The sequence below is a fragment of the Eubalaena glacialis genome, chromosome X (genome assembly GCF_028564815.1).
Source record: "Eubalaena glacialis isolate mEubGla1 chromosome X, mEubGla1.1.hap2.+ XY, whole genome shotgun sequence".
In the NCBI taxonomy this organism is placed as follows: Eukaryota; Metazoa; Chordata; class Mammalia; order Artiodactyla; family Balaenidae; genus Eubalaena; species Eubalaena glacialis.
Window position 1 is genome coordinate 35,983,214 of NC_083736.1, and position 72,089 is coordinate 36,055,302.

Sequence of the window (72,089 nt, forward strand, 5' to 3'; positions counted from 1 at the left end):
AGGAGGCTAGAGAATGATCGTAGCCCTCAGCTGAGTGCCTGCCTCTGAGTGAGCCCTGACCCCTGATCCTTCACAGGAAATGGTGGTGGGTGACTATTTCCATTAAATGGAGTAATTGATGTGAAAATAAGCTCATATATTGCTATTTGAGGATTTAGACTGTAATCATGTGATACTGTAGTTACTTTGAGAGAAGAGAGCGAAAAAATGAAAACTATCAGCCAGTGAAAATGTTCACTTTTGATACAAGAGCTCCTGGCAGTTTGAGAGACTCCTTCCCTGATAGATTGTTGAAGCTTCCAGAAAGCGAGCCCAGTGACCTCTCATCCCATCCCCATCCCCATCCCCATCCCCATCCCCATCCCCATCCCCATCCCCATCCCCAGTGGCACTCCCCAACTTGCCTTCCTGCCAGCTTGCCAAACCAGGGCACAGCCATATCCCAACAAACCTGCGGAGAGCTTCCTGCAACAGAGGCCACTTGGGGAGTGTTTGTTCAAGGCCTGGGTTTCAGTCATGGCTCTGCCTCAGGATAGGTGAAACTCCCCTTAGTCTCACCGACTGTATTTAGTCTTTTCAAAGAACCAGCTTTGGCTTTGTAGAATTTCTCTATTTATGTAAATGTTTCCTGTGCTTGTCTTTACTATTTCATTCCTTCTACTTTCTCTGAGTTTAATTTGTTGTGTTTTCCCCAGTTCTTGAGATGAATACTGAGATCACTGACTTTCAGTATTAATTTCTAATTTATGAAATTGAGGGTATAAATGTCCCTGTAAGCATGGCTTTAGCTGCATCCCACAAGTTTTGCTATGCTATATTTTCATTACCACTCAGTTCAAAGTATTTTCTAAGTTTTACTGTGATTTCTTCTTTTACCTAAAGGGTATTTAGAAGCATAATATTTAATTTCCAAATATTTGATGATTTTTTAGTTATGCCTATTTTAAAATTTCTAGCTTAATTTAGCTGTGGTTAGGGAACATATTATAAGTGATTTCAATTGCTCAAAATTTGTGTTGATGTGTTCTATGGCCCAGCATGTTTAATTTTGATAAATATTTCATGCACACTTGAGATGTCTGTGTGTGTCTGTGAGACAGAGAGAGAGGTGGGGGGGGACTTTATTTGTGTGGTTCAGATCTTCCATATTGTTCCTGATTTTTTTGCCTGTTTTTTCTCTAGCAGTTGTGGAGGGAAATAACTACCAAGACAGAAATTATAAAAATGATCCAAGTCTCAGAATGAAGCACACATACCTACATTTTTCATTCCTTAGAAGTATTTTAGATAAACCCCTGCTTGCCAGAAAGATGTTTATTTGGGAAAGGTTGGTCCAAAGTCTTGCTGATAGTCTTGGGTTTTCAAGAATAAAGGAGTTACATTAAAATTTCCCGTGATTGTGCATTTGTCTGTTTCCTCTTTATTTCAGTCCATTCTTGCTTTGTATTTTGAGGCTATGTTATTATACACATATAGGCTTCTTTTATCTTCCTAGTAGACTGACCCTTTTTATCAAATGTTCTTCTTTATCTCTTATAATGCTTCTTGCCTTTAAGTCTACTTTGTTTGCTATTATTATAGCTACACCAGCTTTCTTTTGGTTGATGTTTGTATGCTATAACTTTCTTCGTCCTTTTACTTTCAACCTTGCTGTATCTTTCTATAGAAAGGAAGGGCATTGTGCCAAATGCCTCAGAGAATGTTGGGCTCACTTCAAGAGGTTTCCTGTCTCTCTGAAATCTTGGCCTCCTGGGTAGCCCTGAACTCCAAGTTTTTTTCTCCCCATGCTGTGAGACTTCCAAAAGCCCCATTTGGCTTCCCAGTCTCTTAGTTGTCACATTATACTTGGCTTCTTAGACTCTTGGCCCCAAGTTTCTTATGAATCAGCAGATACCTCAGTGGGGAAATTGGGTACAGATGCCAGATTCAGATTCCCCTCAATGCACTTCTCTCTGGGATCCTGGTTGCTGTAGACTGAATGTTTGTGTCTCCCCCGCACCCAACTCATATATTCAAATCCTAACCCCTAATGTGATGGTATTAGGAGGTGGGTCCTTTGAGAGATGATTATGTCCTGAGGGCGGAGCCTTCATGTATGGGGTTAGTGCCCACATAAAAGAGATCCCACAGAGCTCCCTTGCCCCTTCCATCATGTGAGGACACAGCAAGAAGATGGCCATCTGTAAAAAAAAAAAAAAAAAAAAAAAGAAGATGGCCATCTGTGAACTAAAGAGTAAGCCCTCGGCAGACATTGAATCTGCCAGTGCCTTGATCTTGGACTTGACCACCTCTAGAGCTATGAGAAATAAATGTTTGTTATTCAAACCACCTGCCACTATTTTTATTATAGAAGCCTGCGAGGACTAAGACTCTGGCCTTTCAAGTCCTTGCTGCTTTGGAAACTCTCTGAGGCCTTCACCCATGTTCTTTGTATTTTTGACCCACTCTTCTAGTTGTTCTCATGAAAGGGCTAGTCTGCAAAAAAATACTCCAGCCTTGTCGGAAGTAGATGCCTGGGTGAACATTTTGGATGGTGCTTTGACCTAGATAAGCCTTAGTTTCCACATTAGTAAAATAGAGGCATATGGGACATACCTCAAGGGGTTGTTTTGTGGCTTAGATATATGTTAAATATACTTTGTAAGCCTAAAAGCTATTTGAACACAAGCTGCTATTATTAAGTCTTTACATGATTGAGTTTCCTGACCAAAAAATGGTGGTGGGCGTCCATACGGGGCAGTTTGTTGACATGGCCAGGTCTACCTGGGGGTGTGAATAGTAGTGACTTCTGCTGGGAGCTTTGGTTGTTATGACTGTTGAGTTTATCATTCTTTAGTGTAACAAGTCACCTCATCGTGGTGGTTGGAAGTCCCAGAACACTATTCCAAACACTTTCTCTGAGGGCCGACTTGAAAATTCAAGGCCATCATTAAGGCCCTGGGGCCACCCTTTCCCAAGTACACAGCTTTTTGGCAAGCAGGAATTTATCTAAAAGAATTCAAAAGAATGGAAAATACAAGTATATGTATTTCGTTCTGAGATCTGGGCCACTGTGATAATTTCTACTCTGTTAGTTAAAATCTTAGGGTTTATCCGTGACTTCTTGCCCTGAGCAAGTCTTGCTCAGCTCAGGTGAAATAAGAGAGCTGCACAACATGTTGGTCTATTTAGAGTAAACATTTGCATCAGCTTGAATTCTTTCTCTTACTATCCTGACAGTTCTACACTTACCTACAAGTTGCAGAACTCTCTGGCTTTTTCTCCCTGTGCAAGGTCAACACCATTCTTGCAACACAAAGATGCATTTGTCCATCCCTTGATTGGTCTTTTTGAGAAGACCACTTCTCCCCTGCTGTGTGGTGAATAAGACGTGTTTCTAGTCCATTCTGCCTGTCTTTTGAAAAATTACCTTTTTATGCCCATTATCATGTCCAACATCCTAGGAGTCCCAGAATCCTGATGTCTTTTTGTCTATAGGAAACCCACTGTGACTTGAATCTGCCATTAAGGTCTGCACAGTGCAGTCACTGATCAAGCCTCAAATACACTTGACCTACAAATGTTAGTTCAGAGGGGTATCAACGTGATTTAGGGTCACCCATTAAAACCTGAGCTCCAACCAGCCTTTTGAATTGGCTAACAAGCTCCTTGACTGCCCTGATGGCATAGACCACAAGACACTACGGAGGTGAGTGAGAGGGAAAATTCTAGATGCTAAAGTCATGGTTCTCATTTGGAGGGTGTGGAGGTGGGGAAAACACTTTCCAAATGCAAATGCCAGGCTATACCTTAGGGCTACTGAATCAGAACCCAGAGCAGAGGTACTTCTTCCCTTCTTCTCCTTTTCCTATCCAAAAAAGCCTTGGAGCCAAAGGACAGAGTGGGTTGAGGGCACTGGCATCTGTGGGTGGTAAGTTTGGCACCATTTTGATTGCGCCAAGATTCAACAGATGTCAAGAGTGAAATTATTGGACAAGAAAATTCCTGGGTACAAGAGACCTGGTTCAGCTATACTGTTTATTCACTCTGTTTCTGAAAGTAATTGACTTACTCTCTTAAACAATAATTTCTTAAATAGGAAATATGCTAAAGAGAATAGGTGCTTGATAAATGTTTAGTGCTTACCTAAATGTCCATCGACAGATGACTGGATAAAAAAGATGTGGTACATATATACAATGGAATATTACTCAGCCATAAAAAGGAACGAAATTGGGTCATTTGTAGAGACGTGGATGGACCTAGAGACTGTCATACAGAGTGAAGTAAGTCAGAAAGGGAAAAACAAATATCGTATATTAATGCATATATGTGGAATCTAGAAAAATGGTACAGATGAACCGGTTTGCAAGGCAGAAATAGAGACACAGACGTAGAGAACAAATGTATGGACACCAAGGGGGGAAAGGGGGGTGGGATGAATTGGGAGATTGGAATTGACATATATACACTAATATGTATAAAATAGATAACTAATGAGAACCTGCTGTATAGCACAGGGAACTCTACTGAATGCTCTGTGGTGACCTAAATGGGAAGGAAATCCAAAAGAGAGGGGATATATGTATGCATAAAGCTGATTCACTTTGCTGTACAGCAAAAACTAACACAACATTGTAAAGCAACTATATCCCAATTAAAAAAATAAGTTTAGTGCTTGACTGGTTGGTTCTTGTTGTTGATGCTATTCATTGCTATCAATGAAATGATGAAGAATTAGGTGTTATTATCTGCAGTGCCCTTGGAGATTCCAGATGAAAACTGGCTGGCTGGTTTAAGGTTGATTTATACTGAATACTTCCTCATTATGCTAACCACAAATCTCATGACCAGGTTGGTTTCCCCTTTCCCCATTCTCAAAATTTTAGGAATATACGTTTACGAGTTTTTAATTCTCTTGAAAAGAAGTTTGGCAATATGTATAAATGGGATCAATTAGAATTTTATATAGCTAGCTAAAGAAATTGACAAACTCCTAAACTTTTTTCTGTATCTGGGACAGTTGTCAACACTAAAATGTTATTTGGATGAAGTCAAGGGTCCTTTTTGTTCACTATTGAATTCTCAAGACCAAGCACAATGCCTGGCACACAGAAGGTACTCAATAAATATTTGTTAAATAAATGAATGAATAATTAAGTGCTACCTACATGTCTCTGGATAAGTCATTAATTTGTCTCACCCTCAATTTTCTCTTCTAAAATATGGGACTAATAATACTTAATCCTTGGGGTATTTGAAAAAAAATAGCAGTAGTGGATGCTATGATTTGCGTCCTGGATCCCTTTTTTTTAATAAATTTATTTATTTTATTTTATTTTATTTTTGGTTGTGTTGGGTCTTCGTTGCTGCATGCGGGCTTTTCTCTGGTTGCAGCGAGCGGGGGTTGCTCTTCGTTGTGGTGCGCAGGCTTCTCATTGCGGTGGCTTCTCTTGTTGGGAGCATGGGCTCTAGGTGCGGGGGCTTCAGTAGTTGTGGCATACGGGCTCAGTAGTTGTGGCTCGCGGGCTCTAGAGCGCAGGCTCAGTAGTTGTGGCACACAGGCTTAGTTGCTCTGCGGCATGTGGGATCTTCCCGGATCAGGGCTTGAACCCGTGTCCCCTGCATTGGCAGGCGGATTCTTAACTACTGCGCCATGAGGGAAGCCCCCTAGATCCCTTTTAAATCATGAAGCACTCATTCCCCCAGCTGTTGGGAGTTTGACAGCTGACAGCCCTTAGCTGAGTCCCACTTTGTGATTTGTCTCAACTGCAGAGAGCCACCTAGCCCAAGGTCATGCTCCATTCCTAGGGCATCCCACACCCAGTGCCTATCTGGCATAGTATATGAAGGCTTAGCCCCCTTCCTCCAGCTCAGGATAACTCTGATGAGCCATTTTAGCTCTAGAGCTCACTCTGAGATCAGCTGAGGCCTTCAGTGGCACTGCATTGTAGTCCAACTTCTTTGTCTGCCCAATCCTGCTTCTTGCCCCTCCCTTCCCCAGGTGTTGATCCCAAGAGGAAGCCCTAATAAATCTCCCGCATGCTAATTTCTGTGTCAGTCTCAGTGTCCGCTTCCAGAGAATCCAACCAGAAACGGAACATAGTATATGCTAAATAAAACACTTATTGGGTCTGGCAGTCAAAGAGAGGCAAGGATCCACTAGAATTACATGGCTGTTTCTCCCAGCCCAAGATGTGGGCTCTTGCATGAGTTCTGACAGTCTTAATAAAATTGTCTTCTGTTAAATCCTCATGGATGAAGGTCAAGGAAGGAGTTGCAGTATTGGCCTACATCTGTTCCAATCAGACCTATATCTGTTCCAATCAGTACAGTGTCATAGGTAAGCAGATGGACTTTGGAATCAGACAGCCCGGAGTTCAGATACCAACTTTGCCATTCACCAGTTATATAACTTTTGTCAATTCATCTTTCATACCCTCGGTTTCTTCATCTACAAAATGAGGATTATAAGAATACTTACCTCCTAGGGTTGTTATGAGAAGTAAATGAGATAAAGTAGGTATTGCTCATAGCATAGGGCTGATTAGTGCTTAATCAAAAGAGTTGTTATTATGCTGTGATCAGTGGAGATTTATAACATGATCAAGGCTGGGAAACAACTTTACAGATATAGGGAGCTGGGCTCTGATCATGTGGGCAATTGTCAACACCTCTGTGGTAGATACAGAGATGTAAGGCCCAGATCCCACTCCAAGGAAGGTCTCTGTACTCTAGCTGTCACCTTGGTCAGGGTTTGCCTCAGCTGCAGGAACACACCCTTGCCTTTATAATGACGGAGCCAAAGGAGGGGAATAAAGTCCCTACTGTTTCAGTGCAACACAGGACCACTCCCAAGCTCCCCAGGAGAGGGGAGATTAACAGAGATTTTGTCCAGCCTGCAGTGCATTTCAGCTTCTCCCTCTGCCCCATCCTGCTTCTTCCCCCTCCTTTCCATAGCTGTGGATCCCTCATAAATAGCCTTCACCCCAAACTCCATCTCAGGGTCTGCTTCAAAGAATCCAGCCTATGACAAAGACTGAAAGCACAATGAAAGGGTACCTCTTCAGGCTCCACTCCCCCATAACGGCCCCACCACTCCCTTTGTTCATCCTTTTATCTTTCAATCTTATCCCTTTGTCTGTGTTTTGTACTCTCCATATTCAGAGCATTTCGTTTTAATGGCCTGTTGTACACAGCTTGTCCACGAGCTGTCAGGTCGTGGCAGAAGCCTATTTAGACAAGTTGTCAGGTTGAACGGGAGAAGAAAAAAAACCCTAAATCAATGTGTTTTCGCATGCAATCACACGTGGGCTAATTTATCTGCAGCCAGTTTGGCATAAGGGTCCTCAGACAAGGGGGCTGCGAGTTGGCCGATTAACAGAGCGATTTTTATTGGGAGAAGGACAACACAATTGTTTTATGGTAATTATCACCATTTGAACCTGCGCACACGCTCATGGGGAAGATTAAAGAAAGGTTCGGTACGGATGATGAAGCAGCTCGAAACATGCACAGGCTAGAGGGCTAGAACTATTTAGAATATTAACATTCTCTACCTTGTAAAAAGCCCCTGGGAGGTGAAAGATTGGCTAACTTTTTAAATAGTCCTTGTGCCGTATCTGTGGGACTGGATGCAAGTACGTTCTGTTTCTAGAGTTGGGAAAACAGCAGGGTAGATTACTAGGGTGACTTGCTTAGAGATGACAGCCAAGTCCGTTTCAAGGCTAAGAACGGAGCCAGTGTTTCTGAAGGTGGTGAACTAGGCCATTAAACATCCTCCCTTACACTTTGCAAAAACCAAAACACAAAACGCAACACACACACACACACACACACACACACACAGGTTTTAAACTTGAAACATGCCACAAAGTACAAAACACTTCCCAGGTGAATTGCAAACTCCAGCACAGACTTTAGTATCTTCTTCTTTGATATTTGATAATTCTCTTTGCAGCTTTGTCCATTCCCACTGTCATATCTGAGTTTAGGACAAGGACAGAGCAAGATAAATCTGTCACCGCAAGGCAAAACAGACAAGCAGAGAGCTGTAAAAATGGTTTGCTGACTGGAAATGGCTGTTTTAAGGGTTTGCGGTATATGATTAACTTAAAACAATCTTGCTTACATTGTTAAGAACAAATTCTTTGGGGTCTGCGGCTGTATCTGTGGCTAGAATTAGAAACACACTGTAATGGGAACTATGACTTTTGGAGATCTCCCCACTTCTACGACTTTCTCTGCTTTTTATTTTTATTCCCTTTACAAGTAAGAGTCATTAAATGTTACCTCTCTTCTTGTGGCTGGAGCAGGAGAGTGGAAGGGCATTTCTGACAATCATTTTGTTAGGAAAACCCAGGCTCAGGGATCAAAACAGCTCTCTTCCCCCCAAAATGAAGAAGAAAGATAAACGTCTGGGTAGTCAGGAACTCCCACCCAATCAAGAAATGCTTGCCCTGGAATGGAACATTGGAAAGTTGAGCCGCTAAGAGCATTTTAGAGCCCACAACCAGGCTTCCATTCTGCTGCCATTTCTAGAATGTCTTAGAAAGACAGGGATTTCATAATCGAAAATTAAAACATCTGGCATGCAAATGTAAGAGTTTATTTTCCCCCTTTGTAAGGACACTGAACATTTTTGCTAAGGGAGAGGAAATCAATTCTTCATTAAAATAAGATGCTCAATGTAAACAAGGCATACCATTTGTTTTGTAATTATGGACTTGGAGAGATGAAACTGGCAGTGGGATATGAACCAGACATCTCTCAGCTGTAGCTTCACACCTGAGCTTTTTTTTAAAAATCATTATCTGGTTTCTCTCGATTTGCTATCATTTTCTAGAAAACAAATTTTGGCCACCATTTGGTTTTTCTCAAAATCACAAAAGATCATTTATTTACTCACCAATTTATATGGTATAGCCAGCCAGTGTCAGGTACTATGCTAGACACAGGAAACATAGAGCTAAAGGCACAGAGTCAGAATACAAAGGCAGTCAGACAGATTCAAAGCCTGTGCTCTGGGGCTTCCCTGGTGACGCAGTGGTTGAGAATCTGCCTGCCAATGCAGGGGACATGGGTTCGAGCCCCGGTCCGGGAAGATCCCACAGCCTGTGCGCCACAACTGCTGAGCCTGTGCTCTGGAGCCCGTGAGCCACAGCTGGTGGGCCTGTGTGCCACGGCTGCTGAGGCCTGCACGCCTGGAGCCCGTGCTCCGCAACGGGAGAGGCCACCCAATGAGAGGCCCGTGCACCACGGTGGGGAGTGGCCCCCACTCGCTGCAACTAGAGAGGGCCCTCGGGCAGCAACGAAGACCCAACGCAGCCAGACATGGGTAAATAAATAAATTAAAAAAAAAAAAAAGCCTGTGCTCTTCCCCTTGACAATAGGGGTTGGGTGGGATTGAGGTGGGCCTGGGATGGGCAAGAGTCAAGGAAAGCTCTTCAGAAGAAATAAGAGCCTCAAAAAATACTTCCATTGGCCATGTCAGCATGAATATGTGTGGAAACCTAATCAGTGTGCAAGGCAGAAAACTGAGGGTAAGGAGAGAGAGAGCTTCCAGGCCATGACTCCATGGAAGAAGGATCCACACTGCCCTATGATGGCAGTGCTGTGGCCCGTATTTCCACAGCTGTTGTCTTGGAACCTTAGTGCTCTCTGAGACAACGGTGGGCACTCTGACAAATAGGGTTCCAGGATCAAATAAGTTTGGGAAATGTTTGTCTCAACAAAGGAAAATGGGTTTCTTTACTTCAGATTTGCAAGGCCCTTTCACATACTCATGTACACTGTGAAACTCCAAGAGGGGAATGGAATCTGAGTACAAATTTCTTTCGTAGAAAGCCCTACGAAGATCTCCTAAAACAAGTGGGCCCCAGAGAACACAGTCTGTGAAATGATGTCTTCCAGGAGGCATGGAGGGGCTCAGGCTGGCTGGAACCCTGAGGCCTGCTCTGCCCCTTGACTGGATGGTAAAGGAAGCCCTATGTTGGGTGATGGGTGGTGGCTGGCGGGTGGTGGGTTTGATGTTTAGTGCCTTTTTTTTTGTCAGTGACCCAGCTCGTGTCTAATTATTTGAGCCCTTTCTCTGCTCCCTGCTCCTTTGGTTCCTGGTTTTGTCCTCAAGGTTGTAGAGTGCTTTAGTTCACCTGCCAGGAGCTGTGAAGCCAGCCTGTTGCTCCAGCAGGAGCTGACTTTTCTGGACTCGGCCTTTGAACACAAGGGACCTGTTAGCCTTAACCTTCAAGTTGGCTTAGCTTTTCCTGCTAGTTTTTCCTAACTAAACCTGCCCTGACCCTCCCCCCTCTTCCTTCCTCCTTTCCTCTCTCCCTCCCTCCCTTCTGCCCTTTCCCCCTTCAACATTTACCATGGGCGTCCTATGGGAGCCACGGAGTTATAGGTTTTAGTGCAGTCTTTCCTGCCTTCCGGTTCCGAAGCAGCTGGCTCAACTCAGGTCACATGACTGCCCCCTAGCTGGTGGGTTGAGGGACATAGTTATTGTAAGGGGCATGTATGAGGGGTCGTGTGAAAGACTAGATAAGTAACATGTCCTTCACATATGTTTTTCAAATGCATGTAGATCCTGTTGTGATTAATAAAACATTGTGTAGATACTTTTGGGATTCATAAAATATATCTTAACATATATGAATTAACATTGCTTTTGTTATTATGTATTTTTTAATCAAAACATACTATAAGCAGTATTATCTTGTTGGTGTCTATGAATTTTTTGATGTTGAAAGGGGGTCCTTTATCCCGCCTAAACCTCAGGCTTTGGAGTCAGCCAAACTTGGGTTCAAATTCCACCTCTGTCACATATTAGCTCGGTGACTTTGGGCAAGTTGCTTAACTTTGAAAACCTTAATTCCCTTACCTGAAAATGGGAATCATCATACCTGCTTCATGGGTTTCCATGGAGATTAAATGTAAATCATCTAACTAGTTGCATTGTGGCTCAATAAATAATTATTGATTTTGTTATGAAAAAATAGAAAGAAGGAGGAAGAGGAGGAAGACAGGGAGGAGAGTGAAGGAAAGGCATTAGCCATGAGCTAGTTAGGAGATGGGGATACCAAGGGAGGTTGAAAACAGCCTTTTCTGCTATTACATGCCTTCCACCATATCTTTGACTCTTCTGAGGTTTAGCAGAAACTCATTAACTGAAAGAACAAGCAACATACTGCCAAGTGTGCTGGCCAATGCTAGGAGATACTTGTATTTTTGCTACCCCACATCTGAGCCCCCTTCCTGTATTTCTGGATGGAGTTTCGTGGGAGACAAGGAGCTGGGTGGCACCCAGTGTTTAGTGGTGACCTCCAGTGGCAGTGGCAGTGTTCAGAGGCAGCAGTGCCTGGGATTCTTTAACCAGGCTGGTCTTGCTGCATGAACCTGTATACGCTGGTGGTCACGAGCTTCTTTTAATCATCTCATCTTCTTGCTTTTTTTTAAAAAAAAATTTATTTATTTATTTATTTATTTATTTATTTATTTATTTATGGCTGCGTTGGGTCTTCATGGCCGCGCACGGGCTTTCTCTAGTTGCAGCGAGCGAGGGCTACTCTTCCTTGCTGTGCACGGGCTTCTCATTGCGGTGGCTTCTCTTGTTGCAGAGCATGGGCTCTAGGCGCGTGGGCTTCAGTGGTTGCAGCACACGGGCTCAGTAGTTGTGGCTCGCGGGCTCTAGAGCGCAGGCTCAGTAGCTGTGGCCCACGGGCTTAGTTGCTCCGTGGCATGTGGGATCTTCCTGGACCAGGGCTTGAACCCATGTCCTCTGCATTGGCGGGTGAATTCCCAACCACTGCCCCACCAGGGAAGCCCTCATCTTCTTGCTTTTTGGTCAAGTCTGCGAGCTAATCAATATCCTACCAATAAATTCTTCTTCAACTTCAATTCGCTAGGGTCAGTTTCTGAGGTTTGTAACCAAGAGAGCTGCCTGGTACACCCAGGATATAGACTCCATCTCCTCTGGCTCATCTTAGACATTCAGGCTCCAGATCTGATGGCCAAACCAAAACCTTTCTGCGCAGCCCCGTTTACGTGGCAGAGATGTTGTGAACGGCATTCTTTCCTGGTTCCACAGACTGTCTGCCAGCGTGGTTGGTGGCAGAAACCCCATCACGCCACATTTCGTCTCTGTCCCTCTGTGTCTGTTTCTAGCTGTCGTAGGAGGGTCGGACAGTGGAGGAATGACTGCAAAGTCTGCCTAGGGCAATGTATAGCAAGGTCTTGACTGGTGGCTCTGTTCTACTGCTGAGTTATCTTTGTAGGGTCACTTCATTGCAGAGATGACAGCAGTTAAACCCATGCGTGGGGTGGCAGATAATGCTGGCTCTCGCTACTCTGTCCTCTCCTCCCTCCCTCCACGTATTGTACCCCAGGAATCAGTCCTCCAGGACAACCTATGGATGTCCCAGTCCAGCTCACACTGTTGTTTGTTGTGGGAAAGGACAAGGCAAGGGTGAGTGCTGCTCTAAAATCTCAGGCTCCCTGAAAGTGTTCTATGGATCCCACATGCCTGCAAAGCACCCTAGTTTTGTTTTTGCGTTTCAGATGTTAATTATAAGGAAGAGAATTATAAGAAAACAAATTACATTGGCAGAGTTTGCTTCACTCGTGCACCACGGGGCCCAGGCACCCCTAATGAGATGTGACTACAGATCATCATGCTTCCTACAAACAGCCAATTGCTTCTAATGTGACAGAGCCTTCCTTGTGTTGCCTGAGAATTAGCCACAGGTGTAGCATTTGACTTGGGCGAGCATCACCTGCTTAGGGAAGTGTGGTTAGGTCAACAGCAGGAAGAGGAAGGGGGAGAGAGAGAAAGAGAGAGGCAGACACCCAAGGCTTTAGAGCTTCCTCATAATTTCCATTAGCTGCTCCTACTCCAACCCTCACAGCTACCCCAAATAAATGCTTAAGCCAAGAAAAAGCAGTGTATCTCTGTCCTTTCTATAGAAAGCAATTCTGCAGCTGCCACAAGATACAGGCAGCAAGTGGTGTTTTTTTTTTTAATCAGCATTTAATAATATTAATGTCCCGGCAAAGAACAAACGTGCATTCTACCATGGTTCGAAAACTGTTTGTGGGCTAATTGGAAGACATTACTTAACGTTTTCTTTAATGAGAATTACTTACAAGACCCTAGTAAAGAAATAAGTCCATACATGAGATTCTGAGACCTCACACTGTGATGTGAAATTTCCCTAGGAGAGTTTGTCCTAAGAGAGTACCTCTGGCAGCTTATAGAATATGTGTACCTAAATATCTGTCTTCCTTGTGAGCATGAATCTTCCAACAGTATTGAGATCAGCACAGTATAATTGACTTATTGGCTTAAAAAAAAGGAGAAATATGATATTTGGTCAGAGGGGCCTACTTAGAGAGGGGGTGTGACTTTTGGGGCCAATCAGCTACTAATGGTTATGGGATCTGGAGCCTCAGTTCTTTCATCTGTAAACTGAAGGGGTTGGACTAGAGTTTTCTAAAGTTCTTCAAGCTTGAACATTCTGGGTTTCTCGTTTCCTACCCCAAGATTTTGTCTTGAAATTGCTGGCTGTGAGATAGCAGAATTGGAAAAAAAAAAAAAGGCAAAATTTTGATATAATGGAACAGTTCCAGAGAAGTTTATTTTGATTGGAGTTTCAGCTTTGTTTAGGGATACTCAATGTATTTATCTATGGAAACTGATTTTTTTAAAGGAGCAATACAGCAATTCTTGAGCTGAGTCAAATGTGCAGTTCCTTTGAGAACAACCCGTTAGCTACTCCTGACTGCATATGAGTTTGGATGAATCAAGCTATATTCTGCAAAACCGTATATGCATATAGACACAACCATCCTGTGCTGTAAAAGTCTCCCAAACCATGTTCTGAGGATCAGAAGTGTTCTGGGATCTATAAGTACGGGTGCAGTGGAGGAGAGGGGCAGCCTGTGGTTAAATAAGCTTTGGGAGTGCTGAATCAAATTATTATACAGGTTTCTTCATAACAGGATCCTCAGAGCATTTGTCATGCCAAGGGGCTTTGCGACTTTCCTGGGACATGCAGTTTGCAGTGTCTGATCTCATTTAACTTTTGAACCCCTTTTATGAGCATGTCAACAATTCATGAAAGACCAGTGTTCTGCAGAATTAATTTGAGAGATAAACTGCTATGCAATTAGAACACGTTATTTCAGGATTTCAGCTGAAAGTCCAAGCAAAACAAGCATAGAAGAAAGAATAAACTAGAAAAATACAGAAAAGTGTGGACTTTGATCAATTTCCTTAGTGATAGGATTCAAATCAGTATATGAAAGAATTTGCCAATAAGAATCAGAATAATCATTAAGTTAGATTAAATACAATCAAATGATTTCTTGTAAGTGGCAAACGCAAAGCTCAATGATGTGTAAAGTAAATTTGATTTCTTTAAAAGATAGACAATTCTATTTTGCTCTTAGAAGATTTTTAAGTTGTATCATTTAGAGGGCTATAGAAAAGATATATGATTGATAGCAATTTTAATTTTCCATTTTAATAGCTAGTAAATCAAAATCTATCCACGTAAAGAAGGAATCCTATTTTCCTTGTGCTAAGAAAACAGCGGATAAATTTCTAAGTATCATGAAGGGAATTGTGGGTATGATGCTCTTGTTATTATTAACGTGAGTTAGGTATGATATATCCAAAGAAATTCTGTTTTGCAAATGACCATTAAATACGGCCTCCTCTAGAGAACAAAGATGACCCCTGGAATGTAGTTAGCAAGACAATAAATAAAGGTGTAAGAATCAGAAGTTTCCAGAATAAGTATATTTCTTATGTGGGTAGAAAATTTTTTTTTCCAAAAGTCATAAGATTACGCATCAACAGAACACGTCTCAGGAAGAAATCTTAAAATGAGTACAAAATTTCATCCTGAGCATAAAGAGTTTGTGTACTTATTTGTTAGAAATGCCATCTAAAACTCAAGTTATTATTTTTTATTTTGATTAACAATAAGTCTTTGTTCCTCTTTCTTCTTCCCTTTCCCATGTTGCTTAGCACCCGTGATCAGTGATGTCAGGAGGGAGGAAAAAAAAGGATCAAAAAAATACCGCAGAATAATTTATCAGAAGGAGTACTTCCTGAGTACACTGTAATTTTGCTCTCAGGTAAGAATTTTAAACCTTCAATGAGTGATTCTCTGTCTCCTGGGAAAAGGAGGTTTCCCTTACTGGGTGGGTCAGTGATCCTGTCTGCTCACACCAGACCATCCCTCATCGTAACTGTGACTATTATGCTTCTAGTTGAAAAGACACTGGATTTATGCTGTACAGCATGGGCAAATGGGACACCGGCCTGTCAAGTTTGATTGATCAGATTTGTAGGAGGCCATCTGAATGCCACCGAGGCGTGTGGCTGGTGTTCCCTAGTCCCTGCAGCAAGCTGCCATGGTGGGGCTGAGCTGGGCCAATTTAGGCGGCCTGCACGTCTCAACCTCGCTCAGCTTAGCTGTGGTGACACAGGCCAGGGGCAGCGCAAGCTCTTTGGGGCTGTGCACTAACCACGTATGACAGATACTTTTGCCACCGGCTCTGGCTTCCCTGCAGTAGAATCTTAACTAGAAACGGTGGGAAAACCATGCTTCTACTCCAGAGGAGACTGCAGAGGTGAGGCCTGACTTGTATTTCATATTATAATGAAAAGATGGTTACATGCCAGCAGGATGATAAAACTATAAATAGTAAAAGAAGAGTTGGCAAACATCATTTCCTCAGAGAAATCTTTTCTTATGCCCCAGACTGGGTGAGGACCCTCTGTTATATAATGCCCTGAATTCCTCCTTTGTGGCACTCACTGGTGTTGTCATAAATTAATCCATTATTTAATTATTTCTTATTGGTCCTCAAATATTTAATGTTAATTCCATACAGATAGAGACCTCTCTGTCTTTCTCCTTAACACTCAGGGCAAAATGCAATTGTAGCCCTCCCCTCCCCTCCCCTCCCCTCCCCTCCCCTTCCCTTCTCTCCCCTTCTCTTCATAAATAATTTAGTCCTAAAGCCATTAGGTGGGGCAGAACAGGATAGGTGTCCACAGTGGAAAGGGGAGCGGGTGTGGAGTCCTACACCTACATGTTAGAGCCCTAGCAGGGGAAGGAGGGCATCCATGCCCGCATACAACCAAAGGATGGGCTCATTTAACTTGTGTCCCATAACAGGAAGCTCTTGGCCTACTCAGCCACTTTGGGAAGGGGGGAGAGGGCCATCAAATTATGACTGCAATTAGACAAAACATCTGTTAGATTGATTTTTTTCATTGTTTCAACCAGTTCTTGTGGCATTGTAGAGACAGATCATTAGTTAATTTAGTTTGATGGCCAGTAGTGTCTGTGCTAATTGAATTTTTGACTGGATGTTTGGGAATCATAAAAAGATATGCATATTTGTGTGTGTGTGTGCACACGTGTGTATATATGTGATGTAATAGAAAGACCATGGCCTTTGAAATCAGATACATTTGGCTTTAGCCTCAGTTTCCTCATTAATACAATAGGACTGATGATAAATTTGCCTGTGGAATTGTGGTGATTATATAAAATAAGTTGTCCATATTCATTCATTATAGACTCTTGACATAAGATGCTCAAAGACAGGGGTGCTTCATATTTTTTTGTGCCATGGACCCCCTTGACAGTCTTGTGAAACCAATGGATTCCTTCTCAAAAGAATGTTTTAGAGGGAGACCTTCAAGATGGTGGAGGAGTAAGACGTGGAGATCACCTTCCTCTCCATAAATATATCAGAAATACATCTACATGTGGAACAGCTCCTACAGAACACCTACTGAATGCTGGCAGAAGACCTCAGACTTCCCAAAAGGCAAGAAACTCCCCACATACTGGGGCAGGACAAAAGAAAAAAGAAAAAAACAGAGACAAAAGAATAGGGACGGGACCTGCACCTGTGGGAGGGAGCTGTGAAGGAGGAAAAGTTTTCACACACTAGGAAGCCCCTTCGTGGGCAGAGATGGGGGGCGGGCGGGGGGGAAGCTTCGGAGCCACGGAGGAGAGTGCAGCAAGGGGGTGCAGAGGGCAAAGCAGAGAGATTCTCGCACAGAGGATCAGTGCCGACCAGCACTCACCAGCCCGAGAGACTTGTCTGCTTACCCGCCGGGGCGGGCGAGGGCTGGGAGCTGAGGCTCGGGCTTCGGAGGTCAGATCCCAGGGAGAGGACTGGGGTTGGCTGCGTGAACACAGCCTGAAGGGGGCTAGTGAGCCACAGCTAGCCCGGAGGGAGTCCGGGAAAAAGTCTGCACCTGCCTAAGAGGCAAGAGACCATTGTTTCAGGGTGCGCGAGGAGAGGGGATTCAGAGCACCGCCTAAACAAGCTCCAGAGACGGGCACGAGCCGCGGCTATCAGCGCGGACACCAGAGACGGGCATGAGACGCTAAGGCTGCTGCTGCCGCCACCAAGAAGCCTGTGAGCAAGCACAGGTCACTCTCCACACCTCCCCTCCTGGGAGCCTGTGCAGCCCGCCACTGCCAGGGTCCCGTGATCCAGGGACAACTTCTCCGGGAGAACACACGGCGCGCCTCAGGCTGGTGCAACGTCACGCTGGCCTCTGCCACTGCAGACTCGCCCCGCACTCCGTACCCCTCCCTCCCCCCGGCCTCAGTGAGCCAGAGCCCCCGAATCAGCTGCTCCTTTAACCCCGTCCTGTCTGAGGGAAGAACAGACGCCCTCAGGAGACCTACATGCAGAGGCGGGTCTAAATCCAAAGCTGAACCCCAGGAGCTGTGCGAACAAAGAAGAGAAAGGGAAATCTCTCCCAGCAGCCTCAGGAGCAGCGGATTAAATCTCCACAATCAACTTGATGTACCCTGCATCTGTGGATTACCTGAATAGACAACGAATCATCCCAAAACTGAGGCGGTGGACTTTGGGAACAACTGTACACTTGGGGTTTGCTTTCTGCATTTAATTTGTTTCTGGTTTTATGTTTATCTTAGTTTAGTATTTAGAGTTTATTATCATTAGTAGATTTGTTTATTGATTTGGTTGCTCTCTTCCTCCTGCAATCCCTATCAAACTACCACCGGCATTTTTCACAGAACTAGAACAAAAAATTTCACAATTTGTATGGAAACACAAAAGATCCCGAATAGCCAAAGCAATCTTGAGAACGAAAAATGGAGCTGGAGGAATCAGGCTCCCTGACTTCAGACTATACTACAAAGCTACAGTAATCAAGACAGTATGGTACTGGCACAAATACAGAAATATAGATCAATGGAACAGGATAGAAAGCCCAGAGATAAACCCATGCACATATGGTCACCTTATCTTTGATAAAGGAGGCAAGCATATACAGTGGAGAAAAGACAGCCTCTTCAATAAGTGGTGCTGGGAAAACTGGACAGGTACATGTAAAAGTATGAAATTAGAACACTCCCTAACACCATACACAAAAATAAACTCAAAATGGATTAAAGACCTAAATGTAAGGCCAGACACTATCAAACTCTTAGAGGAAAACACAGGCAGAACACTCTATGACATAAATCACAGCAAGATCCTTTTTGACCCAGCTCCTAGAGAAATGGAAATAAAAACAAAAATAAACAAATGGGACCCAACGAAACTTAAAAGCTTTTGCACAGCAAAGGAAACCATAAACAAGACGAAAAGACAACCCTCAGAATGGGAGAAAATATTTGCAAATGAAGCAACTGACAAAGGATTAATCTCCAAGATTTACAAGCAGCTCATGCAGCTCAATAACAAAAAAACAAACAACCCAATCCAAAAATGGGCAGAAGACCTAAATAGACATTTCTCCAAAGAAGACATACAGATTGCCAACAAACACATGAAAGAATGCTCAACATCACTAATCATTAGAGAAATGCAAATCAAAACTACGTTGAGGTATTACCTCACACCAGTCAGAATGGCCATCATCAAAAAATCTACAAACAATAAATGCTGGAGAGGGTGTGGAGAAAAGGGAACCCTCTTGCACTGTTGGTGGGAATGTAAATTGATACAGCCACTATGGAGAACAGTATGGAGGTTCCTTAAAAAACTAAAAATAGAACTACCGTATGACCCAGCAATCCCACTACTGGGCATATATCCTGAGAAAACCATAATTCAAAAAGAGTCATGTACCACAATGTTCATTGCATCTCTATTTACAATAGCCAGGACATGGAAGCAACCTAAGTGTCCATCATCGGATGAATGGATAAAGAAGATGTGGCACATATATACAATGGAATATTACTCAGCCATAAAAAGAAACGAAATTGAGTTATTTATAGTGAGGTGGATGGAGTTAGAGTCTGTCATACAGAGTGAAGTAAGTCAGAAAGAGAAAAAGAAATACCATATGCTAACACATATATATGGAATCTAAGGGAAAAAAAAAAAGGTCATGAAGAACCTAGTGGTAAGACGGGAATAAAGTCACAGACCTACTAGAGAATGGACTTGCGGATATGGGGAGGAGGAAGGGTAAGCTGTGTCAAAGTGAGAGAGTAGCATGGACATATATACACTACCAAACGTAAAATAGATAGCTAGTGAGAAGTAACCGCATAGCACAGGGAGATAGGCTTGGTGCTTTGTGACCACCTAGAGGGGTGGGATAGGGAGGGTGGGAGGGAGGGAGATGCAAGAGGGAAGAGATATGGGAACATATGTATATGTATAACTGATTCACTTTGTTATAAAGCAGAAACTAACACACCATTGTAAAGCAATTATACTCCAATAAAGATGTTAAAAAATATATATATATATGTTTTTTCCTTTTTCTCTTTTTCTGAGTGTGTATGTGTATGCTTCTTTGTGTGATTTTGTCTGTATAGGTTTTTTTTTTAAATACTTTAGAATGTGATTTTTAAAAAAAATTAGTTAATTAATTAGTTAATTTTTATTTTTGGCTGTGTTGGGTCTTCGTTTCTGTGCGAGGGCTTTCTCTAGTTGTGGTGAGCAGGGGCCACTCTTCATCGGGGTGCGCAGGCCTCTCACTGTCGTGGCCTCTCTTGTTGCGGAGCACAGGCTCCAGACGCGCAGGCTCAGTGGTTGTGGCTCACGGGCCTAGTTGCTCCACGGCATGTGGGATCTTCCCAGACCAGGGCTCAAACCCGTATCCCCTGCACTGGCAGGCAGATTCTCAACCACTGTGCCACCAGGGAAGCCCTATATAGGTTTGCTTTTACCATTTGTCCTAGGGTTCTGTCCGTCTGTTTTTTTTTTTTTAGTATAGTTTTTAGCACTTGTTATCATTGGTGGATTTGTTTTTTGGTTTGGTTGCTCTCTTCTTTCTTTCTTTTATTATTTTTTAATATTTTTATTTTTAATAATTATTTTTTATTTTTAGTTTTAATAACTTCATTTTCTTTTTTCTTTCTTTCTTTCTTTCTTTCCTTCCTTCCTCCCTCCCTCCCTCCCTCCCTCGCTTCCTTCCTTCCTTCCTTTCTTTTTTTCTCACTTTTCTTCTGAGCCACATGGCTGACAGTCTTGGTGCTCCAGCCGGGTGTCAGGCCTGTGCCTCTGAAGTGGGAGAGCTGAGTTCAGGACATTGGTCCACCAGAGACCTCCCGGCTCCATGTAATATGAAACGGCGAAAGCTCTCCCAGAGATCTCCATCTCAACGCTAAGACACAGCTCCATTCAACAACCAGCAAGCTACAGTGCTGGACACCCTATGCCAAACAACTAGCAAGACAGGAACACAACCCAACCATTAGCAGAGAGGCTGCCTAAAACCATAATAAGGTCACAGACACCCCAAAACACACCACCGGACGTGGTACTGACCACCAGAAAGACAAGATCCAGCCTCATCCACCAGAACACAGGCACTAGTCCCCTCCACCAGGAAGCCTACAAAACCCATGGAACCAACCTTAGCCACTGGGGGCAGACACCAAAAACAACGGGAACTACAAACCTGCAGCCTGAGAAAAGGAGACCCCAAACACAGTAAGTTAAGCAAAATGAGAAGACAGAGAAACACACAGCAGATGAAGAAGCAAGGTCAAAATCCACCAGACCAAACAAATGAAGAGGAAATAGGCAGTCTACCTGATAAAAAATTCAGAGTAATGACAGTAAAGATGATCCAAAATCTTGGAAATAGAATGGAGAAAATACAAGAAGCGTTTAACAAGGACCTAGAAGAACGAAAGAGGAAACAAACAATGATGAACAACACAATAAATGAAATTAAAATTTCTCTAGAAGGAAGCAATCGCAGAATAACTGAGGCAGAAGGATGGATAAGTGACCTGGAAGATAAAATAGGGGAAATAACTACTGCAGAGCAGAATAAAGAAAAAAGAATGAAAAGAATTGAGGACAGTCTTAGAGACCTCTGGGACAACATTAAACACACCAACATTCGAATTATAGGGGTCGCAGAAGAAGAAGAGAAAAAGAAAGGGACTGAGAAAATATTTGAAGAGATTATAGTTGAAAACTTCCCTAATATGGGGAAAAAAATAATCAAGTCCAGGAAGCACAGAGAGTCCCATACAGGATAAATCCAAGGAGAAATATGCCAAGACACATATTAATCAAACTATAAAAAATTAAATGCAAAGACAAAATATTAAAAGCAGCAAGGGAAAAACAACAAATATCATACAAGGGAATCCCCATAAGGTTAACAGCTAATCTTTCAGCAGAAACTCTGCAAGCCAGAAGGGAGTGTCAGGACATATTTAAAGTGATGAAAAGGAAAATCCTACAACCAAGATTACTCTACCCAGCAAGGATCTCATTCAGATTCAACGGAGAAATTAAAACCTTTACAGACAAGCAAAAGCTAAGAGAATTCAGCACCACCAACCCAGCTTTACAACAAATGCTAAAGGAACTTCTCTAGGCAGGAAACACAAGAGAAGGAAAAGACCTACAATAACAAACCCAAAACAATTAAGAAAATGGAAATAGGATCATACATATTGATAATTACCTTAAATGTAAATGGATTAAATGCTCCAGCCAAAAGACATAGACTGGCTGAATGGATACAAAAAAAGACCCATATATATGCTGTCTACAAGAGACCCACTTCAGGGCTTCCCTGGTGGCGCAGTGGTTGAGAATCTGCCTGCCGATGCAGGGGACACGGGTTCGAGCCCTGGTCTGGGAAGATCCCACATGCTGCGGAGCAACTAGGCCCGTGAGCCACAACTACTGAGCCTGTGCGTCTGGAGCCTGTGCTCCGCAACAAGAGAGGCCACGATAGTGAGAGGCCTGCGCACCACGTTGAAGAGTGGCCCCCACTTGCCGCAACTAGAGAAAGCCCTTGCACAGAAACGAAGACCCAACACAGGCAAAAATAAATAAATAAATAAATAATAATTAAAAATGAATATCTGCTAAAAAAAATAAAATAAAATAAAGGAACTCCAGTTAAAAAAAAAAAAAAAGAGAGACCAACTTCAGACCTAGGGACACATACAGACTGAAAGTGAGGGGACGGAAAAAGATATTCCATGCAAATGGAAATCAAAAGAAAGCTGGAGTAGCAATTCTCATATCAGACAAAATAGACTTTAAAACAAAGACTATTACAAGAGACAAAGAAGGACACTACATAATGATGAAGGGATCAATCCAAGAAGAAGATATAACAATTGTAAATGTTTATGCACCCAACATAGGAGCACCTCAATACATAAGGCAAATGCTAACAGCCATAAAAGGGGAAATTGACAGTAACACAATCATAGTATGGGACTTTAACACCCCACTTTCACCAATGGAGCGATCAACCAAAATGAAAATAAATAAGGAAACACAAGCTTTAAATGATACATTAAACAAGATGGACTTAATTGATATTTATAGGACATTCCATCCAAAAACAACAGAATACACTTTCTTCTCAAGTGCTCATGGAACATTCTCCAGGATAGATCATATCTTGGCTCACAATCATGATCATGATCATGTCAATAGATGTAGAAAAAGCTTTTGACAAAATTCAACACCCATTTATGATAAAAACCCTCCTAAAAATAGGCATAGAGGGAACCTACCTCAACATAATAAAGGCCATATATGACAAACCCACAGGCCTTTTAAATTTAAGAAAATTTAAGAAAATTGAAATCGTATCAAGTATCTTTTCTGACCACAACGCTATGAGACTAGATATCAATTACAGGAAAAAAACCTGTAAAAAATACAAACACATGGAGGCTAAACAATACACTACTTAATAACCAAGAGATCACTGAAGAAATCAAAGAGGAAATCAAAAAATACCTAGAAACAAATGACAGTGAAAACACGACGATGCAAAACCTATGGGATGCAGCAAAAGCAGTTCTGAGAGGGAAGTGTATAGCAATACAATCCTACCTCAAGAAACAAGAAACATCTCAAAAAAACAACCTAACCTTACACCTAAAGCAATTAGAGAAAGAAGAACAAAAAACCCCCAAAGTTAGCAGAAGGAAAGAAATCATAAAGATCAGAGCAGAAATAAATAAAAAAGTAATGAAGGAAACAGTAGCAAAGATCAATAAAACTAAAAGCTGGTTCTTTGAGAAGATAAACAAAATTGATAAACCATTAGCCAGACTCATCAAGAAAAAAAGGGAGAAGACCTCTCAAGAGAATTATAAATGAAAAATGAAAAGTAACAACTGACACTGCAGAAATACAAAGGATCATGAGAGATTACTACAAGCAACTATATGCCAATAAAATGGACAACCTGAAAGAAATGGACAAATTCTTAGAAGAGCACAACCTTCCAAGACTGAACCAGGAAGAAATATAAATATAAACAGACCAAACACAAGCACTGAAATTGAAACTGTGATTAAAAATCTTCCAACAAACAAAAGCCCAGGACCAGATGGCTTCACAGGCGAATTCTATCAAACATTTAGAGAAGAGCTAACACCTATCCTTCTCAAACTCTTCCAAAATATAGTAGAGGGAGGAACACTCCCAAACTCATTCTACGAGGCCACCATCACCCTGACACCAAAACCAGACAAAGATGTCACAAAGAAAGAAAACTACAGGCCAATATCACTGATGAACATAGATGCAAAAATCCTCAACAAAATACTAGCAAACAGAATCCTGTAACAGCACATTACAAGGATCATACACCATGATCAAGTGAGGTTTATCCCAGGAATGCAAGGATTCTTCAATATACGCAAATCAATCAATGTGATACACCATATTAACAAATTGAAAGAGAAAAACCATATGATCATGTCAATAGATGTAGAAAAAGCTTTCGACAAAATTCAACACCCATTTATGATAAAAACCCTCCAGAAAGTAGGCATAGAGGGAACCTACCTCAACATAATAAAGGCCATATATGACAAACCCACAGCCAACATTGCTCTCAATGGTGAAAAACTGAAACCATTTCCCCTAAGATCAGGAACAAGACAAGGTTGTCCACTCTCACCACTATTTTTCAACATAGTTTTGGAAGTTTTAGCCACAGCAGTCAGAGAAGAAAAGGAAATAAAAGGAATCCAAATCCAGAAAAGAAGAAGTAAAGCTGTCACTGTTTGCAGATGGCATGATACTATACATAGAGAATCCTAAGGATGCTACCAGAAAACTACTAGAGCTAATCAATGAATTTGGTAAAGTAGCAGAATACAAAATTAATGCACAGAAATCTCTTGCATTCCTATACACTAATGATGAAAAATCTGAAAGAGAAATTAAGGAAACACTCCCATTTACCATTGCAACAAAAAGAATAAAATGCCTAGGAATAAACCTACCTAAGGAGACAAAAGACCTGTATGCTGAAAACTATAAGACACTGATGAAAGAAATTAAAGATGATACAAATAGATGGAGAGATATACCATGTTCTTGGATTGGAAGAATCAACATTGTGAAAATGACTCTACTACCCAAAGCAAACTACAGATTCAATGCAATCCCTGTCAAATTACCAATGGCATTTTCCACAGAACTAGAACAAAAGATTTCACAATTTGTATGGAAACACAAAAGACCCCGAATAGCCAAAGCAATCTTGAGAAAGAAAAATGGAGCTGGAGGAATCAGGCTCCCTGACTTCAGACTATACTACAAAGCTACAGTAATCAAGACAGTATGGTACTGGCACAAAAACAGAAATATAGATCAATGGAACAGGATAGAAAGCCCAGAGATAAACCCACGCACATATGGTCACCTTATCTTTGATAAAGGAGGCAAGCATATACAATGGAGAAAAGACAGCCTCTTCAATAAGTGGTGCTGGGAAAACTGGACAGCTACATGTAAAAGAATGAAATTAGAACACTCCCTAACACCATACACAAAAATAAACTCAAAATGGATTAAAGACCTAAATGTAAGGCCAGACACTATCAAACTCTTAGAGGAAAACATAGGCAGAACACTCTATGACATAAATCACAGCAAGATCCTTTTTGACTCAGCTCCTAGAGAAATAGAAATAAAAACAAAAATAAACAAATGGGACCTAATGAAACTTAAAACCTTTTGCACAGCAAAGGAAACCATAAACAAGACCAAAAGACAACCCTCAGAATGGGAGAAAATATTTGCAAACGAAGCAACTGACGAAGAATTAATCTCCATAATTCAGAAGCAGCTCATGCAGCTCAATATCAAAAATACAAACAACCTAATCCAATAATGGGCAGAAGACCTAAATAGATATTTCTCCAAAGAAGATATACAGATTGCCAACAAACACATTAAAGAATGCTCAACATCACTGATCATTAGAGAAATGCAAATCAAAAGTACAATGAGGTATCACCTCACACCAGTCGGCATGGCCATCATCAAAAAATCTACAAAGAATAAATGCTGGAGAGGGTGTGGAGAAAAGGGAACCCTCTTGCACTGTTGGTGGGAATTTAAAGTGATACAGCCACTATGGAGAACAGTATGGAGGTTCCTTAAAAAACTAAAAATAGAACTACCATACGACCCAGCAATCCCACTACTGGGCATATACCCTGAGAAAACCATAATTCAAAAAGAGTCATGTACCACAATGTTCATTGCAGCACTATTTACAATAGCCAGGACATGGAAGCAACCTAAGTGTCCATCGACAGATGAATGGATACAGAAGATGTGGCACATATATACAATGGAATATTACTCAGCCATAAAAAGAAATGAAATTGAGTAATTTGTAGTGAGGTGGATGGACCTAGAGTCTGTCATACAGAGTGAAGTAAGTCAGAAAGAGAAAAACAAATACCGTATGCTAACACATATATATGGAGTCTAAAAAAAAAAAATTGTTCTGAAGAACCTAGGGGCAGGACAGGAATAAAGACGCAGACGTAGAAAATGGACTTGATGACATGGGGAGGGGGAAGGGTAAGCTGGGACGAAGTGAGAGCGTGGCATGGACATATATACACTACCAAATGTATAATAGATAGCTAGTGGGAAGCAGCCGCATAGCACAGGGAGATCAGCTCGGTGCTTTGTGACCACCTAGTGGGGTGGGATAGGGAGGGTGGGAGGGAGACGCAAGAGGGAGGAGATAAGGGGATATATGTATATCTATAGCTGATTCACTTTGTTATAAATCAGAAACCATACACCATTGTAAAGCAGTTATACTCCAATAAAGATGTTTAAAAAAAAAGAATGTTTTAAAAATGCTACAAAAATACACAGATTTAATAAGGGAGCCAATTATATTGAAATATAGTTATCAAATTATTAGTAATCACGTTTGTGATATAGTAATGTGTATGTTCTGTTGGTATATTCAATGGGAAGATGTAGTGACAGATCCAATAACTTCCATAGTTTTGAGGTGGAGATGAGCATAAATGATATATTGAGATATTCTGAACAACTGTAATGATACCAACGAACCTGTGATGTTTATTGGTAGCAAAGCCACAACAATTACTAATAAAACTGTGGTCTGTTTCCTACAGTCATAAACAAAGAAGATACTGTATTTTAGTTAGAGGTTAGCGGGTATAAAAATGTCAGACTTTTCCCATCTAAGTTCACAGACCTCTGAATGCTATCATCGAATCTCTCCATGGAGCCCAGGTTTAAAACCCCTCCTCTAAATAACATTGACTTATACAAACATTTCTACGCCTCTCACCTTCTCTGAAAGTTACTAAATAGAGCCTGTCTGTGATGGCTGAGGAACTTTCTGCCCTGCAGCTGCCATCGTGGGTTTGTCTTCACCTGGGGATTCTGGAGGCAAGGCTTAAGGCCACCTGCGTCCCCCTCCGTTGTATATTTGATGTGCCAGGGCGTGAGCCAGAGGGGCCTGTGTGTGCTTAGACCTTTGAAATGTCCAAAATAAGGCACCTCTGCTTGCTGATCGAGGACGTGTGTATGACCAGCATCCTTTACACTTTCTAGTTCCCATCACTGACCATGCTGGCCAGGCTTGCTTCTGAGGAAACTCTAATGTAGCCGTAGCCACTTGTGTTAAAAGCTATTTGTCCTCAGAACTTTATTTATAAACATCCCTGCGGTTAAGGCATCTGTTTCTTCATGTCAATTTCCCCGGCCCCGGTCTTCCTAGCCGGGAAGGAGAGTTTCCACCCATGGGTAGGCCAGGCGAGAGAAGCAGGTAGCCTGTGAACTAGGCTGGGAAAGAAAGGCTCACCACAGGCCCTATGGAACAGGCAGATGGAAATGCAGGGGAAGCGCCGTTTCATTCCTGACCTCCTCTGGAGGTTCGGGGGGACAGGAAAACTGAGTAGCATGATTTTTGTCTCTGCTCAGGCTGTAGAAACAAATGAGGTGGAGAAATGAAGAATCCAAGAAGAAAATAAAAGCCTAGTTCCTACATCAGAAAAAAAAAAAAGCCACAAAAGTTGGAAGAAAATGTCTCCTTGCTTTTATCATTGATAAGGATAAAGAACACCTGTGGCCTTTCCTGCTTGGAAACTGGCCTCTCACGTCAGCACAGAAGAAATGATTAAGAAACAACACAAACCTTGCAACTTTGCAGTTACTGTTATTATGTCCACTTCTGTATCCACTGGCTGAAGTTTTCACAAACTCCCTTGTGCCGCTTTTGGGAAAGAAGTGTGGAGGAAACTAGGTCGCTTGGAGTTGAAAACAGAGAAAGGAGAGAAGTGTAGTTTTGTGCTGGCTTTGGAGGTGAGCTGGAAATCACCAGCGAGAGGCCTGAGCAAGGACTCCCTGAGGTGGCTTCTTGATGTATCACATTAACAGTTGAAATTGTCCACTGAGAGAGCAGAGAGTGCTGTCGGCAGGTAGAGGAGGAAAAGATGGTGTGCTAGACGGCTTCAATCTCTGTCTGAGGAAAGGATTTCCCCCACTAAGGCACCAAGCGTTAGTAGCAGTTCCAGGCCCCTGGGTAAAAAGAGGACAGAAGGATGAGAGGATTATTAATTAAAAACACAGGTTGACCCTGAAATGATCAAATGAGTACTAATGAATCCCATCAGCCTCCTTGGTAGAAAAGAAAGTATGCTAAATGCTTAGAACCAGCATTAAGGTCCCTATCAGGCTACTTTTCTTACTTTTCTAGTTTGGCTGAAGTCTTATGCCTGATTTTTACTATGTAATGTAGTCAAATTTCAGGCCTTTGGGAATGTCAGTGTGTTTATCTGTAAAATAAGCTTTCTCTAACGATAATTAAAGCTATGCTTGGTCAAGGACATGTTATACAACCACAGTGGGGGCCTTCTGTGATAGAATGGAGGGGAAGATTCTGTACCCCTGACACTGGGATCTTTCCTCTACTTCTGTATCTTTAATTAACACTGTTATTTTCTGTGGACAAAAGCTGTACTTCCTCACTGTAGATCATTAAGTACATAAAAAAAAGAAGAGAGAAAGGGAAAATTTAGCCTCTAGTTTTACCACCCAGAACTGACCATGGTTAACAGCTTACCTTCTTTATTTCTTCTCTTTTCTTGGTTTCAATTTTGTCTATAAAATTATAGATTGGATTAGATTTATTTGAAGCAATTTGTTGAAGGGAAGAGAAACTGATAGAGGTCAAGCCTTTGGCTTCAGTTTGCTCACGGTTCACTGTATCACACAGTTGGTCTCTGGCCTGTCTTCCCCCATTGGATGATGAGTAACTTGATTGCCCCGAGCAGTTAGACCCTCCTGCTTGGTGCCCCTTGCCACTTTGGATGGCGTCTCTTATCACACTGCCAGTTCTTTAAGTTGAGCACTCAGTCGTATTTTTTTCAAAGATCATTCTTTTAACCAACAATTTTCAATTCCTACTTTAGGTCAGGCCCAATGCCAGGTGCTTTAACATACATTATTTTATTTAGTTCTACTCATTTTTAGTGGTTTTTTAAAAAATTTATTTATTTATTTATTTATTTATTTATTTATTTATTTATTTATTTATTTATTTATGGCTGTGTTGGGTCTTCGTTTCTGTGCGAGGGCTTTCTCTAGTTGCGGCGAGCGGGGGCCACTCTTCATCGCGGTGCGCGGGCCTCTCACTGTCGTGGCCTCTCTTGTTGCGGAGCACGGGCTCCAGACGCGCAGGCTCAGCAATTGTGGCTCACGGGCCTAGTCGCTCCGCGGCATGTGGGATCTTCCCAGACCAGGGCTCGAGCCCGTGTCCCCTGCATCGGCAGGCAGACTCTCAACCACTGCGCCACCAGGGAAGCCCTACTCATTTTTATATTCTTAGGGTGCGGCCAGTGCCTGGCACCCGGGAAGTTGAGTTAAAAAAATAAGGTATTTTGGAAGGAATGTGAGCACTGAAGCTAGACTGGGTTTGGGTCCCAGCCCTTCTGTACAGCTGTGTGAAACTCAGTCCAGGGATTTAACGTCTTTAAGCCTCAATGTCCTCATTTATAAAATAGGTGTAATACAATCTTCAATAGAGGCTCGTGGTGGAGATGAAATGAAATGATAAATGGAATATTCTGGCTCATACTATGTGTTCCATACATAGAAAATGAACGAATGAATGGAGAAAGAATGAATGACTGATTAGAGTCCAAGAAATCAATCCAAGGGCTACCGTGTATGTTCATGTGGAAATCGAGGAAGAACCGAGACTCAATCTTTGGGCCCCAGGGCCTTCGTTCTCTCCCCTTCAAATCTGGTCTCAGGAGAGGTCCTAATGTTAGCCATTGAATTTTAGGTGTGAGTTTAAGTTGACATGCCCCCTCTCTGAGAAACATTTGCATTTTAAATCAAATTTCTAATTGTCCGGTTTAAGTAATGTTTTGTATAATTTCAGAGGGTTCACAGTTTTCCCTGGAGCCCATCTGTGAACCCTGTGCTACCCATTAAAAACCCCTTATGTCTCAACAAGTATTGACTGGGAGGTCACAGAGAAGTAGATGAGAGACTTGTCGGGTAGGATGCATTTTAACTGGAAGCAAATCAAGATACGATTTTAGTAATTGAGGCAGGAAGCAATAATCGCCTGAACTCTGGTGGTGCCCGTCTATGTGGAAAGGAAAAACAGATTCCAGGGACCTTAAATGGTGAGAATTGAGCATTGTGAGGTCCAACTAGATGTAAGGAGAGAGACATAAAGAACAATTCAGAGAGGCTCTCAGCTTCGAAGCTGAGCAGCCGAGGTAATGGCACTTCCCTTGGGAACTGTAAGGTAGTGTAGAGGGGAGCTGGCTGTCTGGGGAATAGATGATAAATTTGGCTGTAGCCATAGTGAATTTGGGGTGGCTGGGAAGCAGCCAGGATGGGGGGATGTCTACCAAGCAGTTAGAGATGCAGAGTCCTGCAGGAAAACGGTTCCTTTCAGCCCCAACGTTGTGGTTCTATGATGACTAGGGGAAAAAATGGGGCCAGAGCTTTAATCTGGGAATCTTCGCCTTAGATGAGAGTTTGGAGGAGTCAAGAAGGTGAATAAATTGCCTGAGAGAAACAACGTGGAAAAAATTCATACAGGACCAAGTACTGAATCTTGAAATAAACCCATTTTTAGGGTCTAAGCTACAAGAAATCAAGAGAGAGAGACAGAGACAGAGACAGAGAGACAGAGAGATGGAGATATAATGCCAAACAGGGGGACATCTCAGCAAAGAATGGACCACCCAGCCAGGAGAAGAATGAGGACATAGACACATCTCAAAAGACTGAGACAGATGGAGACTGAGAGGGGGCCTCTCTTCCTGCTGATGGTGAGACAGCATTTAGGTGAGACATGAGCTGAGATGCAGCCCAGGAGAAGGAAAGGGGGCAGCACAGGGAATTCTGAGTTTGTTTGAGTTTTCATCTGGATGACTGAGAAAATCACTGAAATGTCTGACAGCCTATTAGTGATCAGCCTATGTTTTCTGCTTCAGACAGATGGGAGTACCAGATAGAATTTAAGTCCAGTTTATAGGAAATTTTTTAAAGTTACAATTTTGTATACTTGAGTCAGTGACTATAAGATTCATACTGTCCAAACCATAATAGCTTGAATGCACAAAAACATTTATTGTCTTCTCTCTTGACAGGTGTATTGATAAAGCACCCCTCTGTTATCTGATTTGATTCTCCTCATGAGGCAGGTAAAGCAGGTATCAAAGTTCCCTTTTACAGATGAGGAAACTGAGGCTTGGAGAGAGGAAGGAATATTGCCAGAGTCACAGGGTTTGTAAGTGGCTATGCAAGAACCACAACCCAGGACTTAGGACTTCTGAGTCAGTGCTTCTTCTGTACCAGAACCTCTTCCAAGGATAAGGGCAGCGGTTCTTACCAGCCCCCCGTGGGAGTCTGTTTAGTTTTTATCTTTCAGGTTACATAACCCAAGTTATAGAATCTAACGGATCTTTTGGGTTAATGTGCTAACAATTCTGCTTATTAATTGTTGTGAAATAGAAGTGGGGTGTGTGTGTGTGTGTTTGTATATGTATGTATGTATGTGCATGCACTTTGGATAAGAGACAATTCAAAGATAATTTTGAACCATGGCCCTTTCAGCATCCCTCAAAGTGTAGGATAAGGTAGTAGCCAAAAGCATCGACTTACTATATGAATTTGGACATGTTCTCTCCCTTCCCTTTGCCTCAGCTCATTACCTGTAAAATGAGGATAATACCTATTTTTTAGGGAGGCTAAGAAGATTAAGTGGAATCATTTGTGTAAAGTCCCTGGCTCTCTGACCTTCCTGTTATGACCGCACAACGCACCGTGGCCAACACAAGCAGTACCCCATGGAGGGCCACCCAAGGTGGCTGCTCTCCTTCCAGATCCCAGATCATGGCAGGGGGACTTGAGCTGCTCAGGTTACCAGCTGTGGCCTGGGGCTTGGCCATCCTCTTAGCCCCTTCTGCAGCCTTGAGGAAAAGCTAATGAGGGCAAAATGGGGAGCAATGGATACAAAAGTAGGGCTTGGGAAAATTATCCAGCTAGATTTAATGGAGAGAGACTTGCCTCACAAAAGAAAGATTGTTCTGGAACAAAATCTTACTATCTTTTTTTTTTTTTTTAAGAAATATGTGCTGTGCTAGTTTTTTTTTTTTAACTTTTGGGTTTATTTATTTATTTATTTATTTATTTATTTATTTATTTATTTATTTATTTATTTATTTATTTATTTATTTATTTATTTATTTATTTATTTATTTATGGCTGTGTTGGGTCTTCGTTTCTGTGCGAGGGCTTTCTCTAGTTGCGGCAAGTGGGGGCCACTCTTCATCGCGGTGCGCGGGCCTCTCACTATCGCGGCCTCTCTTGTTGCGGAGCACAGGCTCCAGACGCGCAGGCTCAGTAAATTGTGGCTCACGGACCTAGTTGCTCCGCGGCATGTGGGATCTTCCCAGACCAGGGCTCGAACCTGTGTCCCCTGCACTGGCAGGCAGATTCTCAACCACTGCGCCACCAGGGAAGCCCCTTATTATCTTTTAAGAAAGAAAATAACCACTGAGGGCTGTTCTACTATTTTCCACCAGCCCTTTCCAAGTAGTGGCTACAATTCTGCTCACATAACGAATCCATAAGGGCAGATAGTTCACGGAGACCAAGGAGGAGATGAAGAAGGAACTTGGATGCTGACAGCCAGGGCAGTGGGCAGGGAGCTGCCCCAGCTCTGGAGAGATAGGCGAGACTGTGGAGGGCTTTCTGGGGACTGCAGGCATTCAGAGAAGGAGCTAGAAGGGAGACAACTGTGGGAGGAGGGAGGAGGGGGTGAAGAGGTCTCAGAGGCAGGGAGAAGCGGTAATATTTTCATCAGCTTTAGATAAAATGTAACAGATTTTCCTGCATGACCCTAAATCTGGCTAGGGAGGCAGTCTTCAAAAGATGAGCGTGGAGATTAGTTTGAGGAAAGCAAAGGGTGACCTTCCAAGGAGATACACACAGAAAGGAGTCAGTTCCTGAACTTGTGTCAAGATGTCATCCTTATTACACCCTGGTTCATGGCAGGGACCCAATAAATAATTGCTGGTGGAACCAATGAATTATATACATACCTCACACTGGCTGTTGGCAGGTAAAACCTTGGTTTGGTTCACAGGTAGAATGAAAGGCTGGGCCAGCCCTGCCAGTTTCACTTGAGCTCAGTGAAACCCTGCCCCAAGAAACAAGTGACTTAGAAAAATAGAAAGCGTTACTGTGCCATTTATATTGTACCTCCTGAGGTGGGTGAAGTCTCTAGCTCTCATGATCTTGAGAGAGGTGGGAAGTAGAGTGTGGGCGGGACGGAGCGGAGAGCCTATAGTGCCCTTCTCCTATCAAACCCTCCTTAGCTCAATGACTAAGCTTTTCTGATCAAACGTGTTGTCAGTTTACATCTGTGCTTCTTGGGGAGGTGTTTCCATTTTAAGCATGCTCGTCAGGGAGCGGGTTGGGAAGGTTTTTGTGAGGAGCATGAGGAGGGAGTCTTGGAGGGTGGGCTGTTGCTGCCTACTGTACCCCCATTGCAGCTGGGCCTGATCAGTACCCATGCGAGAGTCTCTAGGCCCTAGCAGCCCTGAGTACAGCACCTGGGTCTTTCTATCATCAGCTTTGGTTAGAGAAGACAAATCATCTGCCTTCGAACTGGTTAGCTGGCTAAGAATAACCAACTAGGATAGAATTCAGAAGGGGCTGATTCCTCTCTGCCAGTCTCAGAGTTCCTGAGTGCCCTCAGGAGAGCGCGGTGCCTGTCTTGTGATCTGCTCAATCCTAGTCACCTTTCAGAAACCAGCCAGTGTGTGCCTTCTGGTTTCTTCTCAAGCCCTGGCTTGCCCTACTCCTCATTGAAATCTCCTTTCTCTCTCATGCAGTGGTGTCACATACAGTCTATATCAGCAATTTTCATACCTGGTTATATTCCTGAATCACCCAAGAAACTTACACAATGTTGGTGATAATAGTTCCTGCTTATTACATGCTGGGCATTGTTCTAAGGAGCTTATGTATATTCATTAATTCTCACAACAACCCTGTGAAATAAGATTCCTCTTATTGTCACTACTTTGCAGATTAGAAAACTGAAGCTCAGAGTGGTGCAGTCACCTGCCCAAGGTTCTATAGCTATGATGGCGTCAAGATTCAAAATGGAGACTTCAGTGTTCATGCTCTAGATCACTCCACTCCACTCTCAAAAGTCTGCCTTTCAGAGTCCTGATACTGACCTCCCAATCAAGAGCTCCTTGGAGTGGAGCAAGAAACATTTATTTTTAAAACTTCACGGGAGACTCTAATGTGAACCACAAGATGAGGGTCTTCATAAATAATGAGAACTAATTCTTATACTTGGCCAGCAGAGAATATGTAGAATTTTCCAGGGAGCTGGTAAATGCCCTGTAAGTGTCAAGTTTCTAGGACAGAGAGGAGCCCACCCTTACTTTTTCCTTCTGGGGGACAGAGAATATACCTTTGTTCATTCATTTATTCATTCACTCAACAAAATGTTACTGGAAGCCTACTATGTGCCAGGTGCTGTTCTAGATCCTGGGGAACATGGAGCTTATATTCTATATGAGGGAGGCAGATGCTAAGCAAATAAATATATAACAGGCTGAGTAGTGATAAGTGCTGTGAAAAACAATAATGCAGGTGAAAGGATAGATGGTGGGGTGGGATGGAGTGGTGAATGTGTGGATGACTTTAGATAGAGGGATTTGGAAAGACCTCTCTGGTAAGGTGACATTTGAGCAGAGACCTGAATGAAGACAGGAAGGAAGAAATGTAGATATAGGGGAAGAGCATTCTAAGCAGCGAAAATACCAAGTGCAAAGACCCTGATGTGGGAGCAGCTTGGGCAGGTTTAGGGGCCATCAAGGAGGCCGGAGCAGCTGAAGTGTTCTGGGACATTCCAAAGTTTAGGATAGGGAGAAGTGAGGGGGATTCAGGGAGGTGAGATTGAGCCAGTGAGGTGAGAACTGTATCAGAGGCTGCCGAGGCTGAGCCAGATGAGATGGAGCATGGGTCACTGTGTTTGACAACACAGAAGTCACTGGTGGCCTGGAGGAGGATAATTTCAGTGGTGTGGATAAGGCCGGAAGCCTGATTGGAGAGGGATCCAGAAAAACTAGGAGAAGAGAAAGTGGAGACAGCGAGCTTAGACTGATTTCATTTTAGTTTAACTATAAAATGGAATAGGGAAATTAAGCGGTAGCTGGCAGTGACAATGGGGTCAAGAGAGCTTGTTAAAGGTGGGCCGCACTTTAGAATGTTTATGCGCAGATGGTACTACCCAGTCAGGAGGGGAAATTGGTGCTTGCAGGAGAAGCATCTTTGACGAGCTGAGAGCCGGTGGGATTCCAGGGCACAGCAGAAGGAGTTGGCCTTAGAAAATTGTGAGAAGACCCCGTACAAGGGAATGTGGAGCAGAGCGTAGAGTTGCAGGGAGGTGGGGCTAGTTGGTGGTCAGCTCATGTGGGATTTCAGTTCTGATGACTTCAATTTTCTCAGTAAATAAGAAAGCCCTGAGCTGAGAGCAAGGAGGGAGTCTTCTATCTTATTCTTCTATATGGAACAGCCAAGAATTGTAATTTAAAAGTTGTCCTTGTAGGTTTATCTTTTAGAAATGTCAGTAATCACTGTAACATATTTTTATGACTTTTCAAGCACAATTTTTGGGGGTACTCAGCAATTTCAGGTATGCATGGTCTTTGGGGATGTTCTCTTCATAATCAAAACCCAGTGCACTGGTCCCAACTGACTAGTTTTTCAACGGAAAATTCACCCCCATCTCCCTCAAGGAAACATCAGATAAGGTCTTGTTAACATTATAACATGAATTTGAAGAAGTTATTTTTGTTTTTTCTCTGGTTTATGGCCATTTTGCTTTTTTTAGATATTGATAACATTCATTTCATTCATTTTCATTTCATTTCAGAAGTCATATGAGAAGCAACTATGAATCCTAATGTTTCTATCTCATTCTCTGACACAGAAAAATTGCTCCTTCGGTTGACTCCTCAGTAGATAACCCTGCCTTGTTTTTCCTAATACAGTGGTTGTCAAACTTGAATGCGCATCAGAATCCCCGGGAGGGTTAGTTAAAACAGAGCGCTGGGGGCTTCCCTGGTGGCACAGTGGTTAAGAATCCGCCTGCCAATGCAGGGGACGTGGGTTTGAGCCCCGGTCCGGGAAGATCCCATGTGCTGCGGAGCAACTAAGTCCGTGCGCCACAACTACTGAGCCTGTGTGCCACAACTACTGAAGCCCGAGCACCTAGAGCCCATGCTCCGCAACAACAGAAGCCAGCGCAATGAGAAGCCTGCGCACCGCAACGAAGAGTAGCCCCCGCTCACCGCAACTAGAGAAAGCCCGCGCACAGCAACGAAGACCCAACGCAGCCAAAAAAACCCCCCAAAAACAGAGTGCTGGGCCCCACCCCCAGAGTTTCTGATTCTGTAGGTCTTGGGTGGGGCTCCCGAGATTCTGCATTTCTGGCAAGTTCCCAGGTGCTGCTGCTGCCGCCAGTCTGGAAACACACTTTGAGAACCGCCGCCCTAAGAGATTCTATTTGTAGTCTCTTCCAATAGTTTTTGAGGAGGGCCAGGCAGCTGCAGGGCCTCTTTCTGGACCTGCGGGAGTGATGGGGAGGATGATAGAAAGGAGGACGGCTCACAAGCTTGCTCCACCCCTCTCTCTTCCCCATAGAAACTCTGGAGCTACCCCTGACAGAGGAGACCCTGGGCTGGGTGGACCTTGGGTCGCCCCTGCAAGCATCTCCGATGATTCTCACGTCTGTCCTTGCCTGAAAGCAGTCGTGACTACAGCATCCCCAGGATGCTTTCATCTTTCAAGTCCTGATCCCTAGTGCCCCTTCCCACCCTCCTCTCACCCAAATCGCCTGGCCCTGCTCAGATCCCTGATCTCTGGCTTCCCCCTGTCTGCTGCTAGTTGCTCCCAGTGAGCTCTTGGTACAGGATGGATGGGCCTTCATAATAACCCTGGCAGGCAGCCGTTGGGCCAGGGCCTCCCCTTTGAGGCTGGTGTCTTTGATTTCTCGACAGATTAGCGGCACACAGAAGCGAAGCCTGCGTAAAAGGCTGGAGTGAAAGGACCAGCTCTCCACATGACACACGCCTGTAGTACACTGTGACTGGCAGGTAAGGGGAAAAGCTATTTGCAGAGCCCAGCAAGCGAGACGCTAGTTCTGAAGAGCCTGCACGGCCTAAAAATAACACAAAGGGTGGGAGGGAGAGAAAGGAAACTTTAGCATGGAATATTTAAAAAAAAAAATTAAAAATAGAAAAGCTTTGGTAAATGAGAGTCGCCAGTTGCTGTGCCGCTCACCACCTACAGGGCTTTTAGGATTCCCAGCAGACAGCCAGTAGCCGGCGTGACAGGAACAGTGAAATTATTTCGGGGAACGGAGTCAGGCCACCAATGGATGGTGGAAGCAAGTGCGGAGAGACAAAAGTGCCACGTGGCGGGCTGAACTGATTGGGATTGACGATAAGCCGGTCTGGGAATTAATGAGATCCAATAGATGTGGGGTTTGCCTCCAATTTGATGAACCACTTTGTCAGGCTTGCTTAACCTCGGTCTCAAATCAGTGAAATTGTAAGTCGGCAATAGGACTCTGATTCTGCTCCTCTTCTTGTTAGGATGCTAGGATGCCGCCTTAGAGCTCTGCACTGCCTCCTCTGCCCTCTCCCCTCCCCGCCCCTCCCCTCCCTGCAGCCTCTTCGTTCATTCTGAGCTCCGGCAGATAAATGATTTGGTTTAGTTTCATCCTTATTGTCTTTCTTGGGAAATGCATGGATTAGCAAGGTAAACGAATGTCCTCCCCATGAATGAGTTGCCCTGATCAAGGACCTCGTAGGTAGATAGACCTGGCCCAGCACGAACAAGATACGAGGGGACCAAAGCTGTCGTGTGTTAACAGAGTCCAGGTTTACCTTGTACCTCTGTCCAGTTCTAGGAGAAAAATGGCACCTGAAAAAAGACGAGAATTGTACAGAGGAGGAAACTGGATTTCTGCTCTCTAAGGAGTTCAGTCATTCAACCCATGGTGGGGGGCACGGGGGCAGGTGGGAGGGATTGGAAAAGGGGGCACATGCTTTTAAATAGACACTTCCCTGAGGAGGCCCAGAGTGGAAATATAGACTGCAGGCTCTGGAGACAATCTGATTTATTTTCCAGTTCCCATATAAGAGATGAAGCAGAGAGCCCCCTCAATAAATGTTGGCTGATTTCAAATAAATGAGTGATGAGCTGAGCTGGCATTCATGCCAAACTCTGGGACTTACCATCAAGGTTGTTGCATTTGACTAGAGTACTTTTTTCAGTGAGGGGTACAATGAACTGTCTTAAGGTACTCTGAGGACTGGCTGATTATCACCCCAACAGTGCCTGGGTCACACATTCCCAGATCTCAAATTACCAACTGCATGCCAGGGGTCAGGGCCAGCTCCACGCAGGGAGACAGTTGGCAGGGCCTCTGTGTCAGCAACGTGGGGTGAGCATGGCCTTAAGCTGCCCTCGCAGTCCAGCCCCATCCCGCTCAGCTCTTGAGCATGGTTATCAGGCCTGTGTGTATTTGAAAACCCCTCGTCCCATGAATGAATTCAGCTGATAGGTATTAAAGATTGCCGAATTTCCATGGCACTCTCTGAGAATTTCAGAAGGCTCTATATCATGGATATTCTTAAGATGTAAAATGTTGTATCATATAAGATGCATCAAAAGCCACTAGGGGTGTACTACGAGACACTTAGATAAACAGATAATCTGGGCAAAAAAATTGTCTCTTATGGAGTTGATAGTTTAGGCCTTACAGGGTTAAAATTAGCAACCTGGGCTTAGAATGGAAGACACTTTCATAGGTCTTTCCATGGTACCACATGACAGTTCCTTTTCATGACTGGATATTCATGATTTCAAAAGCAGCAGTGGGAGGAAGATGAGGGAAGAGAATGTTATTGAGCATCTTTTGTATGCTTTGCATGGGGCCAAGTACCTCATATACATGAGCATATCTAATTCTTAATGTTCCCTTGAGGTGGGTATTAAAAGCTAGATTTCGCTGTAAAGGAAACAAAGATTCAAAGAAGTGGCTAGACCAGCACACTGATTTTTGGCATATGAATTTGACTATAAAGACTATAGTTAGTCTACATTACCACACACCAGACTGCCAACCAGATTAGCCCAGAGGGCTCAGTAGATAGGCCAGAGCTGCCCTGGTCAACTGCCAGAGGACAGAGGCACTGAGTTATGCGACGGGAGGTATCACCATGGCCTTGATACATAATAGAAGCCTGCACATTCCTTCTTTGGTGAACAGTGAAGCCATAGCAAAACTAAAAATAGAAAAGTTACTGTTAAAGAATAACAAATTATAAAACCTAAGACATGAGACAGTGTTTGCCTCATCCTAAGGCCCTAGCTGCTGTTTCCATCCTTCTTAAATTCACCTACTAAATGATGACAGTTTGCTCCAACATTGAAGGCGCTCCTATAATCTTTGCAGAATGGCTGAATGAGAAAAACAAACTCGTTTTCAAGAGTCTCAGAGTTCAAAACAAGGACCAGTAGGTGGGAATTAAAAGAAGGTAGCTTCAAAGCTAACAGGAAGAACTTTCTAGCAAATGGATCTGTGTGACTGTGGGATGGGTTGCTTTGGAATGAGCGAAGTTCTCTGCCTTGGACATGCTTAAACAGAGGTTTGGAAATACCTTGTGGATTTGGCATTGGCTAAATGGCCACAAAGGTCTCTGAGAGCCTTTAAGGATCTGAGAATCCATGACATATGGTACCAATTTTCAATTTGAAACAAATTTCACTCTTATCTGAGTCAACTCTGGTCTACTCTTCAGTGCCAAAAAAAAGGGTGTGAGGGGTAAGACCCAAGCCAAAGGAGTATGTATAGTTCTACTTGAGGCATGGGAGATTTAAAGGGAAGAGTGGATGGATGTCATAGGCGGCAGGGCTGTCCAAGTCCTTTGGAGGTAGTGACTTCTGCTTACTGAGGGTGGCCCAGGTGAGGGCAGCTAAGACTGGAGCTAGAGCAGGACTCGATATTGTGTGGGAGGCCAGGTCATTGCCTTTAGGTCTCTTCTAATCAAAGAATCTATGGTTTTTTAATGAGGAGCCATTTAGGAACAGGAGCTCTGCTCCCTGCCAGCTTTTCCAGGTGAGGGAAACCTTCACACTTTTGGCCAAAGCAATGCATCTAACAAAGCAAACTATATGCCAGTCCTGTAATTTAGCAATCCACTTCTGGGTATATAGCCAATAGAATATATCTGGGCTTTTATATCCTCCAAAAGACATCATTAAGAATGTTCATAGCAGCTTTATTCATAATGTCCCCAAGCTAGAAACAACTTACAATGTATATCAGCAGTAAAATGGGTAAGAAAATTGTACTGTATTCATACAGTGGGACACCATGTGGCAATGAAAAAGTGGTGGCTCCAGATACATGCAACGCTGATGTGTCTCATAGACATAAGATTGAGTGAAAGAAGTTAGACGTCAAAAATACAGACTGTATGATTTCATGTATATGAAGTCCCAACATAGGCAAAAAAATTATAGTGAGAGAAGTCTGAACAGTAGTTATCTTTGGCAGGGTTAGGGGTGGTAATTAAATGAGATGGGGCATGAAGACATTTTTGGGATAGATAGCTGGAAATGTTCTATATCTTAGTCTGATGGTGAATGGGTACAAAAATTCATGTAACTGTGATCTTTCCATTTTGCTCTATATAAGTGCCCTCTCTCTCAATATATAGATATAGATAAGATATAGATATAGATAAGATATAGATATAGATGAGATATAGATATAGGTATATCTGGAAAAGAAAAAAAAGAGAGCAGTTTCTTTCCCATGGAGACTCGGTTATATTCTGGATTCTTTTGGCATTCCATGTTAAAGGAAAATATCCAATCTTGTGGCTTTGGTATACTGATCCTTGAACAAAAGGAAGTATTGGGGCTTCCCTGGTGGTGCAGTGGTTAAGAATCTGCCTGCCAATGCAGGGGACATGGGTTCGAGCCCTGGTCTGGGAAGATCCCACATGCTGCGGAGCAACTAAGCCTGTGCACCACAACTACTGAGCCTGCACTCTAGAGCCCGCGAGCCACAACTACTGAGCCCGCATGCCACAATTACTGAAGCCTGTGTGCCTAGAGCCCGTGCTCCGCGACAAGAGAAGCCACAGCAATGAGAGGCCCGCGCACCACAACCAAGAGTAGCCCCCGCTCGCCGCAACTAGAGAAAGCCCGTGCGGAGCAACGAAGACCCAACGCAGCCAAAAATAAGTAAGTAAATACACAAATAAAATTAAAAAAAATGTTTTATTCACTAAAACATTAAAAAAAAGGAAGTATTGGACTGGTACTACTGTAACCACTAATTATGGAAGATAATATAATGTTATTACACAGATTTCAAAATGCTTTGAATCAAATTTTGGCTCCTAGACTTGGGTTTTACTTCTAGGTCCACCACTAACTTGCTGTGTGTACTCAATGTTTTTATCTTTGGAAGACTCAGTATTCTAATGAATAAAATGGTGAGTCATTCAATAAATACTTGTCAAATGCCTACCATGTGCAAGGGTAGATGTGTGGGAGAAACAGATAAATCAGACTCAGAGTTGAGAGACTCAACTGAGACACTCCATGTAAAATCACATTATAAAGAGAAAGAGTTACAGCAACGTAAGAATTTATTAAGACATGACAATTATGGTGAATGCCTGATTCAGTGCAATAAGGTAACTCTTTACCCCAGGAAATTAATACTTTTGCCAAAATATTATTCTCAGGCTTCTGTGTATACAAACATTTGCATCTAACTGGAAAATTTACTGAGATTTTTCAAGCTCAGCAGCACCTTTAGATGTTAATGTGATGTGAATTGAGAAAGATTTTACATAGAGTTTAGTGTGCTGGGTATAATAGAATTGCTCAACATTTGGAAACCAAGTGTGTTTTGTGTCTAGTTGCCTTTCCATGTTCGGAGAGCTACAGAATGCATAAGTAAGTCACAAAGACAAAAAGCAAGTATAATACGATACCATTTATATAGAATTCAAAAAGGTGCAAAAAATGCTATCCATTGTCTCGGAATGCATGCAGGCACATCAGTGATAGAACCATACCTGCCTGTAAGCAGTAGACAATTACAGGAGAGCCATGTCTTAGATTACGTTCCCCTCCAACAGAGCCTGAGACCAGGACTTGGGTGCAGGGCATTTACTGAGGGGCGATCCCAGGGAGTAGGAGTGAAGGAGCAGGGAGGGTGAGACAAGAAAAGGGGGAAAGCCAGGAAAGGGTGTGTTATTGAGGTCACTGCTTTAGGGAAAATGGCTCAACCCCACCTCTGAGAATTGTCTGTCCTAAGGGCATTTATACAAGGCTCTGTCCCCCTGGGTTGATAGTTCTCCTGGGGGTGCTAATTCCCCCATGCATTTGTGATGTGCCTGTGAGGGTTGAGTGCACTCTTGAGGGTTGGGAGGAAAGCCTTGGAGTAAAGAAACAGAGACTCGAGGTGGGCCCTGGAAGTGGGATACTGCCAGTATGGCTGACGGCTGAAGCCAGAAGTGGGCTGAGGGCATGCTATTTTAAGTTCTTACCCCTGGGAAAAGAGGGAAAGGAATGGGATGAGAAAGGGATATACAGGGAACTTCAACTGGATCTTTAATGTGTTATTTCTTAAGAAAATACGGCAAAATATGAGTCTTCCAAAAAGCTGGATGGTAGGTGTATGGGTGCTCGTTATATTATTCTTGATACTTTTCTGTATTCTTGAACTATTTCAAAATGAAAAAAAAATTGGGTTGCATCAGCATTAATTTGTTTCAGGGGAGCTCTGATTGAATAATTATGCAGAGCAATAATGTGTCAAATAATAATATAATTTACCACTAGTTCTTAAATTAAGTTAATGTACCTAAGTATAATTTTAATGGAACTTGACTAACAAAATATTGAGTTTTATCCAAAATGTCATGGTCTAATTTTTATTCTAGTTGAGAGATCTCACTTGATGAACTTTTGATTGTATTTCCAGTTGTCTTACCAGGGCACTTTGTAAACAGGGGGTGATTTATCCATTTTCTGGCTGGGAAAATCATTACTCAGAGGAATTTAGTAATTCATTCAAGATCATTCAGCAGTAGAAAGGCAGGAGAATAATGCAGGAGCTCTGCCCTTTTGATCTGCGATTCCCTCCTTGTTTTACCCAAATCTTTGCAAAATGATCAACAGAGTCATCTAGATGGCGTGGGCACAGTGGTGTGGGCACTGTGTAATTGGAGTATACATGTATGTGATTCGGTCAACACAAGGGTGTTTGGTGGGGGTGAGCATAGGGATTACAATCTCCACATTCAAGGGTTTTATAATTTAGTGAAGATATGAATAAGCATAGCTGCATCATCTCTCCCAAGTGTGAGGACTGCTGACTGGGCGTCCACTGTGCGCAGGAGCTGTTGTTAGCATTGCTCGTTTCCAGACTATCCCAAGGTTACCAGGTTGCTCTTAACCTTTCCTTAGCTTTGTGTACACTGTGTTTTGTCCCCTGGGTCGATAGCACCTTGTCCAAGGGCAATTTGTTTGTAGCAGGAGGTGTTCTGAGGAGCAAGCAAACTCAAACCCCAACTGCAATAACAACCACAAAACCCAATACAGCCCAACCTTGAGGAAACCCGTTGTAAGGCCACTTTTGAGACTTCATGGCTCCACTCGAGTCAAACATTTCAAGTGGTTGAACTAAGAACGTGGACTCAGAACCTTCTTTTCTGGAAGGAACTTGATCGGCTGTTTAAATGGTCACTGGGTAATACTGCACAATAACAGCTGCAGACCTCTGGGCTTTTTGACACTTATCACTGATGGAAAATGCCACTTGCACCCCTTGATTTACAGAAAAAAACCCAGTGCGCAATTACAGCTGAAGGGTTTGTTTTTCTTTCTGCCTCTTCTAACTGAATGGAATCTTAATTGAGGCATTCTTCTGGCACAAAGGCGAGTGGCTTGGCCTCCTCTGTATACTTGCTAGACCTGTCACTGAACTCGCGAATGATTAAATATCCCCTTCAATCCTGGCCCCCTGAGAGCCGCACCCTAATTTCCCAAGCTGCTCTCCGACAGTTGGCAATCCCAGCCTTCCATTTGGTCTTTGAGTTGTCAGGGCAGGCAGTGTCAGAACTGGGGAGCTCAGAGTTACAACAGAAAAACCAAGCTCACTGACAGCAGTACGTTCCCCAGTGGCTCCACTGGGGACCCAGTTGGAGGAAGCTGTGTACCCTAGATGTCTCCATCACTTCCCACTGTTGGACGTGGCACCATACTGTTTTGATTTCTTTTTCCCCTACTTCGCTGGCTATGCCTTCTGCTTCCTCGGTGTTCCTCAGTCCTCTCTGGCAAAAATTCTTAACGAGGAATATACGAGTCCTGTGGCAGATACTGTTGGTGCCCTAGCTGTGTCTTCTGGCTCTCAAACCATTAGCGGCAATCTAATGGTTTCTTACTGTAAGCATCTGCACCCTCTCTGCCTGAGTGTGTTCTCTGGCCACTGAACCAAGTTGTTCTTAGTCCCGCAGGGGGTGGGACAGCGTGGAGAATGGGTACTAAGTGACTAGATAGGCCAGAGAGTTAATGCCCCTGGGGTGATCCTCAACCAATGAGAGATGGGAGATGATAGACAAACTCTCCAGCTTCCTTGCTGGGTGGGTGGGACAATTCTAAGGTGTGTCCCTCAGGGTTTCTCAGAGGGGCTCCAGCAAGATTGAGCCCCAGTTGGCCACCTCCCATTAATGTACCTTTATTGGCTTTTCTCCCTTCCCTGCTCATTTCTCTACTCCCTCTCCAAGTTTCCCAAGATCACCTCCCAAATGAACCTCTTGAACCCAAATCTTTGTCCCGGGGTCTGCTGGTAGAGGAACCCAAACTAAGACAAGTTCCTGAAATTTTATGCAAATTTTTGTTTGGAGTTGTGACTATTAAGGGCCTTCATCAACTTTTCGAAAGGGTCTATGACCCTAAAGAGGCCAAGAACCAACACCTAACCCTTTTTCTCGAGATCGGCTCATCCACTCCTGAAATCCAGTCACAAAGAACCAGGTGCTTTCTGTACGTATCCCACTGCAGGTCTCACAAGTACCTCACACTTACATGTCAGTTGTGGACGCTGTGCTATGCTGCCCAGCACCCCTGCTAGGACAGAAGGACCTACCTCCTCAGCTGCTGGGAAGGTTGTTAGCTGACGGCTCAGCTGTCAACTCTCTCCAGGAATTGCCTTCAGCTGAAGGGAGCCATACCACCCAAGGTTCCATGCTGTCCCCCAGGGTAATCTGCATCCAATGGCTGGGTGATGTGGGTGGACAGGGGCCTGGATCCCTTGTCCCAACTCAGGACAACTCTTACAGGGCTTTCCCACCTCCAGAGCCCCCCCCATGAGTTTGGCTGAGGCCTTTGTGGAGACTTCATCACAGTCCAACTTCCTTCCCTTTCTGCCAACAAGGGTCAATCCTGAGAGCACTTTCCAATAGACTTCCTCCATTCCAGTTTCCAAATAAGAGTCTGATTCCTAGGGACCCAGACCTGTGATAACCCAGGAAACATCTCTGTGTCCATTCTTTCCTTATCCATCCCTATATGATCAATCACTCACTCACTCAATCAAAACTTGAGTCTTATTGAGTGTGACTTTGGAACATCTCTTGAATGCACCCATGTTCTCCCACTCCATTCCGATGACCTCTTTTCAGTTATGGCCTGAATGTCTGAGACAGCCTCCTAACTGCTCCCAGACTCCCATTTTGCTCCTCTCAAACAAAGCCATCTTTCTAAAGAGTAAATCTGGTCTCATCACTATAACCTTTCAACGGTTCACTATTACCCTGAAGATCAAGTTCTTAACGGGACTTACGCTTTTATGACCTCCATCCCTATGGGCCCCTCCAGCCTCACTTCTCCCCATGACCTGTCATATATGCGCTGCGCTCCAGCCAAACTAGACTGCTTGCTGTTTCCCAAGTTCACCACAACTTGGGGCCTTGGTTCAGACTCCTCCCCCACTTACAGTTTTGCTTTCCCAACCCCACCCAACATACATGCACACACACAGGCACATACCAATGTTGCTCCTTCTTAGACGATTCCTCTGATCCCAGTGCCCCTCCCAGGGGCCTCCACAGCCCAACTTTGGTATTCTACAATTGGTGCATGTCTTAGGTTGGATTTCCCAAAAGTAAACCCTGAAGTAAGGATTCCTGGGAAAGCAACTTACTAGGAAGTGTTTCTGGGAATAACCAGTAGGGAATTGGGGAAGCAGGAGATAGAGCGAAGGAAGCTGAGCCAGGGTGAATTATTACGTCAAGTCCTCCAGAGAGTGGGTAAGATGATTCTAGTACCAATTCCAATGTGTGGTTTTCCCCCCACACCACCAAGCAGTCCTCCAGCACCAGCTGAAGGTCCTACAGTTCAACTCGATTCCGAAACTATCTACCTGGAGGTAGCATCAGATCCCACAGGTTAAGGGCTCAGCCCTGCAAGACTGTCCAGACTTCAGATGCCAATTGCAAGTCCAGGTTGTCACCTGTGCTTCTGATAACCGGCTATAAATCGGAGATTCTCACGACCCTCTCCTTGGGTTCAATTAATTTGCTAGAGCAGCTCCCAGAACTCAGAAACATTTTACTTACTAGATCACCAGTTTATGATAAAAGGATATAACTCAGGAACAGCCTGATGGAATTGATGCATAGGGCAAGGTGTGGAGAAAGGGCACAGAGCTTCCATGCCCTCTCTGGGCTCACCACTCCCCCCACGTCTCCACATGTTCACCAGCCCGGAAGCTTTCCAAACCCTGTCCTTTTGGGTGTTTATAGGGGCTTTGTTACACAGGCATGAGTGATTAAATCTCCAGCCCTTTCCCCCTTCTCAGAGGTCCAGGGAGTGGGAATGAAGGTTCTAACCCTCCACTCACAGGGTTCATTCCCCTGGCAACTAGCCCCCATCCTTAGGAGCCTTCTAAAAGTCACCTCATTACACAGCAAAGGAAACCATAAACAAGATGAAAAGACAGCCCTCAGAATGGGAGAAAATATTTGCAAATGAAGCAACTGACAAAGGATTAATCTCCAAAATATACAAACAGCTCATGCAGCTCAATATCAAAAAAACAAAAGACCCGATCCAAAAATGGACAGAAGACCTAAATAGACACTTCTCCAAAGAAGACATACAGATGGCCAACAAATACATGAAAAGGTGCTCAACATCACTAATTATTAGAGAAATGCAAATCAAACCTACGATGAGGTATCACCTCACACCGTCAGAATGGCCATCATTAAAAAATCTACAAACAATAAATGCTGGAGAGGGTGTGGAGAAAAGGGAACCCTCCTGCACTGTTGGTGGGAATGTAAATTGATACAGCCACTATGGAGAATAGTATGGAGGTTCCTTAAAAAACTAAAAATAGAACTACCATATGACCCAGGAAGCCCACTCCTGGGCATATACCCAAAGGAAACCGTAATTCAAAAAGACACGTGCACCCCAATGTTCATTGCAGCACTATTTACAATAGCCAGGACATGGAAGCAACCTAAATGTCCATCGACAGAGGAATGGATAAAGAAGATGTGGTACATATATACAATGGAATATTATTCAGCCATAAAAAGGAACGAAATTGGGTCATTTGTAGAGACGTGGATGGACCTAGAGACTGTCATACAGAGTGAAGTAAGTCAGAAAGAGAAAAACAAATATCGTATATTAACGCATATATGTGGAACCTAGAAAAATGGTACAGATGAACTGGTTTGCAAGGCAGAAATAGAGACACAGATGTAGAGAACAAACGTATGGACACCAAAGGGGGAAGCAGGGGGTGATGGTGGTGGGATGAATTGGGAGATTGAGATTGACATATGTACACTATTGATACTATGTATAAAATAGATAATAATGAGAACCTACTGTATAGCTCAGGGAAGTCTACTCCGTGCTCTGTGGTGACCTAAATGGGAAGGAAATCCAAAAAAGAGGGGATATATGTATACATATAGCTGATTCACTTTGCTGCACAGTAGAAACCAACACAACATTGTAAAGAAATTATACTCCAATAAAAATTATTTAAAAAGTCACCTCATTAACATAACAAAAGACAAATTCTAGGGGCTTTAGGAGCTCTGTGCCAGAAATGAGAACAAAGACCAACTATATATTTCTTATTATAAATCACAATATCACAGTAGGTGACTTTGGCTTGGTCCTGGAGGGGAGCTCTGGACACAGTGAAGACCACAGCTCACTGCTGTCCCAAACAGGGGATGAGGAAGCTGGAGTAATTATATTTATCAATACTTTATACTTATGGAGTATTTATACACCCCTCAGTCATTGGTTAAGGGGAGGGGAGAGGAAAGTTCCCAGGTAGTTCTAGCTTTCTTTGATGCAGGCAAATCTGGCTCCAGCAGCCTGGGGGCAGTCCTGTTACAAAGGGGCATGGATGATCTCTGTAGGCTGAAAGTACCTTTAGAGCAGGCATACACACAACTGGCAAAGAGGTCCAAGGGCATGAGGTAAAGCGGTCCAAGGGGCAGAGACTGGCAGCATCTGCTATGGGGCTCTTACCTCACTGGGCTGCAATGGCCTGTTAACTGCCTGTAGCCCTGCCAGGGGTGTGAGCTCCTTGATGTCAGGGCCTATGTGTTCACCATGGTTGGCCTAGCACATAGCAGGTGCTCACTAGATGGTTGTTGAGTGAATGAATGAGTGGATGAATGACTAAACGGATGGCTGAATAACATCTATCTCTGAGGGAGCTTCTGCAGTGAGAGCACCAGCACATAGGTACAGTTTTCCTGCATTTGGAAATAATTTATCCTTCTTGTGAGAGAAATGTGCTTACGTACTTAGAAAAAGAAGATCTTTTTTTGCAGGGACCCGGGAGGAATGAGATTTATGTTCCATGCCAACCACATGTTTCACAGAAGTCTCACTTTCCCAGCTAGAGAGGTGTGGTGCCAGCAGGCAGCAGGAGCATCAGGCCTCACAACGAGAAAGCAACAGATAGCTCTGGAGGTCTTCAGGTCTTAGGGCAGCCGGGAACCAAGGTCTATTAGCCCTGGAAGGGACTGTTGGAAATAAAGCCACTTCACTCATTGTTGCACTTAACAATGAGGGTGAAAGGAGTTAATTTCCTTGCCCAACACCTCACAAGACTGGCTGAAGCTCTCCGAGTGACAAATGGCAGGGCCGGGTTCTCATTCAGGATTGGAAACTCTCACCTTTTCCCCTCCCTGCCCCATCACTAACTGCCACCCATTCACCAAACCTCCTTCCTTGTCCTCTGAATTCCTGTCCTTTCTCAAAACACTTTTTTTCAGTAGTTATTTTCAAAATCAACTTTACTGAGGTATAATAAACATGAAGCAAAATGTGCCAATTTTAAACATCCAGTTAGTCTAATTTATATACTCACATGTGGTATGTGTACTCACTGCAGTCAAGATGTAGAACATTTCTAATGCCCCCCAAATTTCCCTTGTGTCCATTTGCAGCCAAACCCACCCTAACCCTCAGTACCAGGCAGACACTGATCTGCTTTCTGTCAGTATAGATTCATTTTGCATGTACTCAAATATCATATAAATAGACTCATACAGAGATTTTTATATTATTTTGTTGTTTAGTTTCCTTCTTTTAGCATAATTATTTTGAGATTCATCCATGGCGTTGTATGCGTTATTAGTTTGCTCTTTTTTATGGCTAGTAGCATTTCATTGTATGGATGTACCAAAATGTGTTCATCCATTCCCCTGTTGTTGGACATTTGGGTTGTTACTAGTTTTTGGTTATTATGAAGAAAGCTGCTATGTATGTTCTTGTACAAGTCTTTGTGTGGACATATGTCTTCATTTCTTTTGGGTAAATACTTAGAAGTGGAATGGCTGAGTCATATGGTGAATGTATGTTTAACTTTATAAGAAACTGCCAAACTGGTTTAGTGGCTAGACTATTTCACAGTCTGAGCAGCAATGTAGGCCAGTTCTACTTCCTCTGCATCCTTGTCAACACTTGATATTGTCAGACTTTTCATTTTTAGCCATTCTAGTGGGTATGTGCTAACATCTCATGTTTTAATTTCCATTTCGACTAATAATGTTGAGTACTTTTTCATACACTTCTTGGCCATTTGTAATTGTCTTTGGGGAAGTGTCTGTTAAAATATTTTGTCCATTTTTTAATTGACTTGTTTGTTTTATTATTAAGTTGTAAGAGTTCTACATTCTGGATGCCAGTTCTCTGTCAAGTATATATCAACTTTTTTCTCCCAGTTTGTGGCTTGCTTTTTCATTTTCTTAAAGGTGTCCTTTGAAGAGCCGAAGTTTTACATTTCAATGAAGTCCATTATCTAGTTTTTCTCTTATGGTCCATGTTTGTTTATCTAGGAATTTTTTGCCTACCCCAATGTCACAAAATGTTTTTATTTTTCTCTAGACATTTTATCATTTTTGCTTTTATGCTTAGGTCTATGATCCATTCTTGAAGCTCTCTAACCTCTCAAAACTTGGAGGGCATTTCCACGCTGATAGCTGAGGGTCTGACCGTTGGGTGCAGGGGCAACAACATGCCACTAGGTTTTGTCTCCTCTTAGGTCCTCGGTACATCTGGGGTCAATCAACCTCCAGTAACACAAGTGTCACATGCCTGGAAATGTACAACTGCAAGTGATATTTAATGAGGTGTCTCAGAAACGGTGTGGAGTGCTGGCTAGGTGAATGCAGGGCAGTCACTTGACCTTTCTGAGACTGTACTTTCATCTGTAAAATGGGGATAATAAAACGTGTCATGCAGGGCAGCCACCAGCATGAAGTGAGAGTGGATATAAGAAAGTGCTTAGAGGGGTCTGACCCATGGAGGCTCTCACTGAGCAGGAGCTACTCTCATGGCTGCTGCTGTTGTTGTGGCTGTATTGCCTCAGCATTATTTGAATGCCACGCAGATGGCCTGGCCCGGGTTTTTATAAAACTACGCTGATGGCATGTGTTGATGGCTCTCTGCTAACTCATTTGAACCTTTTTAAAAATAGGGCGCTTGCTATATTTGGCAGGTCGCTGTTCTGGTATGAAGGGACTTTTAGGGCCATGCTGATGAAGCAGCTGAGCATGGCTCAGGGGTGGCCACCCGTGAGCAATGAGTCAGGACGCCTTTGGCATGCTCCTCGCAATGTTTAAAAAATGAGTTCATGTGGGAACTTTCTGTTTATTCTCGGGAGCAGGAACAGATGGGAATTGTGGGAAGGCCTTAGTCTTTGCTCTGACAGATTATGTAGTCACATCATCTCCTCTCCAGTCTTCCGCAAAGTCAGAGACTGTGCCCCTAACTGTAATTGAATAGAGGCAACAGGACAGAAGTGCTTATGAATATATTTTCAGGCTTGTAGTTTTATGCATTGGACTGACTTTCCTCTTAAGCTTTACCTGTGCAGCTGAATACTCTTTCTTGAACTGCTCTGAAGACTGATGTTTTAATTCTAGGAATTCTGACTCACTGCCTGGTTTAGTTAGTTCTGTGTACACGATGACAGCACACAAAAAGTTACGTCATCCTCTGTGCCTCAGTTTTCTCATCTGTAAAATGGGGATAACAGTAATGCCTTGTAGATTTGTGTGAGGATTAAATCGGTTACTACAAATAAAATGTTTCGAAGAGTGCCAGGCACATGGTAATAGACAATCTAAGTGCTGTCTATTAGTATTATTCTTTTACTCTACTTGAAGTTGCCTTCTTTCCCCTCTGTGAGTATGTGTGCACACACATTGAGTATCTGGGTGAGTGTTTGGGAGAGTCTTATCTGCACTTACATTTTTCCTTTGATCAACTGAGTGTCTGTTTTGGAAGTCCTTAAGTAGTAGGCAATTAGCAATTAACAATAGCCAAGATCCCTCTTCACCTTTAATGTACTGAAATTCTCCTTGCTTCAGTGACATTGTGTGGCTCCCCTCCCTCACCCCAAGCAACTTCTTGAGAGCTGCAGGAAGTTTGGGTTGAGTATAGCATAGAAACATGAATTCCCATCATATCTTGGTGAAAAGTACCTCTTCAGCATTCTCAGCACTGTGTGTCCTCCCACTGAGAGCCCCCCCTTCCCTCGCCTCATTCTTTCCATCTGGTCGCCCAAACCTAGTCCTCCCCTTCAGTCTCTAAAATGTTGGGCAAGCCGTCCTCCCATCAAAGTAGTTGGAGAGGCGGGAAAAGTTGAAGTGTGTGATGGGGGTGGGGTGTAGGGAGGAGGCCGCTGGTTCAGTTCCAAAGTGTTAGAGGAAAGCAAGAGTGGATAAGCTCCACTGGAGAGGGCTGGGGGGGTCAAAGCTCTTGCTCCACACGGCATGTGGGAAAACAGGCTCACAGTGAGGAGGAGAGCAGAAAAGGCCGAGGGCTGTGTTCTGAGCCTCAACCAGGGTCCTCCTACCCTAGGATGGTGAACGCCAAGGCTGCCACCTCATCCCGGTTCAGAAGCCACAGATCTCTCACCGGATACAACGAGGGCCAGCAGCCCTGGCTTCATGGGCCTGTGGCCAGTACAGGAGGACCACAGAGCCCCATGCTCAGAAGGGTCTCACACTTGGGGTTTAATGCTCTGCGGTTGTTATCTTGAAATTCTTCATAATTTTGTCCTTGAGTTTGTATTTTGTAAATGGGGTCCAAAAGCATCATGCAACACAGCGGTGCCGGGGTGTGGAGCATCAGCTCGCTGTGGTCCTGCCTCTTGCTGCCTCCCTGCTTCCCCAGGTTGGGTTCTTGGCTGATTGCTGCCCTGCCCACACCCTGTGACCACTGCCATCTTCTGCCCTCTGCCTTCACAGGGGGCCTGGGTACAGGTGTAGGAAGGGTCGGGGCCGGGAGCATGTGCCCTGCGCATCTTGCTGTGGGGCATCGCTATAGCCGCCTCTGCTCTGAGATTAGTGTCATGGCACGTTTGGAGGGTAGGGGTAGGCTATGGGTCGGGGTGACGGGTTCACAGGAAGACCAGTTCCCTGCCCCTGGCTGGGGCGTAGCGTGTTGGTTGCGCGTTTGGCGGGATGGGGGAACTTAGCAGCTGGTGGGCCGTGCACTTTCACTCTTACCCTCGCCTCGCTCATCTCATTTCTTCCCTGCATGCATCCACACACAAGGAGTTATTGAGAGACCGCTGTGTGCCAGGCACTGTTCTCGGCGATGGAGTATATAAGACTGAGAAAGTTCCTGCCCACTTGGAGCTTATCCTAGGGAGGTGGTTGGGAAACAGAGATAAACAAAATAAATATGTCAGGTACGGGTGAGTGCCCCGAAAAATAAATAAAGCAGGGAAAGGGGATAGAGAGTGACTAGGGGTAAGGGTGGCAGGGTGCTATTTTAGAAAAGGCTTTGCTGATGAGGTGACATTTGAGTCCCAAATGAGTTGAGATTGAGAGCCACACGGCAATCTGGGAAGACGGAGGGAACAGTAAGTGCAAGTACTCTGCGGTGGAGACATGCTCGGTTGGGGCCCGGAATAGCCAGGAGACCAGAGGGCTGGAGCAGATCGAGCAGGGGCCAGGCAGGGGCCGCTTCCTGAAGGACCTCGTAGACCATGGTGCAGACTCTGTATCGGGTTCTGAGGGTGATGGGAAGACACTGGAGGGGTTGGAGCAGAGGGCGGGCATGACCAGTCTTACACTTTGGGAGGATCGCTGTAGCTGTTGTTTGGAGAACAGGCTGTAGGGGGAGGGGCAAGGGAGGAAACATGGAGGCCACTTGGAAAGTGATTTCAGAGATCGAGTGAGAAGCGGTGATACGTTGGAACAGGCTGGCGGCAGTCAGGGTGGGGAAGTGGTCAGATTTGAGTTGTATTTTGAGGGTAGGGTTAATTCCGATAATGTCTCCTTCGTACTCAAAACACTTTGGTGGCTTCCTAGCGCCCTCGCTCTTGAGATAAACTCCAAAATTATGAAGAAGGTCTACAGGACTCCCCAGCGCGTACCCACCTCTCCAGCTGGTACAGTGTTCCCCCTCAGGCTCTCTATTCCAGCCCCTATTTTTATTGCTCAGTCTACATTCTGGTCCCTCTGCCTGGGATAGTCTCCCCCTTCCCCTAGTTAACTCTTACTCTTTTTCAGATCCCACCTCAATCACAAGTCCCTCAGAGGACAGTCTTCTGACCTCCCTCACTATTAGGTGGGACTCTATTGTTCTTGTTATTGTACCTCTTGCCCCGATACATACTAAACTCAATGACTCTTGTGGCATGAAGATGCAAATGAGGACGTGTGGATGGAAGGAACAGAGAGGCTGCTTCTGGAGCACCCACAAGTCAGTGCCATGGGGAACTCGCCAAAAGAGCTTGGGAAAGGGGGAGCCCTTTCAAGGGCACTCGTGGTAGCAATTGGATTGATACAGGCCTGTGCCTTAATATTGAGTACCAGGCGGGGCGGCAATCTCATTTGAAGTCACCAGCTAACAAAGGCCCGTGGCATACATTATAACTTATGTTTTACTTGTATCCGACTTGTGTGGGGATGTAAGAAGAAAGTTATTCATTCTTCCTTCCACCGCCTTATCAAACGTGATTTCTCAGGTAGCTCTTTCTCACTCCTGGATGAAATCTCAGGCGGGTGCCAGAGGTTTTCAATCCCCTTCAGTCTCAAGCGCAATCTCGTTTCAGTAAATAAAACGTCCCATCCAGTCTAACCTGAGAACTTCAATCTTTTATTCAATTTGAAGCACTTTCTGCTCCCCACGCCCTGCACCCACACTCTAGCCTGCCTCTGACTGGGACCTGTGCAGAGGGGCTGGGAGAGACGCATAGTGATGTCCTCTGTTCTCTCTTCTCCGCCTTTCACTGTCTCCCCCAGTCTCTGGCTACCCTTTCCAGTCCTTCCACAGTTGGTGCAGAGGAAGGGGTTGAGGACAGGACAGGGCACCCCTCAGTAGACAGGTGCAGCTGTTACTGGCCAGGGAACTTCCCAGGTGTGGAGAACGTTCAGTGTTGACTCTTATTTTGGCAGCTCTCATGGTCCCTCAGGGACTTTGCATTGCTGGGCATCTCTCCCCAGCAAGGCCTCTGGCGAGGGTGAGCATCCTCTGGCTGGCTTCTCCCTCAGCCCCCTGGCTTTGGTACAGTCCATCCCTTGATGGGATCAACTGATCAACTGCCTTATAAGTGGTCCTCCTGGGCAGAGCCCTCTCAGGACCACTCAGTCCAGATCCCTTCCAAGGGCCACGTCTGGTTCAGGGGAAATATGCATGCATCTCAAACCCTTTTGACACGGAAAGTGCTGGTGGTTCCGAGGGCAGTCAGCTCTCCTTACGCTGCTTCCAGGGCAGCTGGTCGGCCATAGGCTCCCCTTAGTACTTCCCCAGGAGGGAGTCAGATGGCTGCCTTTATGTCCCTCAAGCTCCAGGAGGCATAGGTCAGGCTCTTCACGGTTCTCATAAAGCCCTTATCACCCGGTTTAAGATAAAGAGAAAAAGCCCCATTCCTCTCACTCATGACGGCGAGGGGCACCAGCACTCCAACCAGTCTCCCCACCTTTAACTTCTAATGAATCACTTGGCTTTTCTCATATGGCCTGGAGTTGGGTAATGGGCAGGATGACCTTATAATTTATCATCTAGAAAGGGTCACCTTTTTTTGATTTGTGGTTGTTGTTTTCACCTTCTGTAAACTTCTTTTTATTGAAGTGTAACATTCATCCAGCAAAATGGACAAATCACAAGTGTACAGCTTGAAGAATTTTCACAAAATGAGCATACGTGTGTAACTAACACATAGATAAAACAAAAACAAAAACAGAACACCCGCTAGCCGCTTCGGGTTCTTGCCAGTCACTACCCTTCCCTCAGGGGTAACCACTATCCTGACTTCTAGGACTACAGATTTATTTTGCAAACCAAGAAAAATTTGAGAGTGGAAGGACAACGTGGTACCTTGTCCCCCAAATGGCTGCCGCCAACTCCTTCTCTTCCTGTAAAGACGTGCTATGTTTCCATCAAGAGGAATTAATCGTTCTTACATTCCCTTGAATCTGGGCTTGTCTGTGACTACTTAGACCAATAGAATATGGCAGGTATGATGCTTTGCCAGTTGTAGGCTGAGTCTTTAAGAGGACTGGTACTTTCTAATTCTAGCCTTGACCCTGAGTGTCCATAAAAGAGGTCCAGGCTACTCTGCTGAAGAGACAGGCCATGTAGAGGAGCACTGGGATGCCAGACATGTGAGTGAAGAAGCTGATCTTGGATGTTCAGCCCAGTGAACCCTTCAGATGACTCCTGCTTCAGCTGCCATCTGACTACAAATGAGATTCTCACCCTTGGATCTTTAAGCAAAGAATCTCCTTGGTCCCTAGCTCCTTCAACCCATCTAAGTGCAGGAAATGTGACTCCCTAGAGCTGAATTACTAACTCGTTTCTCATTTCCCCCAGATGTCTTCTGCCTCCTCAAAGGAGCCTTGACTCTCATTTTATCTACAGAGCTTTGGCATGGAGGCCATTCTATGTTACTCTGATGAAGCAAAGAGGCAAGTCTTATTGATTGATGCCGGGCTTCTGCACAGAGACTGAGGGGCAACTCTCATGAGGTTAAGTGTAATGGCATGGGAGAAAGGCAAATAACAGAGTACCTGTGGGCTCCACCCTGGTCCCACCCTACTTCCCCTCCACCCTTCCAAGGCAAATAGCTGATGGGCTGCCAGACAAATGCCCCTAGAGTACTCAAGGACAGAGGAAACTAAGGTAGACTTAGCCAAGCCTGGATGGGAACCAATGGTAGAATCATTTGTACTCATTCTTTGGAGAAGAGCCATTTTTCCTTTCTGCAAACTAAGGGTGTGTCTTTTTCTTTTAGGCTTTGATGTGAGGTAGCAACATCTCTAGGTTTCACTGTCAGTTTTTCTCTTGGAATTGAGACTTCTTCTTATGTAACTATTTTTTTTTTCAAAATTGTGTAAAAAAATGCTGGTTAATTGTAGGAGAAATATGCAAATAGAAACAGGATATCAGCACTTATTGGAATCTATCTTTCCATACTGTCAGGCATGAGCTGGCATATCAATCCCTATTCACTTTCACTATTGACATTTTGAATCCACGACCATATCGCTTGGAACTTTCTTTTATTTGAACTACAGAACTTATCATTCATCAATATTTACATGCCTGCAGAATGTGGCTGTAACAGGTCATATCCTAGGAGGGGAGCAATTCGCATCCAAAGTTCATTTGGCATTTTTTCACAGGTTACACTTTCTACAAGGCAAATTAATACTCTGCCCACACTGCATCAATGATTTGAAGTATTGTGATTGCTCAGGGTTCCTGTGGTATCATGTGTATTTGTACCCTGTGATATGTTTCACCTGTTTTCTATTATCTGACGTAATTTCTTCTGAACATTGTCTGGAAGACATGCTAGAAATGTGAAGAACATGGAAGAAAGGAAAGGAAAATGAATAAAATGTGTTTCAATTATCTTTTGCTATGTAGTAAACCACTACGAAATTAAGTGGCTTAAACAACAATGATTTATTATATTTTGTGATTCTGTGGGTTGGCTCGACTTAGCTGGGCAGGTCTCCTCTTCATGATGTTGGCTGAAGTCACTCATGTGGCTGCATTCAGCTAATGGCAGGGCGGGAGTTGTCAGTTGGATGCCTTGGTTCTTCTCCACATGGCCTCTTCATGGTATTAACTTGGACTTTCTTGCAAAAAGGTGGTCTCAGGGTTCCAAGAGCAGGAAAGTAGAAGGTGCCAGCCTCTTAAGGTCTCAGCCCAGTACTGTGAAATTAAACTGTACCAAGTCCACAGCATGTTATTGGTCACAACAGGTCACCGAGTCAGCGTAAGATTCAAGGGGAGGGAAGTAGATTCTAGTTCTAAATAAAAGGAACAGCATGTACGTAAAGGGTGGGAGGAATTTTTGGTAGCCATCTTTAGTGATAGTTTACTAGCAAGGAGGGCGAAATATAAGGGAATGGTGAAGGAAATAAAAAAAAAACACACAGAAATTGAAGAAAGAAAATTCAAGAATATAATAGGAATACTCTACAAATAGGCATACATTCATGTGTATATCACCAACATTTAGAATAGAGTCTTGCACAAAGAGACTTCTAGTTAATGTTTGTTAAATGAATGAATTTGATAAAGTTTCTGTGGCAGAGCCTGGCTAGTTACTCATCAAAATGATTCATATTCTTCCTGGGCACGTAGACAGACCTCACTCCCCAGCCTCCCTGTGCTTAGGAATAGCCTGTGAGTTCTATCTGATGGAAATTCAGTGGAAGCACCATTTCCAAGTTAGATCCACAGAGACTTCTCAGACGGTGTCCTTCATGCCCTTTCCCCCTTCTAGATTCCTGGAATGGAGACAATCTCCAGGGTGACGTTTTGAAGACAGTTAAGCAACAAGATGGAAGGAGCCTAGGTCCCTGAATCACCACTTTCAGAAGGCCCACCTGATCAGGAACCCCCAATTTACATGGTTATAGTAACAATAAATAACCTAGTTTGTGTTAAGCCAGTGACATTTTGGGGTTTATTTGTTATAGAAGCCAGTGTTATCTGAACTAACACATCTCTATCTCCCAACCCTCCTACCATTTCAAGGGCTACAATGAAGTTCAAATTCCTTATAACTGATGTTCTTAAGCTCTAGTTGGTATAGTGACAAGTATATTTGGAATCACACTGGGGTACGCAGACTTCTAAATAGCCCCCAATGATTCCCACCTCTTGAAACTCACATCTTCATATAATCCTCTTCCCCTGGATGTGGACAGACCTAATGACTTGTTTCTAATTGGTAGAATAGTTCAGAGATGATGGAAGGTCACTTCCATGATTAGATTACAAAAGATTGTGCCTTCCCTTGTGCTAGCAGATTTTCTCCCTGGCTTTGATGAAGCAAACTGCCATATTGGAGAGGCCCATGTGACAAGGCATTGAGGGTGGGTTCCACCCAACAGCCAGTGAGGAACTGAGGCCCTCAGTCCAACAGCCTCAAGGAACTGGAGCCTCCCAAGAACTCCATAAATGAGTTTGGAAATGGATCCTTCTACAGTTGAACCTTGAGGTGAGACTATAGCCTCAGTCAATATCTTAGTTGCAGCCTTGTGAGAGACCCTGAGACAGAGGACTCAACTAAGCTTTGTCCAGATTCCTGACCTACAGAAACTGGGAAATATGAATGTGTATGTATTGTTTTAAGTTTCTAAAATTTGGGGTAATTTGTTGTGTAGCAATAGATAACTAATACACTCAGATATTTGGGTTTTAATCTCGGGTTTACCCACAATCTATTAACACTGGTAACCTTCTAATTTCAAGTAGGCAATCTTAGAGATAAATATATGTTGAAGTGTTTCTGGCTGCTGTTTGCATTTTTAAACCATGAACTTCTGGAAAAATTGCCCTATCATACTGCTCTGGTTACCTAATCCATTGTGTACTATGAAGAAACTTCTACATGATTGTTTAAAATCTGTTTGGTTTGGTGTTTGAAATTGTTGCAGAAAAAAGTCTGTAGGAAGAGAAACAGGGAGAGGCAGACAGAAATGAAACATGAGTGTTGTGTACCAAATGACCTAGGCTGAAGAAATTTGGAACATTCTACATCCATCTGAAACACAGGAAAACCAACAGATGCCCCCCAAATAACAGGGAAACACTAGGAAAGTTATTTATGTCTTCATCCTGGTCAACAGCCTATTTTCAGGAGATGAGTTAAGGTCTGTGGAAAGAGCATGGAGCAGCCTGTAGGCGAAAGAGAGAAAAAGAAAAGTAAACACATTTAGAAGGTCTGGCAGCAATTGCTTCACAGTCTTGAAGACAACCATTTTTTAAAAAATAAATTTATTTATTTATTTATTTATTTATTTATTTATTTATTTATTTTTGGCTGCGTTGGGTCTTCGTTGCTGCACACGGGATTTCTCTAGTTGCGGCGAGCAGGGGCTACTCTTTGTTGTGGTGCACGGGCTTCTCATTGCAGTGGCTTCTCTTGATGTGGAGCACGGGCTCTAGGTGTGTGGGCTTCAGTAGTTGTGGCGCGCAGGCTCAGTAGTTGTGGCTCACGGGCTGTAGAGCGCAGTCAGTAGTTGTGGCACATGGTCTTAGTTGCTCTGAGGCACGTGGGATCTTCCCGACCCAGGGCTCGAACCCGTGTCGTCTGCATTCTTAACCACTGTGCCACCACGGAAGCCCTGAAGACAACTATTGACTGAAGCTGGGGAGAAGCTGACCCTTCTGGATGGAACTTGCCCAGTTAGTTGTCCAGTTAGCTCCCTACTGACCCTGACACTGAAGTCATATCTCTTATCCTGCTCATAATGGGTGCTGCTTTTCCCTGTAGCTAGAAATATTATTTTGTTTCCATATTGCTAATGAAAATGTTGGGAGGAGGGGAGCTAGAACATGAAGGTCACATGATTTCAGGAAAAACAAAAGAGGGGCATATTTCATATTGGTGAAAATTAGGTGTTTAAAAAGCAGATTCAAGGCCTGCTGTACGCACTGATGTTATCTACCTCATCCCGGAAGGCATTTGATTGGGAATTTGATTTAACCTCTCTGCACTTAACTAACATCATCTAAATAAAGAGATTAGGCTAGTTGGACCTTATGGTCTATGACTGCCCTAAAGTTTTATGACTTAATGACTCTTATGGTGGAAATTTCAGGCCAGAAGGAAAACCCATTTAGAAGGTTTCTTTAAAAGGAAAGAGAGCTGACTGGAGAACAACTTCATAATTAACTTGAATGATGATGCTACAGGGTAAGTTGAAATTACTAGATGATGAGGATTCACCCCAACTGTGCTTTTAATACAACCCTGATATCATTCTTGTTTGGCTTAGCGAAAGGGAACTTTCCCTGTTCTGACAGCTGAGCCTGGTCCTAAGAAAAGATTAACTGGAATCAGCCTCTCCCCAGTGACTCCGCATTTCTCAAGTGCTGAGTCACTTGGAAGAGACTGATGGTGCTGAAAATATCCAGTCCACCAGGCTTTGAGATATCAAAGTATCTTCTTAATTTGACTCTCATCTATGAGCAGATCTCAACATGAGCTGTCCTTCCACAGGGATTGTGTTGAAGTGTCTGTTGAACCTCTTTATATTATATTTATAATACATTATCCATGCTCCTTTATAAAACCAACTCATGATCATACTATTTTACTTTCCACCTCAATTTTTTGACCTCGCTACATACAGCCCATACTCACCTGATATTTAGATCTATAAAAGCCTTTCAGTGTCTATATTCAGTTGGTTAACAGATATCAAACTATTAACATTACTCCAGGACTCATTCTTGGTTTTCTTCTCTCTTCACTCAGCATACTTCCATGACTTGTTTTATCCCAAGGTTTCATTTATAATCTATATTATATGTAGATATCCGCTAAATGTATCTCTTTTGTCATAAACTGTACCTCCACTTTAACCAGCTCCATGCTCCTCAAATCCAACATGTCCCAGAGCAGAATTCATCATCTTTCCATTCAAGCTCCTCTTCCTCACTTCTCTATTTTGGTTAATGGCTCCATCATTGACCAGGATGTCACCTAAGGCTCTTCCTTTTCCCTTACTCTCTACACCCAGTTACCATATTCTGGCAATTTTCCTTTTAACCATTTCTTTTAGCTGTCACCTCCCCTTAGCTCCCACTCTTCCTTCTTTTTTTCAACCCTTATAATCTCTGACCTATACCACTGCAGAGGACCCTTGGACTTCCCCAGGCCACACAGTCCCAGTATGAGGGTAAAAATCAGGGCCAGAATATCTATCACAACACGGCCTTTCTTTTGCTCCGCCCCTAACCATCTACTGGAATTCCAGATCCCCTCAGATGGGTTCTAAATACTTTTGGTATTCTCCAGGGAGTGTTTCACATGCACCTTGGGAACCAGTCTTCTTGGCTACTCCCCAGGAGTTGCCATTTTCCTATTTTCCTACTTTAGCTTGCTCTAGTGATATGCATTATCATCATTGTCAAAAACAGCAAAAAATTCACTGCTGCTGGTGTCTACCAACCAATGCCCAAGGCCTTGCCCACTGAGCCCCCTGAGGTGTGGTCATTGCTACTGATGCCAGAACCCAGGGCATTGTTTCCCATCCCTGTGGAGACTGTGGAAACTGATGCTGCCGAAGGACACGTTTTTGCTGCCTCATGGGTATTTATGTTAGTGAACTGCATCCTTTTTAAAAATACTTTATTTGTTCTTTATTGTAGCCCTGTCACCTTAGGACTTGGGTATGAATCCATGAAGCCTGAGACAGAAGGCAATCTTAGTGATAAACAGATCTTTTTTAGAATCATTACCCTTCCCTTACAGCTTTATCCTATTGCCCTTGAATAAACATGGCACATCTATTCTTTTTCCCTCAAAGAGAGTTATTTCCCAGGATGCACTTCAATCCCTCAGACGTATCCTATGTCAAGCAGTTCCACCCCATCCACCAGCCCTGTACGAAAACAGGCCTGAACCATGAACACAGTGTATGCTCAGGAATGGGCTGCTGAGAGCTAATAAACCAAATCACAATTTTCTATGAAGATTTTTTTTTCAGCTAAAGACAATAAACTTATTGACCAAGCAGAAAAAAAAAACACAACGTTTGGGTTGTTGTCAGAGTCATTGTTCCAAAAAACAAGACAGCTCATGTTTAAAACTTCCCTGATGAAGATCTCCCCTGCTTAAAGCCTTTAGTGATTTCCTAAAACCTAAAACACAATCTGAAGTCTTCAACAAACATGTAAAACTCTTCAGAATCCAGTCATAGCTTCCTTCTCCAGCTTTGCTCAGGGAACCAGAAAAGTTCCCCCAGATCAGCAGGTTCCTGATCATTGTGTGTGGGCATGAACCACCTGCAGTACAGCGAAGAGATTAAGAGCGTGGGCTACAGGTTCAGACAGGTCAAGAGTCGAGTCCTGCTTCTGCCTTTACCAGCTGTGTGATTTTAAGAAAGTTAACCTCTCTAAGCCTCAATTTACATAGCTGAAAATGAGAATAATAATAGTGCCCATGTTGTGGAATTGTGGTCAGGAATAAATGAATTATAGGTATTTTCAACATGCCTCCTTTAGTGTCTCCTGGCCGTGGCGGGGAGAGAGGGGGTTTCTCCATTGCTTCTTTGGCTTTTGAGGTCTTCGCTGGCTACTCAGCGTGAGGAGGGATGGAAAGAAGAATGGTAGCACTATTTGTGAACACAGATGAGGTAGAGAGAAGAACGGGGAGAAAGAGAGTAAGACAAACCAGCGATGGGACAGGGACCGGAGGATTGGGGGAGAGAGAAAAGATAAAAAGACAGATTTTGGAAAGAACAGCGTGTGAATTAGATTTTAATTAGTCTTCCTGTATGTTTCATGATAAAATCACCCTCCCCCCCACCGTCATCTGAAGAGATCTTCAGTGCTTTTAAAGGCTTTTGGTAATTAGGTTTTTGTTTCTTTTGGATATGCCGAGACAGGGGCTGGCCTCAAGGCAACCCAATTTTATTTGGGTTACACTTAAAACAATCAGGTTACTCAGGGCTACAGGGTAAATGACCGGTTTCTCTACCAGGGAGACAAACTATGATGGAGGTGAATATAATTCATGTAATTTTCTTATTCAGCAATTCCGAAAGTTGTCTCTATCTTTTAATTTAAGAATTTAGGATTAGAGCCAGCCTACCTGTAGGTTCAGATCCTCTCTCTTCAACTTAGTAGCTGTGAAAACTTGAGCAAAGTATTCAGACTCTCTGTGTTTCAATTTCTTTACCTGTCAAATGGAAAAATGATAGCTTATCCCACAAAGGGTTGTTGTGGGAATTAAGTGAGCTAAAACATTTAAAGAGCTTGGAACAGTTCTTGGTACATGGTAAGCACATCACAAAAGTTAGCTATTATAGTATTTTTAGTTATCTTCCAAAATAGATAACTTAGTTCAGAGCATATGAAAGGCATTGAAAGTTAATATACACACATACATATTTATATTTATATAACTATATCTATATATTTGTTAATACATATAGGTATACATATATATGTATATATGTATATATATATATGAGAGAGAGGAAAGGAGATGAATGATACTTTAGTAATTAACCCCAAGAGACTTTCCAACACTTGTTTATCCATTCATTCAACAGATTTGTAGCACCCCCTACTATGATCCCAGCTAAAAAGGCAGGACTCTATAAAGACGTGCACACCAAATGTGGCAATTGCTGAGGCCAGCACCATCTCAGACTCTAGAAAACACTTGATGATGTTAACAGAAAAACGAAGAATGATCTGGGGAGAGGATGAAGTGAAATGATTTGTCCAGAGACATCTGTTTACCAGCACACTTTTGAATAGAGCAGGTCAATCTGCTAATCCCTTATTCTCTCTGCTTCTCCACCTGTGCAATGGAAATGATCACAGCAGCTTCATAAAGGGATTGTGAGGATTTGTGAGTTACATATGAACTCTTTCTGGCTCAAGGATCATCCTCTACATTCCATAAAACAACTTTTGGTTTTAAGGCAGAGGGCTAATGACAGATGGCACATTTTCTATGTGCCTTGCATCGGTGTTATAGTCACGTCTTGTTTTCTATTAGCACTCATTCAGGGGTGCCCTTGGAACTCCTGTGGCTGGTTCTGTAGTTGAGGTGGGCTCTGTTAGGGGATGAGAAGCTTCCATTAAAACTCAAGGGTGAGGACAGGAAAGCAGGGCTGAGAGTTCTGCAAACTATTGATGCATTGAGGACCAGCAACTTTATCAACGTATATGTGGAAGAAAGCCAATCAGATAGTCCTCTGGTACATGAGCCCTTTGTTTATCAGCATCCTGACTCTCAGCGTGTTTGTGAAAATATATATGAGAGCCATGTGTACTCAGAATTCTTGCTTCTGCCCTGTGAGATCTATGTCAACTCCCAGCCCTGTTTCATTGGGAATCAGGTTCAACCCTATGAGAGCAAAGATGGGGAATTTCTGAAAAAGGAGAACTATCTTTATATAATCTTGACCGTGGCGTCCTCCTGAAGAGATTGCATCCAGGAGAGCACAACCAATACTGCCTTTGCAATTTCACACCTGTAATGGGTGTGTTGTATCAGGAAGAGTAGCAGGGGCAGTGTTGGGTTTTGAGTGGTATTGCTAGTGAAACAAACTATGGTCCATTCCTGTTTTCAATCAATCCTCCCACACTTGCAACTTGACTTCTTAAAATGAAGATCTCATCTGTGTCTTTGCATTGCATACGAACCTTCGATTGGCTCCCTTTTGCTTTTGGATCTGGAATTTCTTCATATGCCTCAGCACAGCCTACCCTTCCAATGTCATCTCCTGGCATGGCCCCTTCCACACTCCACAATCTAACCAGCCAGGATGATTTGGGATTAAATGAGGCAGTCCTCATGGTGGCTCAGATCATAGGTTTTAGATGCAGACTCTTGGTTTAAATCCAGGATCTCACTATTGTGTAGCCTCAGACAAGTTACTTACCTCTCTGTGCTTCCATTTCCCCATCTATAAAATGGGGGGAATAATAGTATCATAAGGCCACTGTGGAAAGTAGAAGTGATGATATAAAGAAAGTGTTTAGAGTAGTACTTGACACATAGCAAATACCAGGAAAGATTAGGTAGCATTATTATTATTTACAGTGATCTGAATGTGGCCTTCTCTCTGACACCTCTGTGCCTTTGCACATGCGGTTTTCAAAGCCTGTCACACCCTCTCCCCCTTCTGTGCCTAAGGGCTAACTGGCTTTCAACACCTCTCTCAAGTGTCATAACTTCTTTGCCTCTCTTTGCACAGCCCACTGTTTGGCACTTATCACAGCAGATTATTGTAGCTTTTGAAAAACAAACTTTTCTTTCCCTGTAAGATTGTGACTTCCTTGAGGGCAATGGTTGTCTTCATTTTTGCATCTCTGAGTCCCAGAAGTTCTGGCATGAAACAGACCTCAAAAATTATTGATGGATCCACCAAAGAAACTTGTATAAAAATGTCCATATCACCATTATTCATAAGAGCCCAGAAGTGGAAACAACCGAAATATCCACCAGATGATGAATGAATAGACAAATGTATTCTCTCTATACAGTAGAATTATTACTCACTCATAAAAAGGAATGAAGGAGTGATACATGCTACCACACGGATGAACTTTGAAGACATTATGCTAAATGAAAGAAGCCAGACACAAAAGACCACATACTGTATGATTCCATTCACATATTATATGAAATGACAAGAACAGGCAAATCTAGAAATGAAGGAGGTTAGTGATTGCTTAGAGCTCGGGGAGGGGATGGCGGGATTAGGGGGGTATAGCTAAAGGCCATGGAGTTTCTTTTGGGGGTGATGAAAGTGTTCTAAAATTGACTATGGTGGTGATTGCACAACTCTGAATACATGAAAAACTATCAAATTGTATACTTTAAATGGATGGCTTGTATGGTATGTGAATTATATCTCAATGAAGCTGTTACCCAAAAAAAAAAGAAAAAAGTATTGGTGGAATGCAGAATGAGTGGGTGAATGAAGGGGGGGCATCTTGCTTTAGTGTTTAAAGATAAACACATCCAGGAACAAAATCTCAAGTCCCCCTGGCCCCTGCCCCGAGCAGGGGCCAGTGTTAAGGCTCCTCGCCATCCTGCCTTCTTGCTGCCAAATCCCCCTTCTCAAGCACCTGCTTCCCTGCTTGCTCCCCCGGCTCCTCCTCGCTCCCTTTCAGTTTCCCCTCTTCTCTCCTACTGAGATCTTCTTTTCCTCCTTCACATTCAACCAGCCCTTTAAGATAGTTTACGCGAGACCATGAAGGGGATGGGACCTTCTTGGGAAAACTGGAGTATGAGAGCCCAAAGGGACCCTGGACACATCCTTTTGTGGGAACACGGCTTTACAGATAAAGAAGCGGAGGCACAGAGGTGTCAAGGATGATGCCTAACCTCACACATTGGTGCTGGAGCTGAAGTTAAAATCCAGGTCTTCTGTTCACCTGCTCAGTGCCATGCTTAGCACATGGCCTGCCTTCTTCACCTCCTCCATACCTACCTCCAGGCCAGAATGCTCTGGAAGCCAAAACAGGTGGAACCAAACTACATAATGACTGGCTCACTACATATCAGGCATTTTCTGTTCATTCTCTTCCAAGAATATTTCAGATAAAGATAACATCTTATCACATTGAATTCCAAGAGGTTTTAAAAATTTCTTTTTTGGCACTTTTTCAGTTTAATTTAATTAGTATGGAATGCATGATATAGTAGAGAGACTGCAGGATTGGGAGTCCAGAGTTCTAGACCCCAGTTCTCACGCTGTCAGTAACTAGCTGTGTGACTGCAGCAGGACCTTTAACTGCTCTGGACCTCCCTTCCCTCACTGTAAAACTCGAGGTTGGATGAGATTCCTCCTTTGCTCTCTCCTTCCCCCCTCTCTCTATGGCTCTATAATTTGATAACTCTAGGTTGAAATAAAGAGACTATCAGCTGAGACTTAGAGCTCTTTTCTATGTAGAGATTTTCTTCCAGAGATACTTGTGGTAACTGAATCTGACCAGTATGAACAGTTCTTCAACAGCGTATGAACACAGGAATAATTGAGGAAGTATTTTTTGTTCATTCTGAGTATCATGCTAATTCAGGACATGACTGCTATGATAATAAGGAAATTAGAACCAAGATATACTGAAATGAAGGCAAGAGATGTACCAGGCACCTTCCTTTCTCAAACTCCCACAGCAACCTTATAAGGAAAAGAATATTCACCCACTGTACAGATGTGAAAAGTGAGGTTTGGAGAGATAATCTAACTTTCCAGGGCCACAGCAAATTATGGGTGCCACAGGGATATGGCACCAGGCCTGTCCTACTCTCTGAGTTACGTTTTTCTCCACCCTATTGGCTTCCCAGAACAGCAACTTTCTTAATATTAAAAAAAAAAACAAACCCTAAAACTCCTATTTTGGAGTCTAGATCCCTGCCACTGTCATTACTTCTAATGCTTCAGTCCTTTCTATAAGATACTTTATCGATTAGGTATGTTACTTGGTTCCAGCTAATTTCTACTTTGCAATAACCTCTCTGTGGCATTGATTGACCTAGTTTGGCTAGGCAGAGTTTGTGGTTTAAATGGACTTTGGAAGAAACCTACTAGATCCAGTCATGAATTAGCATCTGGAATCCTTCCTGCTACTTGAGGCTGCTGGGCTTGCGGCAATTGCAGACCTAACATGAGAACTGCCGGTGCAAGACAGATAATCTTAGTAAGAGGAGACCCTTTCCTGGGAAATGTTATAAAATTTGAAAATTCTTTCTGAAAGTGCCCCAAATCATAACACACATAATTTGAGTCGTTCCTGTCACCTTGTAGCTTAATCCGGAACCCACAGAGGGGTTTCAGGTGACGGTGAGGCTCTGAAAATAATATGCACTGTTTTGTGCATATGAGTTTGTTTTGTTGGGGAGAGAATCCATGCTTTCATCAGACTCTTAAAGGGCTCCATCAACCAAGAAAGGTTAAAACCCCTGGCTGGTTTCAAAAAGCCTTCCCTGATCCCTATCTCTTAGGGCTATTCCTCTTGCAGAATTTGTGACTTCTTTCCCCTCGGGGAAGGTAAACCGGGGCCTGCATCAGCCTCAGCCCTCCCAGAGGCAACCTGGAGGAGAAAGGTGTTTGAAGTCAGCAGATGTGTGCTCTGATCTCCACCGCACCACTGTCTTGTGTGTCTGTGCGTATAAGTTGCTTAACTCAGGGCTGATGGTTAGCAGATAAGCACAGGTACAGCCTTCCTGGCTGTTAAAACTTTGAACTACCTGGTGCTGGTTGTAAATAGTTGCTTTCCCATCCTCCTGGGCTACCTTGGCTCAAAACTAAGAAGTTTTTGTAATTGATGTCTGATTCTAAGTGTGGTTCAAAAGAACATACTGGTGGGCTAAACGATTGGCTGTCTTTGTAAGATGTAACCTAATGTGTAACTCTTCTCATTGACACATGGATTTAAAATATGCACTTTATAGTACACTGTTGGTGGCTGGTCCACGTCCCCTTAGCACTCACCATCCCGTCCAAGCCAATAATAACCTATGGCGGGTGCCAGAGGGTCTCCACCTGATGGTTTTCTCTCGGGCCCTTCTGGTGGGGCTGACTGAAAGTGCTCAGGAGTTAACCCCCTTGGGAGCATCCCTCAGCCAATATTGGATGGGAGTACTCTATCTTCCCCCCTCTTGGGTAGGATAATTATCCCTGGTGACGCAGTGGTTAAGAATCCGCCTGCCAATGCAGGGGACATGGGTTCGAGCCCTGGTCCGGGAAGATCCCACATGCCGCGGAGCAACTAAGCCCGTGTGCCACAACTACTGAGCCCCCGTGCCACAACTACGGAAGCCCTGAGTGCCTAGAGCCCGTGCTCCACAACAGGAGAAGCCACCGCAATGAGAAGCCTGCACACCACAAGGAAGAGTAGCCCCCGCTCGCCGCAACTAGAGAAAGCCCGTGCACAGCAGCAAAAACCCAACGCAGCCAAAAATAAAAAAACAAAAAACAGGGCTAACAGGGCTAGCAGGGCTAACAGGGCTGAGCCCTGACTCCCCAGTGTGATCATTAATGAGCCCTGCCTTGGCTCTTTCCCCCTACCTGTGTCATTCCCCACTTCCCAACCAGTGCTACCTGGGGTCACTTCCCAAATAAACTACCTGCACCCAAATCCTTGTCTCAGGTCAGCTTCCAGGGGAACTCAGCCAAAGACACACTTAAAAATAAATATTTACACATATGTTAATGCATACATAATATTTTATAAATGTTGGGAGAAGAAAATTTTTCACATACAATCTTCTCCCCAACATCAATAAAAAGGCAAATTGAGAAATGTGAGATTTAATATTCCACAGTGGGCTGTCAGCATTTTCAAAGCCCAAAGATGTCTGATAAAACATGTAATTTATTCAACCTCATTTCCTATGATCCTCCAATATTTGCTTAACTGTATTAATACTGTGGGACTCATCTGCCTTAGTTGGAAACCCTCTCCTTAAATTCTTTTTTAAATTAACTAACAAAAACTTCTAACAAAAACCCCTGCTTCTGAAACGTATATCATCCGATATTGTTCTATGCTCTGGAAGGAACATGTGAAAGGAATAGTCCTGTATTTCTCATAGCATGAGATAGATTTTCCTTACCACTTTTCTCACTCCCCTGCCTGCCCTTCATGAGCTCTCCCCAGCCTTTCCTTAGCATCTATCTACTTGCCAGGAGAGAGAAATTAGTTAATGTTTTTCATCCAGGACTTAAGTTCTGCATTACCCATGGTTGCAGTATACTTTTCAAGATTCGGCCCCAGCTACCCAAACTAGCTCACCGCTCCTTGGAAATCCATCTGTAGCTTTATATGGGTGATGGGCTGCTCTGACTACATTAGTATTAGTGCTGGGCATGTGCTTTTCTGAAGGAGCCACCGATATTAAGAAAGAGCAACAAGAAAGGGAGATGTGGATTAGATGGCTCTAGTCTTCATTCTCTTGACAGTGGAGGTACCCAGAAATGGTTAATATAAGGGCCCTGCTTTGCTACAACACAATCCAAACAGAAGTCTTGTTCATAAGACTCTAAGTCAGATCCAGCAAGAATTCCCACAGCTCTTCTTTGGGATCCATGCTTATGTGTTTGGTGGAGGGAATGAAGGGAGAGAAATGGGTAGTTAGTGGGCAGAGAAGGGCCATGATAAAGCTCTGTACCTGTCCATCCCTGTCATAGCTACCATGGCCTGTCTCAGACAGCCATTGCCATGTGCTGCGTCACAAATCACCCTAAAACTCCATGGCTTAAAACAATCATTTGTTTCTTGCTTGAGCGTCTGTGCATTGGCTTGAGGTTAGCTGATCCAGGCTGGGTTCCACTGGGTTTGTTTCCAGGCTGCAGGTTGGATCTGGGTCTGCTCCTCTGATCTCTCATTCTCCTTGGATGTGCAGAATATACGTGGTATGTTTTTTTCATGACAATGAGAAGTACGAAAGGGAAAGCTCATTTTAAGCCTCTGCACATGTCACATCTGTTAATCTCATTGGTCCAAATCAGTCACAGAGTGAAGCCCAAAGTCAAAGGGCAGGGAAGTATTCCACCCACACTGAGGCCACGGCAAGGTAGTATGTGTAGGTATATAATAACAGAGTAGTGAAAAATTGGGGTCAGTGATTCAGTCTACCAGATGTTCTCATCTGGACACCCAGCACTTTAGACAGGCTGTCTCATGGCACCACTGCAGTGCTTTAGCATTATGTGTTCATATTTCTGAATCTGCTACCAGACTGAGAGCCAGGGCTGGGCTTTTTTATCTTTGAATCCCCAGGACCTAGCAAAGTACTGAGCACACAGGACCAAAGCAGTCCAGTGTGAGCACATGCACACTCAGTAAATAGGGTCTTCAGAATAGAACAGAATTGAATTGAAATGACTTGAGGAAAGCCTTACAAAATGTGCCTTTTATGCACCTATTAGACATTTTCCCCTTAATACAGTATGCATAAAGCACCTCCAAGTTGCATTTGAATCTTCTCACATTCACAGTAAGATGCAAGTTTAAGTCCTCTATTAACTAATCTTTCTTTTAAACATGAGATATTTGAATGGCAACATACAAAAGTCATTGTGGATTTTTTTTAAATTAATTAATTAATTAATTAATTTTTGGCTGTGTTGGGTCTTCGTTTCTCATTGTGGATTTTGACTTTCCCAGTCTAATCTCATTGTTCAATTTGG